The following is a 72,089-nucleotide window of genomic DNA, read 5'->3' as shown; positions in this document are numbered from 1 at the left end:
CATACAAAGGGAAATAATTCTAATAGAAGAGGGGGGAGAGGGAAACCAAATCAAGCATTAAGGATTTCTTAGAGCAGAGGCACTTTTCATTGAAGCAGAACAATATTATATTAACAGGAGAGCAATAGCTGAAACAAGCTGTAAAATCAAGGTAAAAAGAAAGATTGGAGGCATGAAAAGGAAAATCCACAACATAAAAAAAAAATCAAATATCTTTGAAGAAAAGAAACATCCATTATAACCCCCCCATTCTATAGGCCTTTCCAGAGGCACATACTTGCAAACATTATACACTACCTTCAAAATTTGATAATTATTATGAATTCATATGAAATGAAAATGAGAAAATTCATGCTGGTCCTGTACCTGTATTGCAAAGATGAATATTTCATCCAATTTCTAGTAATATTATTGGGGAAAAAATAGACTAAAAACTGATACTTGGCCCTAAGGCCAAGTGGCATGGACTGGATCACATCCAAAATGCTTAGGGTATACTCTCTAGAGAAGATGTATTGGACAAAATTACCTAAAGCAGTCCTCAAAAGAACTGGAAAATATGTTGGAAATTAATTACATAGGTACTCAGGATTGTAGTGCTTGACTCGTCTGACCTTTATTTGTCTGTGTAGACATGTCTAGAACTCTGCATTAAGCTAGAAGTATTTCCTCCCCATTTTAAATTGCTTTGTTTTGTGCATAATTTTGCACAAAACAAAGCAATTTAAAATGGGGAGGAAATATTTTCAAGCCACTTACTGCGTATTTGTACAGATAATTTAAGAGGAGACTGTCGGACTTCATACATTTAAGTTTTGTGATAAACACAAATAGTTGATAGCTTACTACTGCTGCGGCTGATCTCAGTTATTAAATTCTGTTTCAATCCCTCACAAAACTCTGACACAGCGTCATAAAGTCTAAGGAAGTCATACTTGTCATGCTCACAGGTACAGCTCTAAGAATAAACAAGTAGTATACACATTTTAATTATTAATCCCTTTCCTTCTCACCTCCCTCGAGATTGATTTGTATCTGTTCCCATCTCCTTATATCTATATTTATTTTGTTTCTTACACACATGTTTAAATTTAATCTGATTGTGTCCTTAGGCCTGTTGTTGATAATTAAACCCACGTATTTTATTCCCTACAGCATTCATTGCAAATTCTGTCTCTAAAAATGAGTCTGAGGCTTCCCCTTGATCTATAAAATTATAGTTTTGGTTTCCCTTCTGATTAATTTTGTATTGGGTGTAGTTTTAGATTTTTCAGCCATGGTAAATAGACCCTCCTATTTTTAAATCTGAAGTATTTTTCTGATTGATGTCAAATGAATGTTTGACCTGTAGTTCAAACCTGCTAGCAAAGATGGAAAGAGTAATGCCAGTTGTGTCTGGAGCTGTAATTTCATTTTTTCTTTTTCTTTTTTTTCTTTTTTGTTCTTTTTTTTTTTTCTTTGGCTAAACTTATTAGTCACATGCCTGCAATGTATCTTACTCAACCAACTATAGGTATAAGTCTTTCAGAAAAAAAGGAGACAGAAGGAGGGAATTGACCAACAAACTTGCGTATCTAGTCAAATACAGTATATCAGAGAAAAAGTTTCCCTTCCATTATGATTTCATACACTATCCTAAGTTTCACAAATTCCAGGCTCAGGGGTCTTCTTGACAACAACATAAAACCAGAGTGTAAACTCCATTTGCCCACTTAAATAGGCATGTTGAATACACAAGAACTGTTCAAAGGAGTAATGCTTCCAAAACACCTAGGAATTGATGGTATTTAAGCTTTCATGTTTAAAACCAATTATTATTTCAGTTTTCCCTGGGTAATGCTATATTAACCCATCATGACAGAAAAGAATGGAAGTTGAAACCATAATCATTGGACCTGAACATATATCTACATGGCAGATGAATGTCCAGGGAAAGATCTTTCTGTATGAGCACAGAATTTATTTGAAATGAGTACACCATTAAACATGTGGGTGGGGCAGGGACTTCAGAAAATGCATATGCAGCTAGAAACATATATTTTTATTTTACCAGCTGTATAAAACCCTCTTTCTATATATCTTTCTTTTCTTGGACCATTAGATCGTCACAGGAAAACTACAAAAGTAGTGTGTATAAAAGCAAATGGGTCAGTGAACAACATTCCAGGTTTACAACATGTAAAGTTAAACAGCTTCACTCAATATCATCACTAAAGGAAAACATTTTCATTCATTCATTTTTCTTTTCCTTCCCACTGTTGTGTTTTCTGATGTGCTGTGAAAACACATATATCATATCCATGGAATCTGGACCCTTACCTTGCCATTTTCTGATCCTGTGAATAGAACCTGAGAGATTCTTAAAGTTGCCCTTGTAAGCCTTTTCCTTCATCTCCTTATTCAAGAGAATCTGAAAAAAATGTCCATGAGAATCTTTAAGAAATATGTTCATAATAGTCCACTGCAGAAGACACTGTAAATGAGGGTACAATGGCTTCATGGAAATCCTTGCAGAGTTTAGCCATGCATCTTGGCTGTAAACATCTGTATGTTTTGGCATGCATGACTGCTGTGCAACCTGAGGACACACTGTGACATTCCTATGTGCTGCCTTTGACAACACCACCTGTACATATTGCTTGTCAGAGCTTGCTGCTGCTATGGAGATGTGTCAGAATGTTAACACTCTCAGTGAGCTTTCATGAACCATCTAGAAAGCCCAGTATTGTGCAGGTAGAAAATTAAGTTTACTTTCTTGAGAAAATCCTAGAAAAGTGAGAACAAAAGTGATGCTGTTGAGCATCACCAGGGAGGTGATTTCCACTCTCTGCAGAGATCTGGGCTCATCTGGAGGCGCATCGCTGGTATCCCAGGGTCAGAAAGGATGTAAGGTTGTTGCCACCACATCTGTTACTGCTATTAAATAGTTACCTAACTCTGAGTACCTGCACCTTTCTTATGGAACAGACCCCAAAAAATCCCAAAGGAATCAGCATTCCCTTGTTATAAACCAGTATTGAAGAACTAAAAGCAAAACAGTCTAATGCCGCAAAAAGCACTATTAAGAAACATGTAGGTCTTTTGTCCCAGTAATATCCCTTGAATATGGGTGCCCCTGAAATCTCCATGTTATTGCCATTACTTGTTCCCTTTTGTGATTTTTTTTTCATGCAAGTGTTCCAAATACTATTGTACACTGGACACCTGTGGCTCATTTTGAAGGCAAATCATGAATGCAGACATAGAGCTTCCCTGTTTGTCTCATCTGGAGAGAAACAGCTGAGCTTTCCAATAAAGATTAATTGCTAGAAAGGTTTCAGAAGGCAAGCCAGGGGCTAACTTCCTTCCCAGCACTGAGCTGCAGCACACAAACTCTAATTTACAGATTAAGAGCAATGCTAGATAATGCATCATTACAGATGATGCATTGAGGCTACTATTGCATATCCTGATCTTAAAGGAATTGCAGAGGGAGAAAGCAATTCTGAAATAAGTTTCTGACTGCTGCCTTCCCCCTGCTCCCTGAGATTGCTGAATTGTAGGTAACATGGTGCGTGTCAGAGGAGCAATGGTGAATGTGGCCAGCGGTGGCCTGGGAAGGCTGCAGCCCTACTCAGGGGAGCAGTGGCAGCACAATGATTAGTGCTCAGGGCAGAGCTTCTCCTGCAAAGAAACCCTAGGGACAGCCAGGTTTGAGGAGAAGCTTTAATACCGTTGTGGCTGGTATTGTTTCCAAGTTCCCGATGAAGACAAACCTCAGGAAAGTCAAAATTAGAGAACTGCTCAGGTCTTGACATGGAGAGGTTATGGACTAAAGCATTGTGTTACCACCTGCGCAGGGACGTATTATTGATATGTGGTTGTCTCAAGAGACACACTTCTGAATTTTAGTAGCCACGTGTATATCAGACCTGAGGAGGGAGAAAAAGACAGGTTTTGGTAACTCAGCAACAGATCATGTCGTGTCTCTGCTGCTTTAACTAATTTCAGCAAACAAAACCTTGAGTTATACTTATGCCTTATTTACCCAAATACTGCTGAATTGAATTTGGCAAGTTTGAGTTGTATAGGAGCATAACTTCATAGAGGTTCTCAGATGGTTGATCTGTTTGTCAAGAATATTCTGAATGTTGTCTGCAGTTCTCTGTTTCCCTTCTTGTGAAGTGTTTGGTATGAGATACATTATGAGTTTAGGCATTACACTAAAAAGCATTCATTGCAAACCAATATTTAAAGCTAAGTTTTGCTCTGATTTCTGCCACATAAAGCAACAATGTCATCATGGAAACAGTATGAACTAAAAAAATATCTGCTTCTATTCCTTTCAAAAAGGAAAAAAACACCACATAATCTGCATGTGAACAATTTATGAACATGGTGCATCCAAGGGTATCCCTTTGGTCTAGTATTTCCACATTTGCAAATTGTACGCAAGTAATATTGTCCTTGTGTTCTATTTGAAGGAGTAACACGATAGGTAATAAGTATCTCTAATAATTTATTGCTTTTACTCTCAAAATTTGCAGAAAGACACAGTGTCTTGATATTTTGTTTTTTTGTACAGAAATGAAAAACACTGAGAATATGGTGCTAGCTGCAAGTGTGTGACCTGTTGTAAGATTTATTAAATAAACCCAAAGCTATTTTTTGTTTCTGATCACAGCTTTATATACCAGACATTGACAAAATATGCAGAAAGTACAGAGAACAGTACAAGCTAATTACCAACTTTGGCTGTCAGAATATTTTGCTCTGGAACGTAGGTGATTATGATTCAGCATAAAAGGCAGCTGCAAGCCATTCAATACTGTCTTTCATTGGAAGGGATAAGAAATTATCATCCAGCCTTCTAAATTACACACCTTCTTTCTAACTTTGCCAAGATTCATTTCTGCCTTCTCTTTCAACCTTTGTTAAAAAAGAAAAAAAGAAATTTAATGATACTATTCTCATTATACAGCTATCAGTTACATAAAATATCTTTGTTTAGAGGCCTAATAAAATTGGTCATATAAAGAGGAAATGAGATTTTGAATGTAAAACGAAGCTGACAGTGCTCTTCTATTACTATGGTCTTATTAGGAAAAATTCTCTGACATCTGTTTATCCCCTGCAGCCAACCTTGTATTCAGAACACAGTAATTGATTCACAGCATCCACTGGGGATCTAACTGGCTCACTTTTCCACACCGCACTACACAGGTATCTCTGCAGCTAATTCTGAATGTACATCTACATCGTTATCTCCTGGTGAACTGTGACCCGAAACACTTTGGAGGCCCAGATGAAAGTGCTTCCTCACCCCTCCAGTGCTGAGGGTGCAGGCGTTTCTGCAGCGCAGCAATTCACCCAGGACACCCAATCACAACCAGCCCCTTTGAAGCCCCGCTCAGCTGGGAGACCATGAATGATTCATGGCTTCTCTACACACACTAAAGGGGGAAGAGCAAAGCTAGTGTGTATTATTCAGGACTGCATCCTCAATAAGCCTCCGTGTTCAGCAAATTGCTACAACGTTTTTCTGCTTAGTCCTCACCTGTACACAACATCTCTTTCTGTGCATAACCTTCTCATTTTAACAAAGATAGGCTGATTATCTAGGAGGCCGTGGTAATTAACACCAGTAAAAATAAAGAAGTCCAGTGTCAGTGCACAAAGCCAATGTTCAAAGGATTATAATGAAATTACAGTAGACCAGACAATACTAGTTTTACAATGGTTGAACTTCCATTTTTTTTTACCCACTTCCATTTCCACGACATCATAGGTTCATTTGGAACCCAGTTTAGTTATGGGTTTCAGACTCTGTACATACCTTATTTGTTGACTATTAACTAAGACTATTAACTCCCGTTCAAGATATCACAGAAGCTGATATTTGCAATTAATAGCTGCAAAAGAACCACTGAATTTCCAGGTATTCGGGTAGTAAAGCCAGACATCAGTTATCAAACTGCATCCCTTAAAAGGTTCTTTTCTTATATTCCCACTCTCTGAAAGATTTCCAGAATAAAATATAATTATGGCTTAAATAATAAATTCTATCTTTGCATTCAAATACCTCATTATGCACCTGTGCTGATAGGATCACAAGACAGCCAACACCCACTAGTCCTTCCATAGCATTCACCCTGCTGAGGGTGAATAGATCCTGCTGAGGTCACAAGTTCATAACCCTGTTCCTTAAAGGTAAAATTCAGAAAGTGGCAAAGACAAAAGGTAAGTTGGTTCCCATTGTCATCTTCATGGCTGGCATACAGATGAGGTAGCACAGCTAAACCTCACTCATGAGAGAATAATGTAAATGCTGAGAAAGTAGAGAATTTAATAAACTAGTTTTATAACTGCAATTGTTACATTCCAACTTCTCAAGATTCATGCCTTCAGAGATCACATAGTTCTCATCATCAATTTCTCTTGTTTTCAAGGGCAATAATGATTAGATTAATGAATTAGGTGAACACCAATTTACAGGACAAAAACCCAGGGGATCTGGGTGTGCTGGTTGAGAGCAGCTGAACATGAGCCAGCACATGCTCAGATGGTCAACAAGGCCAATGGCATCCTGGCCTGTGTCAGCAATGGTGTGGCCAGCAGGACCAGGGCAGGGATTGTGCCCCTGTACTCTGCACTGGGGAGGCCACATCTGAGTGCTGTGTCCAGTTCAGGGCCCCTCAGCTCAGGAAGGACTTGAGGTACTGGAGTAAGTCCCGAAAAGTTCAATGAAGCTGATGAATTTTCTGGAGCACAAGCCTTAAAAGGAGCAGCTGAGGGACCTGGGGTTGCTTAGCCTGGAGAAAAGAAGGCCCAAGGGGTGACCTTATTGCTCTCTACAGCTACCTGAAAGGAGGGTGCAGTCAGTCTCTTCTCCCAGGTAACCATTGACAGGACAAACTGTGCCTGGGGAGGTTTAGGTTGAGTATTATGAAGAATTTCTTCACAGAAAGGGTGATCGGGCATTGGAACAGACTGCCCAGGGAGGTGGTGGGGTCATTGTCCTTGTCATTAAACACTGGAGGTGTTTAAGGAAAGATGGAACATGGTGCTTAGTGGCGTGGTGTAGTTCACAGGGGGATGTTCGGTCATAGTTTGGAAGTCAATGGTCTCAGAGGTCTTTGGCAGCCTAATTGGTTATGTGATTCTGTGACTTAGGAAGGCTTTATTGTAAGGCTTGTGATGCACTTGATTTGAGGTCCGAAAAACAAGATCCACCTCAAAATAAACACCCTGATAGGGCTGAACCTCCTAGCAGAGAGGTAGCCACAGTTGCTTATCTTTAATCATGAGAGAAAGAGAAGAGGAGCTGTTTATAGCCACTCAGGAGCAGCAAATTTCAGGGAAAGACTGCCTTACCTGTGAAATCTAGTCTCACTAGGTTAGGGAGATGGGTTCCTGGCTGTTATTCCTTCTGGCTTTGTGAAGCCTCTACCTTATACTGTTGGCCAACTTCAGTAGAAGCTAAGAGCTCTTGGAAGCAGGAATTTTGGATGGAAAGTTCTCATTTACCTGAAGAATTAGCCACAGAAATGAAGCACATCACCTCTACCCCATGAAAGGAATGTCCTTAATCCACCCAGATGAGCAGAAACCACAATTAAAAGAAGAATTGGCAGTGAATTAAGAAGTACTTCCTTTGCTGTCCTGTTACAATTAACAAACTCAGAAAATGGGCTGGTTGCTAGAAAGACCCTGTTCCTTAGCACTTTTTTACCAAATAATGGTCTCTAGTGCAACATGTAGAGCCTTGGCATGACTTTTCTGAGGTCTTTAACTCTACTTGTCCAGGATACAGAGAGGATAGTTAGTTATGGTTTCTGTGTATTCCACATGCAGACAATGTACTTGCTCTCAACTTGCAATCCTGCGTGTTAATGAATTTTTTCCCAATAATTTTTTACAGAAAAGGTAGACTCTTTGCTCACATTTAAGTATCTCCAACTAACACCATTAAGTTCATCTATTAAAAAACAGTTAAAATGGTTAGAATCACATTGAAGGATAAGCTCATTGAGCTTTTTTATAGTAATCATTAGAGATTCTTTTGTTTAAAAAATAGTTTTTTATAGTAATCATGTGGAGTTTTTAAACAATTAGTGGAACAAGAGGAATTACTAAAGGAAAATGACTAAAGAGAGGAATACGCTATATCTAAACAAGGAGTAGCCAAGGCGCACTGCAATTCAGTAGGAACTGTACATATATAATTTTATATGTAATTATATATTATTGTACACATACATGCAAACATATATATGAAATGGTTATATGTGCAAGAGGCTCTTTGTAGCCAAAGCTGAAAGTACCAAAGAAAAGGCCGTGACAGTCATCTAGGATTCATTGGCTGAATGTCCTTAGTGAAGGGAGATATAGCTTTGGTCCTTGCCAACGCCTCCCGGGCTGCAAAATACTTTTCATCCAAAAAAGGGGAAATCTCTGTCTCCTGCTGGGCTAACCAATGATTGTTGATTAGGCATCCTAATCCCAAAATTTGCATGGAAAAATATTCCTTCAACTTCCTTTATGTTAATGGCTGTCTAGAAGAGATGTGTGATTAGGTCAGTTTTTCAGTCCCAATATTGCTATATAAGTCACCTCCGTGTTCAAACTTGGCTCTTCTGTTAGACACAGGGTTAGATTCAAGACAAGTTCTCACAGTCTGTCAATAGCCATTGCAAGGTGATGTTCCCATGCATTATTTAGAGAAAATGTGCCTAATTTAGACATTTGAAGAGTATCTAAGGGCTAGACAACCAAAGACTAGGCAATGCAGCACTCAACTCTAAAGGGTCACATCCCAAATTTTGTACATGATTTTAAGACTCAAAGGCTTGTGTCTCTGTCAAATAAGATAGACATTCAAGCAGAAGTTAGGAGCTGAGCTGGGATTTAAATTGATTGATCAAATGTTAGCTCCTGAGACAGATATCCTAATGTAAATTTCAACTCATTTCTTGAACACTGGATTGTTAAAACTGTTTCTAAATTTTTCAGCTAAATACACAGGGAATTACAATGTATTCTGTTATCTAAACATTAATATTAGGAATATCTTCAATTTAGATTTCTGTAATCTCTAGGCCCTACATTTATAATTAATTTTACTCTATAATTTTACTTTATGGTGGGTCTATAACTTTAATGGCACAAATTGCTAAAACTGAAGTTTAAAGAAATAAATTAGGTACAGCTTTATTGATCAGTTTAATAATAACGATAAGACAACATTTTGTTTAAAAACACAATTAAACTGATTTTCTGAATTATATAATTGCTTCATTAATCAAGCATTTCAGAATTTCCAACAGAAAATTCTTTTGACTGAGAAAAAAACGCCTTTATAGATTTGTAAAATTATGCCTTCCCTAAGAAATGTTTTGTTTTAATTGCTCTTTGTGACTAGCTGTATATCCTTTCCAGTTGTCATTTGCAGTATATAAAATTGTTAAATTTTTCTACAAAGTCAAACTTTTTTTCCTCATTCCTCAGTAACATACAGAACACACAAAACATCTCCAGTCATTAAACCAGTGGAAATAGTAATAAGAATAATACCGAAGACAATTATATTATTGAGAATGTGACATTATTTTGCAGATTATACCACTCAGAAAAATAGTTTCAGGATCAAATTAAGGATGTAGACACAATCCATCTCTTATTTACACCAGAATTCCTCAGGTCTTCATTTCTATACTCCTGGCTTTCAACTCAGAGAGTAAAAGAGATATAAGATCTCTCTGACATAGCACAGATAGATGAGAGAGAAAAGCTAAACTTTCCCTTTTTTATATTTTAATTTATGTTGGTTTGTATTTACATGTTTAGCAAAAAAAAAAAAGTGTCAATATTCCCTTAGATCTGCAATTTAGCAAATAGCCTTATGCATATGTTCACAGGTATATAAACAATTAAGTGCAGGACATAGTTAATATGTGGATACATGTGCTGAGATTGTTCTTCTGTAAATTTTCTGACTACAGTGTATGGATCTGTAGTGACCCTGGGTTCCCTTTGACACCATTTCAAAGAGGTGGGCATTTCTAGCCTGCAATTCATCTGAATTGTTTCAGATGTCTTCTTCTGTTGAGATGTTCCTATCCCTAGTCACAGTGCCAGGAAAGCGATGATCTGGCTCAGATAGATATCCTTGTACAGTTCCAAATCTGTGGTATTTTCCATACATTTTCAGCTGTCATGCTGAGAAGAAAAATGTTTTGAGAAGTGCTCTAAAAGGAGGAAGGTTACTAAGAAAGACAGCAAGGGTTGCAAGTAAAAGGAGCCAATAAGAAAGAAAGTATGTACACAAGAAAAGCATTCCAAACACATGGAAAGCTGGAAGGAAGGTGCATCAAAGTGAGCAGTGGGTACTATGTTAGAAAGCAGTGTCATGAGACAGGCAGTCAGATCTAAGGGATTCAGAGCCACCAAGGTGAAACCAAAAAGCTTCAGTTCCCATCAATTTGATGGAAATGCTAAAGATGATCTAGTGAAAGAACCAGAAGAGCAAAAGCCCTCTGGGGCACAAGCAAGCAAGGATTGCTGCATTTGCGTGTCACAAATGTAGGAACTCCGTGGAGGAGGAATTTACAAGCATAAGAGGAAACAATATGTACCAGGGAGTATTATGGTATATCATACATGTGCATCCTTTCTGAAGACATCGTGGCTTGAGATTCAAGTATTCCCTCAACTACAATCAGTTTTGGGACATGAAGCATCTTCACTAGAAGCATTAAAAAAGTAGTTCAAATATTATTTGCTTCCTTCATCTTTCAACCTTACCATTCATTTTTCTTTTAAAAAGTTTCCAGGCCATTTGGCACACATGATAATCTCCTGCCTCTGAGTAACTGAACAGGTTAACCAAGCCACTGAACATTGAAATATTCCTGCCTAAGCAGGCACAGTAGGGGACTCTTGGTAACAGTAACTTGTCCTTTCAGGATGACATATGGGGAAAGGATGAATGAGAAGAAACTTAGATATATACAAGAAAGAATAGCCCTTAACTGACACAGAAAGAGAAATTCCTTGCCTGTAAAGAGGGCAAAGAAAAGTGAAAAATACTTTTTAAAATGCAGCTTGTTACACATTCTTCCTGTTCTGCAAAATTTCTGAAAACAGCATGCATGATTTTAAGAGTACTTAGCACACCAATCATCACACTCTTGTAGAAAGACATATGAGTGCAGACAATTGCACAAGCCATCAAAGTTTTTGCGTAGGTCTTTTACTTCTCCTGCTGTCCAATGTGTGCAAATAATGAATATAAGCTCCAGCTTTACACAGTTCTAGTGTGGCTTCTTAAAACTTCAATACTACCCCAATATTGCAAAATGAGCCATTTTAAATTCACTATTCCTGTTGCATCTTTGAAGACATCTGCTTATAGCCAAAAAAATCTTTAGGTGTGGAGCACCAAAAAATAATTAGGTGTGCAGTTTTCTGAGGAACTACACTTTTCTTTTAACTGCATTAGTATATAGATTGTGGAGTGTTTTGCAAGCTCTGTAGCTACAGTTACGAAGTCAATTACATGCATGAAAAATAATTTACAAATCTACAAGCAAATGGAATATTTGCAAGATGCTAAATGCTGGCAGCATAAAGAATGAAAAGAAAGAAATTTTCTGGTTTTATTTTATTTCATAAAATTTTATTAATGTTTATAATTTCCAAACAAGAAAACCTATCATCTAAACAATTAAATTGATAAACATGTTAAAATACATATTTGTCTCATTTTAACAAAAGAAAATTCTGTTAAAATGAGCACAATAAAATTTAAATGATTAAACATTGGGATAGCAAAGAAGTAAAATTCTTCAATAAATATGTAATGGGCAAAATGGCAACGGAAAATAGATACCATTGTTCACAAAAAAATAGCAAAATCAGCAGTCAGAAGTTGTAAGAAAGTCAAGTCAGGTGCGTGCAAAACTCAACCCTCTCTTCTTTAAACAAGTCTCGGTTTTTACTTTTCTCTATGCCTCTTCTGGGTGCACTTTCACATTTCAGTGGAATAAGGAATGATTTCACACAGCACTAGGTAAAAGTTCATCTTTGGGAAAGTATGTGAAGGAAACTTCAGAACATTTTGAAGTATGGGAATTAGTGCTTCTAACTCTGAACCTAGGTACTAAAGCCAAAGAAGGAAAAAACTCCATAATATTGATTTTTCCTCAGAGAAAAAAAGAGTAGCTGTGTTTCTACTGATCCTTATCTGCTGAGCTCTCCCTTTCTGGGGCTACACCTGAGTAAAATATCTAGGCTGTGAGTTTTATCAGGTCAAGCTATTAGGAACAGTGAATTCATATAATGTTCAGGGACCTGGTCTATGTACCCCTGCTAATAGTCCATCCTCTTATAGAGGACTTTCCTTGTTATTAATTAATCTCAATACCTAGCCTTTCCAAAACATCAGAGTTAGGATGATCTCTCTTGGTCCATTCACACTCACTTTTGATTAGCTGCGCCTGTGAACTGCAGTGAAATGATCTCTGTCCAGCTGCAAGTGAGTTAACTCCAGAGCTAAGCCCAGGGAAACCGTGTTAGTGCATTGCTGCCTCGTGGAGACACGGGTTTGGCCAAGGGGTTACACTGATTTGTATGTGTCCTGCCTTTGTGGCTTGCTGCTGCTTTGCTCCAAATGCACCATCCCACTGAGAATCAGCCAGAGTTTCCATGGACAAGAACCCCTAGAAAACACTCAGGAGCACAAGGTGATTATCCAGGCTCCCCTTACAGGGACCCCTGTGATGGTAGTTACAGTGAGAGCAGTCAGATCACACATGGCTGCAGTAGAAGTTCAGTGAGGCCACAGCCTCTAGGAGAGACATCCTTTGGAAGCAGAAATGGAAAAATTGCAATATTTATAAATATTAAATCAAAGTTTAACATGTCTATCCCCTATCAATTAAAACCAAAGAGAGTGTGAGGCATAATATTGTACTTGCAATATTGATCACTTAAGGAATATTTTGATAACCCAAATTTGAAATCAAGGGTTCAATTAATGGCCAGTGAAACATGACTAAATTGTTCAAAAGAAAGAATGTCCTGAAGGCTAAACTCTTCAGGAATTTCATCATTAAAAGTCTCTTAGACATATGAAAATCATTTAGATAAGGACCTTACAGATTTTTCCTACTCCTGAAAGTATCTCTTTAAGAGATCTACACTTAATTTTATTAATTTGAAGACGAAAGAAAACAGGCAGATGCATAACACTGACATCTTTATAAAATATTTAACAAAGATATCTGTCGAGGTTTTCTCTATTTTTTTTTTCACACGGTGAACTTCCATCTACTACTTGACATAAAACAACAAGCAGGATCTGATCTAAGCCAAACGGGAAGAGTATATCAGACTTCCAGAAATTACTCTAGCAGAGAGAAAAACCCTTTTTTGACTTTCACACTTGTGAGATAAGAGTATTGGTAACTTCTCACCAGATAAACAGTCGTTTTTTAAGCATTCTTGACCCCTTTTTTTCACTAGGTTTAACTCTTAGCTGTGCAATCAAACGGGACTCAGCTGAAAATTCATTAGTGTTAAGAACTGGCCTGATTTCTCTGAAAGAAAGCAATTTCAAAGACAAAGAACAAATTGGGATAGTTATAGGTAGTCTTGATAAAGAAAAGGTGAATGGCTCAAGCTGAGTTTTCTAACATGCATGAATATTCTTAAAACTGAATACCTGGAGACAATAAAGCCCTTTGAGTCCGTATTATTAAAAGGCAAAGGAGCAGAGCAAAGGAGGTGAACCAGGTTAATCTATCAGTCTTCCCTAGCAAACTGTTCACTTGATAGGAAAGAATGGATCTTTTTCAAAAGAAAACCTTAGATATTTGCACTTATTCGAATTCTCTTATGGGAAGATTTATCGTATTCAAAAATTACCCCAATACATCCAGATTATATAAAAAGAAATATAAATATATCCTTCCAAGCACATAACCATACACATATGCAAATATATATTTTTTTAACCAGATATATGTTGGTGTAAGATCAGTTAGCCATTTTCTTCACTAGTTCTTGCCACTGCACATTAATATTTGTGACTTAGAGCCACATAAGAAAGTGCAATCTATACCAAAAACACCCCTGCAAAAACCAGTAGCTCAGATATACATTCAAGTCACTATGTCTCTACTCTTACCTGCATTAGCCTTAAAGGTTGCCAAGCAAAATTTCACATGTTATAGGGTAAGTTTTTTAAATCTCTTGACTTCATGCATCATTGATGTGGTACTTAAATCTAGTATGTCCCACTCTCAGAAGTCGTGGTCTGATTAAACAAACATCCCCATGATCTGAAAACCAAAGACAATCCTGCAGTAATGGTTCTTCTTCAATAAAAAAGCTACAACGCCTCTTAATCAATGGACCAAAGCCTAGAAAAAGGCAAAAAGGAGTATTCATTCAAACTGAATGGAAGCAATGAACAGATACAGTGCTAGAGCCACTTCCCTAGGAGTCATGCTTTTGCCATATATAGATTCAATTCCATGCCTTGATAGAGGACATTTCAATAGAACCAATAAGTGCAGGCATCTTAGAGCAGAAGTTGCTCTTTTCTCCTCTTCACACACCATGCAACATTATCATGTGTTACATTATCATAAACATCTGCTTTTGGAGTCTGCTGCATGTGTTACTTAATTATTTTGTCATTTACTAGACTTATACCATGCACAGAGGGTTTTCATCCCAACTACCTAATATTAATTTGAAGTCATTCATCCTAAGTATCATTGCAGAGAGGATTTTGGATAATACACCATGTTGAAGAAAGCTGTTTGAAAAGGCTATCAAACTCTCCAAAGGAATTACAGGTTCATTATAAATTTGCTTGCTTTCTGTACATTCCTGTGAGAAACTTCTCCAAAGATTTACTAGTGCCAGTGCAAGAATATATCTGAATATGCATGCTGTAATAAGATTAAATATGCCTGTTACTTTAGCACTGTATAGCAAGCAAAACTGTTACAGAACTCTTTGATCAAGTGCTAACAAATGATATCTCTCACTGCTTCACATAAAATGTGCACTGTGTTTATTCTTTGTTTGATTTGTGCAAGAAAACCTGGATGCCTTTTGCACAACTTGCAAGAAGAAATTACAGTAAAATGCATGGTAGCTGCTGCAACCACCAAGGCATAATGTTCTATGCCACTCCCCTTGCAGAATTCATGCAGCCCTGCATAAACTTAGTTTCTATCAAACCTCTCTCTAATCTGAGAGGAACAAAATCTCATCCCAAATTAGTTTGTGCTGTTGATAATACAAAGAAGTCCACATACCAGAAAATAATGTGACTGGGTCAGTGTGTGTCTGAGCCTCATTAAAACTAAGGAGCCATTTTTATGTATAATGAACAATTAACTTTATGCAAAATTCCTACTATATGTACTTGCCTTGAGGCATTGTTTGTTATAAAAGACAAAACAAAAATTGGGGTCTTGATCTGTCAAAGTGCTGAGAAACTCAACTACTCTTGAATTCAATGCATGTTCAGTACCTTCCACTCTTGTTTAATTCAATGTCAGTTTAAGGTACTCAGCTTATCCACGAGGTTCTTGGAGACCTGGGGTTTGGGCGCTGTTGTTCTCCAACTCTGCAGTGTCACTTCTTATACATCTCACACAGACAATGCCCTCCTTAAAAAAGGCAAAGTCTGCCAGTGCCAGCCATGCTGGATCAGGCACTTTTGGAGTTGTTTGCCCCCATGATGTCATGAATTTTGAAACACTAAGAACATTAGACTGGTTTAATTTGTTCATGGTCTTTATGCCAAGCCATAGGAAGTTACTGCCTTACAGTGATTCCTATCACATTTTGCAGTGCCTTGTAACAAGAATACTGAAACAAATGAATCTTTTTCTTAAACATTGTTAATAAAATATTAAATTGTATATTAAAATTTTCAGAACGACATTCTCCTGTCTTGAACTAATTTATAGAGGAAATAAAAGAAATTTTTCTGAACTTACAGTGATTTAACCCTGATTTATATTAATATAGGATATGTTCAATGGAAGGCAAACACATTTATGTTTATACAGTTCATAATTCCATTATCTATATATCTTTACATAATTTAGAACAATGAATCACAGTAATTTTCCATGCAATAAAAATAACATTCCCAAACCTCTTTTATGTTTATTGCATCTGCTTGCAGTGTTACCTTGATTTTTCATGCTGAAGTACCTTCTGATTATTTTCTTTTATGATTTTGTTTTTCATCTTTCACTCTATTTATCTTCTCTGTTTTTGCTCAGATGTACCGCCTGAAAACACAACTCTAAAATCTAACTCTTTCAGCTTTGGTCAAATTAACACACTGCCATTACATCTGACCCATTACAAAGAGTTCCCTAATTTTCCCTTTACTAAAATTTCAAATAGCTAGCTGTCAAAGCTATGCATTTCCATTTGTCCACTACATAATAGCCAATTAAAAAAATGTGTTTAACCCTGCTGCTAGGGAAATAGATCAGCAAACATGGAAAAGAAAATATAGAGCATGGGAGAACAGTTTTTAAAGCAATAAAATGTGTTTACAAGCGTCTGAATTCAAATCCTAGCCTGTAGCTTTACAATCAAATTGATAGATTTGCCATACTGGTCACTCGCTTTCAAACTAGTGCAAACTAGAGAATCCCAGCTAATGTTATTGGTTTCGTTTTTCCCTCTTATGAAGTGTCTCTTCCTTTAAAAAAAATTAATATGAAAAAGATTGGCTTGGTGTTATAGTAAATTTTTATGAATATCTGTCTTTGCATGCATCTTGCCCTTACTTGCCAGACAAACACAAATAAATACTAATATTCTGTCTAATTTTTCTTTGTGCTCTGGTTACTCTATAGTTTATTTTAAACATCATTCTAAAGGACTAATTCAAAGATTCTTTTTTAATACATTTCTATTGCAGTTAGTTGAAAGGAAATACATTTGCCAGCAAACTAAAAAGCAAAGATGTAATACAAATGGCATTTTGATCTGGATGAGGAAAGAAGAACCAAGCCAGATTATTTCCTTTTGGGTTACATTTGTAGGTGGTTTCAAAGAACTTCCAAAATAACTGTGGCTATTCTCATCTGCTTTTTTGTTTTCATTTTATATTGTACCTTGGTTTTTTTCTCTTTCTTAGGAGAGGTTATGTTTTGATATTGCCATGTCTCAGATTTTTTTCTTTCTTTTTCTGTTTAAATGTGAGAGAGCGTGTTGTATGTCCATTTCTTGTGGTTTATTTTTCCTTAGAGAATTCCCAAGACTATGCACTGACAGATCCTGGTATCCAAGGGGGAGTCTACTCACAGGATTAAAGGCGAGAACCTCAATTAGACTATCTCTGATTTCTTCAGATGTTTTTTCTAATCTTTTAATATGGGATTAAAGTCTGCTAGAACCTAGCTTGCTTTTTTCTTAGCTAAGGTCTTTGTTGCAATGCAAGCTAGAGATATTTCTTTCGCCTTATGGAAAAAAAGAAAAAAAAAAGGGAAGTAGAAAGGCAATGGGAAAAAAAAAAAAAAAGCTTGTCTCTTTTTCCTAATTTGGAGTCATTCTAGTCCAGATGAGGATAATGAACTTTTGTCAGCTCTTATGTGATACTGCGTACAAAATAGCTTGATAAGCAATGTGAAGCATACACACGCTTCCCAATGATCCGCAGGAAAACTCCCTCAGAGACTGATTAGCCCATGCTTGTCACAAGTAGGGGAGATAATTATGGGGGCTTAACAGTCTATATGGTGGATCTTTTGAGAGGAGAAGGGTAGATCTAAGACTGTCTCGTGGATCAACTGTAATTTTTAATATTACAGATAACGTGTGTGTTTTTTTTAGTATATCCCAGGAGCCCGGGTAGTGACTCTTCCCATAGAGTGACATCATATTACTTTCTGAGAAGATAAAAATTGTTCAAATTAGATTATCCCTAATTAGTATAATCTTATGAACCATTCTGAAAAGTTTATTGCACCCATGCTGGCAGTCTCTGATTCCATATTGAGAGCTTCTTATTGCTAATCCTTAACCATGGAAATGAATTCACGGTACATAAAAGTAATGTTGTTGTATTTCTTCATTTAATAAACTCCACATTGTACTCTCATTCCAAAGTTAATAGCTATTTTTGTCAATCTCTGTGTATAAGATAACAAAATATTTCAACATTTTTTTAAGTACAGACTATGTCATTCTAGCAATAATTTGCATTCATTAAATTAATATGTTTGTTAAGCAAAGATGGCAAGCGATTGGGGGAGGGGAGTTTTAGCAAATGTTCTTTACTCTCGTTTATGAACACGGACATCCTGTGAACACTCAGTCCTGTGTATGTGTATTGAGCCACTATGCAGAGCAGTGTGAAACATAATCACACTCCTGCTGTCTCGTCTGCTTTCATTGATTACAGTGGTGTTTGTGGATGCTCCATCATCCAAAAATAAAGATACAATTTTCCCATCAGACAGGTGTGAGTATTTTGCTGAAGTACCTTTTCTTGTTAGAAGGGTGTAGAGGTTTGACACCTCTAACACCTCACAAAACCTTTTTGGCTTTTGACTCTTAACTGCACAACCCAGCAATTTTACATCCCTTCCAGTACAGCTTTCATCAAGGTGATATCCCACACCCAGTATTTCCTTTTGATGTCCTGCCTAAATTTTTCTCACCTTTCCCACCACGTTTTTGTGTATGAGTTGGTGGGGTTGCCAGCCCTCTCACCTGGGCTGCATTGCTGCAGTTGCTGCACTGTTATTATGTGGTCAGAGCAAAGCAGCTGCTCACATATTCCCAGAGTGCCAAATCAGAAGAACTTGTAGGATATGCAACTTTCACTGGAGGCTCGATCCTCGTGGCACAGGTTAGCCCTCACTGCACAGCAGGCATGAGCTTTACTCTGCTCAACTATGTGCAGCCCTTCAATAAAAAATATACAGCAAATTAGATTAAGAGCAATTTTTTTCCTCTGCTTCAATTTCTGAAGGGTATTCAGAGCATGTGGTTGTTGAGAACAAAGCTAAAGTCTCAAAAGGTATGCAGGCTTCTACAAACAGCCCCTTAGCAACATTCTGGGGAGATCCCAATCATCAGTAAATTGAAGTAACTCTGTTAAATTTAGCGAAGGTTTCACTGACTCTGTCGGGAGGTTTGACCCTCTACACTGCATGTGCGTTTCTGTTTTGAGCTAAGAAAACACCACGTCTACAATTTCAAATTTTGTTTGACCTCTTCTTTGCAGACAGAACAACTGAAATGGTACTTTGTCTTCCTCTCAGGGTGATGACCTAGAGGGTGAAGTCTCTTTCATTTGCATGGTGGTATTGCTCACTGTGTCTGTCTCTGAAGTTTCTTTACCACAGAAGAGCAATAGGACTGTAAAAGAGTTTTAAAAGGCAGAGAGAATCGCACTTATGATTATTTCTGGGTCTAATCTTGTAACAGAATAAGGCTGGGATAATGCACTCTGTAGTGACCCGAGGATCAGTCAGACTTACTGAGACACATTTCATTGATTTCTGACTCTGAGTTGCAATTGATCTGGCTACTCTTGGCTGTCCTCACAAAGCTAACCAGTGCCACTAATTCTCTTAAGCAGCAGTCAAGAGATGCAGATAAAAGCTGGTAATTCACCGTGGCTCAAATATCATGGCTCTTAAAAAGAAAATAGAGGGTATATGCCTTATTTATAAAAATTCATAATCTGCATGCTGACTGCATGTTGTGCCATAGTGGAGTGTATTTCAAGGCTATTAATTAAGGCAATAAAAGATTGAGAGCTCAGAAAAAAACTGCTTCTAACAAAAACAATAATTCTATCTTTAGCTATGAAAATAGCTGTAAAATCAAATATAAATGATATTTTTATAGAATTATTGTACTAAGATGAGCCTGGGAACATGGGAAGCAGCTGGTTTTGCAAATCTAACATTTTTATTTCAAGACAAAGGCAGGCAGTTTGGAGAGAGCCACAGAATATCTAAGTGTGATATTTTTGGCATAGGTCACAGCATATGAAGGAAGATGCTGTGCTAGAAGGAAGTACTAAAATCAGACAAATATTATCAGAATGAAAACACTACACAATAGCATGAAGACAAGCTAGATAAATGTGGACAAGGCCAGATTCAGACTACAAATAGTCTCTAATAATATTCACCACTTTTTCAATGTGATTTCTATGAGAAATTCTAAGAAATATTGTGCTTTATTGAGAAATTGGAAGAAGGTGAAAGCCAGAAAATATTCTTCTGTGAGCATGGTCCCAGAAAGACTTTATTGGAAGTGTTCACCAGAACATCAGCAATTCTCTTTCACCTCCTGAAAAGTTTCTGGCAACTCATAAAAGGGTAAAAACCATATTGTGAAAATTTGATGCTCAAACACACATCATGAAAGGCAAATAATCGTGAGTTGTGAGCACAGTTAAAGCAGGGCTATTTGTCCAATCCGTGCAATGAAATACATTTGTGTGGTCAAACATCACCAAGTAAAAACCAAGCTGAGGGGGATTATTGATTACGAAATGGGACTTGACTCACCAAATAAGTTATTTGCTTGGAAGAGTTCCCCCCACTCTAGTCAAGCCATACTATTTTGTATCACTTCAAAGCTCCAATCAAAAGTGCATTCCATTTTTGTTGCAGTCCCAGGATGGAATGCATCTTTCTTTTCTTCCTTTGCTCCCTTCTGTTTCTTCTGAAATGGCGGAGGACAGCTCCCCACTTTCCCACCACACAAGGCCCTTTGCCCACGCTTGCTCCAAAGCCTTGTGTGTTTCAGGGAGGAGATCCACGTTTTGTGCATCATGCGCAGCACGTTCCATGCTCCTGTATCGTGCACCAGGATTGGTGCATGGGCCCTCATTTCTTCAAATGAACTTTGGGGAGCTTAGAGAGGCAGCGAATTTTACCAGCCTAGGCTCTCTGATGGTCACTGTGGGCAAAACTAGCAGCTCCAAATGGGATCTGCAAATGGCAGTTCCCAATTCCAACTCCTCATTAACCTTCTCAATTCAGATGGTGTGATTTTTCCCAGAGGTTCTTTGTCTTAGGAAGCAAAATATCTATTTAACTAAGGGACAAAAAAGCGCTTTTTTCTGCCTGTGCAGGTTTAGTCTTGTTAAAAAAAAAAAATCCAACTTAAGCAGTTGAGCAAAAAGATACAAATAGAAAGTGTCAAAGTCTTTTACTCAGAAATTCTGAAAAGTGGCATCCTATTCTTTAGAACTGCCCACATATTCTTTACTTCTTGATTTTACAATTCCATACATAAACTTTCATTATCCTTGAGCATTCAGGGATAGAAATGGACCTCTAAGGTACTGATGTCTACAAAACCTGTAAAATTACATTTTAATTATTGTCTCACAAACCAGATGTTTCAATTTCAACTGCTTTTCTTCAGAGTTTTTGTTGTATACAGCACAACTGGTATTGATACACACAGAAACATGAATGAGATGTCAATATTTCATTATTATAACCTTTTTCAACCTGTCTTAATTTTTTTTACTTTCAGCTGTGATTTGAACTTTTAATGCTGAATTTTTATATCTGTAATGTACTATTTGAGTAATCATACTAGCTTAAAAGTACATATTTGAACTTAAATTTGGGCAGTTAAAAATAATTGCTGGAGCTATTTTCTCCTCTTGAGAAGCAGAGATCGTAGCAAATTTTAACAACATAGTACAAAATCACATAAAGATGTAACTGTAGTGAAAAATTATGTGGAGATTATGGAAGAAGAAAGCCGGTTGAGATACTGCTGTCAAGTCTTTTCAGCTACTTCAGAAATCTTAAGGGAAAAAAATGTACAGCTGCTCCCAAAAGCCAAATGACAGGAGCTAACTTGCATCTCTCCTGGTTAGGGACAGTCCTTTTTCAAGTAGGTTTGTTTTACAGGTAGGCCTAAAGGGAGGAAGCCAACTAGCAATAGTTGAGAATGATCAGGGATCTGGGCCTCAAAATCATTTCTTGGACCTACCCTAGTACTACATCCCAAGTATCCTGGGTTTCAGTACCTCTGCTCCCTCAGGACATGGCTTGAAGACACTCTGGCCCCTACCCAGAGGATCTACTGGCTTTTCTGACCATGGAAATGGTCACGGTGTGCCTGAGGTTTCACACAGAAACTGGAAGGTTTCTGACATGCCTATGTGATATTCAGAGGCATTCCTGTGTAGACACAGTGCAACCAGTCTGATTTCATCTGTGGAGATAGTTACACCTGATTATTTGTGGTTTTTAAAAAGTAAGGATTAAGCGCCTTAGTAGGATGTGATTTGCATATTGCCTCCTATTTAGTCACCAATAAAATACCTCATAAAGTTCAAACACAAAAAGATAGCAGTGGGATACAACTGAAACCTACCCTTTGACAGACAGCTCCTGCAGTGTAAAAGATCAAACTAAATGTGACTAAAAGTCATGCCAGCTCTAGATTTTGGAAACACCATGATCTTTCAACACATAGTGTCATATTGACTCATGCAAGTTAAACAAAACTGAAGCTACACAGCCTTTATAAACATCAGGCCAAAGAAACACCTTGTGCAGTAAGGTTTTTTTCCCCACAAGTGGGAAAGCATAGCATGAGCTTAGAAAGGATAATTAAGAGCTTTACCTAGAGAAAGCCATCATGTTAATTCTCAGATGCCTCTATGGATGGCACTGGAAGTGATCAGCAAATGGGCTCAAAAGGTTGTTACATAGGACTGGCTGTCAAACAAGAATTTGCCATGCTTCACCATTTGTTTTTGCTTTTCATGAAATAAAAAATAGATCTTTATGCTGTTCTGGGATAAAACAAAACTGGGTGAGAAATATGCTGTCTATAAAATAGACAACTCTGAATGAGTAGACAACTCATTCAGAGCCAAGAGCAGAGTAGACTTTCTTCAAGCTTCACATTTCCCTTTGGGCTTCAATATGAACTCAGCTGCATCTTTTAGCAAGAAAGGGCAGAGAAATTTCTAGAGCAGAGCTTTCCAACTGTAAGCAAATCTTTTGGCCACGGGCAAACTGCCTCACTCCTTAGGTAGAGAAGGATGAGTAAGTCCAACAGCAAACCTTGAGATATTTTCTCTGTTGGCAAAGTATAATATGAAAGTAACTCCAACAAAATAGTTCTGCTATTAAATTAAAATCAGCTTGAAACCATTAAGAATGCTTATTTCTTCCATCCTCCCAGATCACTGCTGGCTTTTTAGATTTGATGATGTCACTGGAAAAACCCTGTGAGCAGTTTATTTCATCATTCAGTGTCCCTTGAACCAATAGAACATTACAGGTGAAATTCAGTTAGAATTGATCTTTAACATTTAAGTATTGAACTCTTAAATAGTCCGATTTTAGGTTTCTGCTGTTTGTAACTATCCACAAAGGATGCATCTGAAATTAATTTTTAAAAGTATATTTTTAGCATGGCTTTTAAATCTTAGTAACAGCCGCTACTAGAAAATATCCCTCCTTAGAACTGATGGTTCTCTGCAGTAAAATAAAGTGATCTCCAGGAAAATGCATAGGCAGCATCCCATTGTATGATTGGTTTCTAATTATCTTTTACAGTATGTTAATTTTAGATCCTGATAAGAAAAAGCATTTTTAAACATCACTTTTTAGAGGAAGTTTCTGCAGCAACTACGATGGATTAGAAGAGATTGAGTAGAATCTGATAAAAAAGCTTCCTTAAAAATCTGCAATAATGTCTTCCATAGCATTCTACTGAATTCCATAGCAGGCCTTTTAAACTACATTTACAAAACCTCTAGCATCAGAACAAAGAGACAAACAAAACATTTCAAAAAGCTGCTATTTTGTTCAGTTTTATAACGTCGCTTCATAATGGACAAAGCAGCAATTCTTTCTATATTGTCACAGAAAAGGATAAACTTTTATTACTTCTGTTGATCTTAAAAATGTCCATTTTAGCCTGTGTTCTGGCACTTAGAGTTCAGCTATTTACAACAGCTGGTTACAGAGCTAGGACACATGGATCCCTGGACATAATATCTGCACATTTTATTTGGAAGAGCATCTTTTGTGTAGTTCCCCTTTTGACCAACCAAAATTAAGTGATGATGTCCCTGTACCAGAAGGTAAGATCAACAGATGAGGGAATCAGGTTTTTTTCAGCATATTTCTCTAAGCACATAAAAATTCCTGTTTCGCAGAACACAAAAGAAATCAAGCAGAGGCTGTTCATTGCTTGCCACTCTTATTCTCTTTCAGCCAGCCCTTTATAGCCTCCCACTTCACAATTGTCTCCCAGATTCAGAGCCAAGAGCAGAGTAGGCTTTCTTCTAGCTTCACATTTGCCTTTGGGCTTCAATACAAACTCAGCTGCTTCTTTTAGAAAGCCGCTTGAAATAATACAGTTTATTTAAACAGGTTTCATTTTGGAATGTTATTATTATCATTATTATTATTATTACTACTACCATTGTCATAATTCATAAAGGGGGTTTGTATTATGAGACTGCCTGTAAGCTATCACAGAATGCCTTGTATAAATATAACTTGTGCAAAAGAGCTCACATTTGAAGTGTAAAATGAGAGACAACAGGTGGAAGGAGCCATCAGCTGGAAGGGAGCACAAGGGAACAATGAAGCAATTACGAACAGTTGATGAAGCAGCAGTCAGAGAACACCAGCTGCTTAACTATTGTGGGAGCTCTAATTACAATTCTTCTTGGGAGAGTGAATTACTCGTGGAGCGCTCTGCCCAGAACCCTCCCTCAGGAAGGAGTACGTGATTTTGTGCTGAAGGAAAATGCAGCAGGGAGAAGTGCGAGTCCCCTGTCCTCCTTCCTGGGCCAGGCAAAGCAAACCAAGTTTGCATGGGCAGTGCACTCCTCTTTACGCACCCAGAGCAATATAGTACTGCCCTTGAGCTGTTAAAATATGGATCTCTAACAGAATAAAATGTGGTATTTCAGTATAGATATCCAGCCATTAAGATAAATCATGTCAAAAATCTTAGTGTTAACGGCTGCATACTATACATTGACATGATCCATCTTAATGGCTTTTCCTCCACAGCTGCTGCTATGTACTATGTCAAAGCACAATATTGAGCCTTTCATTTGAAGTGCTGCATCTTATCAAACCTTCTTTTGCAGTTATTCAAATGTATAATGTCAGCAGATAGTATGGAGTTCATAAGTGGATCTTTGACAAGATGAATCACAACAATATATGGTAACGATTGTTAGGACACCAAGCAGGGCTTAGTAAGAGTGAAAAAGTTCCTGCATGTAAGCACATTAAATGAAATTCAAAGGGTTTGGATTTTGCTTCATATTTAATATAGAGGGAATTAATTCAAACCAAATATGGACTAACCTGGAAGGATCCTTCCTGCATGTTAATGGAACGTCTTTCTCTTCTTCAGGAATGTGTAGCCCTCCTGATTAGAAGTGAATCTTTTCCAGCAAGTTTAAAAGGAATGTGAAAAGCTTATTCCTATGTGCACTGTATGGGAAAGATAATGAGACCTTTCAATGGGTCATTGTTAAACTAGGTTTTTTTCCTGTCAAATCTTGCCAGGTTTATTTGAAGTTAAAACCACAGTGTGCCAGGTTTGACACTACTTCCATCAAGGGAGTCTTCCAAACAGCATGAAGAGAAACTGCATGGGAAATTTGGTTCAAATCACTTTTGTCCTTTGTGCAACTGAGGAGACTTTAGAGCTACTGTCCTAATCCCATATCCACTATGAATACTGAAACCATGAGACTCCCTTTGTCTTGTGCTTTCTCAGTATATATTTGCACTGATGCATATGGCTGAATGTATAAAAAAGTGTTCTAATACCAGAGGTCGAGTTCATTCTCTGGTAGGGGAATGAGGACACTCTAGAATTTGCACTTCTAGAATTTCAGCTAATTCAACTGCAATAAGCATTCAACTAATACTGAATTGTTCATATGAAGGAGTACAGTTTTGCCTGGAAAAAATCAAAAAGGACCACTAGGACAAAGGCTCTCCTCAAAAACAGAAGAAGCAATTTTTTGAACCCTTCCACGCAGGGTTCAGAAGGACCACGATTTACACCATCCTACAGCAAAGTGAGAAAAATCCACTCCCTGGACCTTCGTTTTCCTTAACAGCCTAAACAAAAATGTGAGAGTAAAACTAAGAAAGGAAATGCCATTACACATGCACATTTAGGCAACTGAATCAAGTTCCTAAATTTGTATTTTTGCAAAGTGAATGTGCTACCTAAGCTCACATTTTGATTCATATTGACAGACTAGTCTCACATATCCAGTGACTAAGAAATCTGATAATATTTGTACTTTCTTTTTTTTTAATCAGTAAGCCAGACAGCTTGTTAATTGGACTGGAGAATTAAAGGCACTGGTCTCTGAAGCAAAATTAATCCATACAACTCTAGGCATTTTAGTCTTTTTACTTGATTCATTTACCTTTTAACCTGATGCTGTATTCTACAGTATATGGAATGGCACCAGGCACCTATTTGTGTGGCATGGGCAACTGAACCAAGGTCAAGGGGTCCAAATTTTTACCATAAGGAGCTTTAAATGCCTTTTTTTACTTCCTATTGATATTAAACACAATTACTTCAACACTCATCACCTCTTATCTCTGTATCAGGTCTCAGAAACCAGAAACAGGTAGGTCTACCAGCTGTCTTCCTACAAACATAGTGAACTCCTATGCAAGTTTTGGCCACACATAATGAATTAAGGAGAAGCTATTATACAGGAAAATTATATCTTATGTCACACATGGTAATAATACATGGTGGTAAATTTAACTTCATAAACCATGACATAGAGCTGAAAATCCCAAAAGTCAGAATTTCCTATATGAAGAAAACTTTATAAGCTTATGAGCAAAAATACTTACTCATGACCAAGAATGAAAAATTATCAATGGAAATACATGTATATGTACATGAGTGATTATGCCTCTAAACCCAAAGTAATATCAGCCAATAAGATAACACGCTCAATTAATCTATATGTCTAAGCTGGGAACCATTTGGGTAAAAGATCATAATTTTGATTGACTAAATATGGTGTTACACTGACTTAAATTTATGGGAAAATAACTGGAACATTTAAATTTTCCTTCAAAATGCCCAAATGTAGGTGAATCGTTTTCAGAGAGTTTTGTCTTAAGGATACATTTCTTTGGTTTTTAAAAATATATCAGCTGTATATTTACAAAACTCTTCTACACAGACACATGAAATGTTCAGCACCTTTTATGTGTTTTGTAAAGAAAGGCAGGACCACCCAAAAGATGCTCAAAAATTCAAGCTGTTTTTTTCTGACAAGGTAATGTCACACCCATGTAGCTGAAATTGAAATGGTGTGTCTGGAAGGAAAGTTCCCGTACAAAGTAGAGATGAAAGCAGAGGGAACACATCCAAGAGTCCCACACCTGCTGCGGGCCATGGTGCCACCCTCTGTGAGATGAGTGGCACAGGGCCAACACTGTCACGCTTCAGCTGCCAGAGAATAGGAGTTAACAACTGAAAAGAGTGTGGGGGAGGGTGGGGAATGGAAACATCCCATTTGAGAACAATTTCATGCATTGCCAATAAATGAATATTTGTGAAAGAGATCAGTTCCTGTCACCAATACTATTTTTAGCCTATACTGCACATTATTCATTTCAAATGTACCTAATAGATTGTATCAGGTTTTCTACCCAGGCTGTACCAAAGGTGTGAGTTAAAAGGATGCTAAGTCTATGCAGAAAACTCTGTTTGTTGCTAACAAATTCTTGCTGGACTTAGCACACTAACATACATCCTAGAACCATAGAATTGTAGAGTGGTTTGGGTTGGAAAGTACTTTAAAGATCATCTAGTTCAGCCCCCAGCATGGACAGGGACACATTCTGCTAGGCCAGGTTGCTCAAAACCCATGCAGCCTGGCTTTGAACACTTTCAGGGAGGAGGCACCTGCAGCTTCTCTGGGCAACCTGTTCCAGTGCCTCACCAACCTCACAGAAAAGAATTTCTTTCTTACATCTAATGTAAACCTATCATCTTTCAGTTCAAAGTGACCTATCACTACATGCCCTTCTAAAAAATCCTTCTTTGACTTTCTTGTAGACCCCTCTTCATGTATAGGATGGCTGCTCTAAGGTCGCCTCAGCGCCTTCTCTTCTCCAGGCTAAACAACCCCAACTTCTCAGCCCATCCTTATACAAGAGGTGCACCAGCCCTCTGATCATCTTTTTGGCCCTCCTCTGGACTTGCTCCAGCAGATCCATGTGCTGGACTGCCTTTGCTTTGCCAAGAGACCACTGCCCTTGGCACAGAAATGAGGAATTCCCTTTTTCGGGTTCACATATTGCTTGGTATGTGAAACAGTCACTGCACACTGCTGAGATAGATGCCTAGTGTAGTGATTTCTTATGTGTACATGTCTAAATACACTTTCTTGTGAATGTCCCAAATTCCTGGGCCTTTGGGAAAGGTGTCTGATATTTCTTATTGGCTTTTGGCTTTCAGATGTTACACCAAGAAGAAATTTACTTGCGGCAAGTGGAAGAAAATCCCCAGTGTCTAAGACACTTCAAAACGCCCCTTGCATTCTGAATAACAGTGTAGTGTTCCAGGGTTTTAATAATAAAAAAAACTTATAAGAATGAATTTTTCAGTGTCACTTTTGAAATGTCTAAATGCCAATACAAAAAGTATGAGTACATAGACAGCGAAAGTTTATTTTAAGGAGGTAGAAATATGCCAACATTACAAACATTTTGTACCACAGCAGAACCTCTTTAGGGAATCAATTCAGTGAAAGGTGGAGTAAGTTTAGGGCAGCCTGCAACTGAAAGCAGAATAGGCGAGTAAAACACAATAGCTGAGCATTCTTTAAATTCCACAGATAATAGACATTTTTGTAGAAAGAGCTCCATCAGCAAATTCTGCTCATATTGTGTCTTCTGCTGCAACCCCTGTACTCCATAATGCACAATACATATTTTGTTACCCATTGCCCTGAGATAAAAAAATACCCAGATGTTCTGGAAGACACTTGGTGAAGAGCTGGTGTATGTACTTCAGTGCATAGGAAGGATGGATGCTAGAGTAAATGAAGTGAATTATTTTATGTCTTAAGATTAGTGTTTATGGAGTGCTAAAGCAAGCAGGATGCAATACAATTATGAGGCAGCTAATAGAGGATTACATTTTGCAAGATACTGAAAACAATAAAAGAATGAAATCAAAGTAATAAACAGTATATTCTTTTGTTCTGAGGAAGAAATTATTTTTTTAAAAAACCCCTTTCCTACATTCTATGAAAACAATAAGTAAATGTAGGCTGTATTTTACATACGACTTTAACTACACCATTACTTGTTGAAATTTCGTATTTGAATATTGTTTTTAAAGGTAGATTAAAAAGCAATCACAGAAATTCCTGTGTATTTTCCTTGTTTCATTTTGCATTTTTAAAATTTACAATCCTCTTCTTACCTATGTGGAAAACCAGCAGGGATACTGTACTGATTCCTAATCACAGAAGTTAAAAATTTTGTAAGCCTGCAGAAGCATTTCTTGAGAGTAAAACAGAGCAAGTAAATACACACAAATACCTCAGTGAGAGATTGTGACAGATCACCCATTTCTGGTTTGGATATTTATTTTCAAAATAGAAAACATTAAAACACATATGAATTATTTTTTTAATCCTTCACAGATATGTAGTCAACATTGGTCATTAAGAGTACATAGATTATTTTATATTTTGAGCTTCTACTTATGCCGTTTTCAGCCAAGGCAAAGTTTGATAAGTGTGACCAGAGACCAAAGTCAAGTTACTTAATTCCCAATTGCTGCACCTTGCCCAGGAAAACAAAGTATCAAAATCCCATATTACCAAACTTTAAATATTCAGTGACCAGTTCAATTCCATACAGCTATTTAAGCAAGAAATTGGGTACAAAACCTGGCATCTATATATTAGTATTGCATTTTTCCTTCAGAAAAAAGTCAGAGGAAGTTTTTCAAAGAATGTGATGAAATATGGAAGTGTGGAATATGTGTTCATGGTATTTGACATTCCATGTTTAAATGATTGTCTAAATAACATTGAGTCAAAATTACTGGGAGTTGATAATGTAAAATAAAAGTGAAGCCTTGTGTGACAGTTTCTTTGAAAAGTACCAGCAGTTGGGCAAACCTATCATCAGTTTACTTCAAGGATTTATTTTAAAATTCAAAAAGTTGTGTGTCAAAGTCTAGATGAGTCTTATTTAATTATCATTTCTCAGAGCATATCACCTTTCATGGGAGATCAGATGAGGTGGATATTAATTTCTAGTTTTCTTTGGATTCCCTTTTTGACATGTCTATTTGATTTGCAGATCCATTAACTAAAAGTCTCTGGACTAATCCTTGCCTTATTTGGCATATTAAATGCACAGCCAATTGTCAGATAATATGCCTGAAGGCATTGCTGTTTGGAAAAGGAAAATAATAATAATATTGTCACAAAAAGTAGACTGTTGAAAAATATAGAATCATGTTTCTCAAAAAAAAACCCAAACTAGGAAATTTTCACATTTTTCAGGGAAATTTCTTATATAGGAAATCACAAGGGCAATCTGAGTTATATGGACTTTTTTGCACGCATTTATATACTTCCTAAGAGACATACATGTATTCAAAGTTTTGAACAGTTGTCATATTTTCCCAAACAGCTCCTCTACTATAGCATAGAATCATTGAGTGGTTTGGGTGGAAGAACCTTAGAGATCATCTTGTTCTACTCACCACCACCACCACGAGCAGGGACACATTTTACTGGACAAGATTGCTCAGGACCCCATCCAACCTTGCCTTGAGCACTTCCACGGATGAGATATCCACAACATCTCTGGACAACCTTTGTCATTGCCCCTCCACCATCACAGCAAAGAATTTCCTCAAAACATTTAATCTAAATATGCTCTCTTTCAGTTTAAAGCCATCCTCCCTATCACTACATGCCCTTGTAAATAGTTTCTCTCTATCTTTCCTGCAGGCTCCCTTCAGGTACTGGAAGGCTGCAATTAGGTCACCCTGAAGCCTTCTCTTCTGCAGGGTGAGCAACCCCAATCCTCTCAGCCTTTCCTCATAGGAAAGATGCTCCATCCCTCTCATCATCTTGGTGGCCTCCTCTGGACTCTCTCCAACAGGTCCATGTCCTTCCTGTGCTGGAACCCCAGAGCTGATGCAGCCCTGCAGGTGGGGTCAGAGCAGAGCAGAGGGGCAGAATCCCCTCCCTGTCCCTGCTGCCCACGCTGCTCTGGATGCAGCCCAGGGCACGTTTGGCTCTCTGGGCTGGGAGTGCCCATGGCTGGGTCATGCCCAGCCCCTCACCCACCAGCACCCCCAAGCCCTTCTCAGCAGGGCTGCTCTCCATCTGTTCATCCCCAGCCTGGGTCGATGCTGGGGATTGGCCTGACCCAGGTACAGCACCTTGCACTCAGCCCTCTTAAATAATCAGGTAGAAAAACACTGAGAATGAAAATACTTTGCAAAAGCTGGATCTGTTCTACTTAGTGCTGAGGCAGGTTTCTCCGTGAGCAATGCTGTGTGCACCAAGATCCTTTGGGGCACAGCACTGAGTTAATAGGTCATAGTTTGGAAAATGAATGGGAGAGATGAAAAACCTCGAATGTATTCTCACCCTAGAAATTCTTTAAGAGATGCATGTTGGTCAAATTAAAAACTAAAATATTTTATATTTAGAAAAAATTTATTATCCCAGGAATAAACCCCATTTGTATTTGGGAGGACTTAGCAGCATCCAAAGAGGTGCAAGTGACACCTTTAAAAGGAAGGAAACCACTCCCATCCTCAGTCCAGTAAGGTGGCAGACAACAGGAGGTTCCAGAAGCTGCTCAAACATATCACCGACTTTTTCCAAAGAGAGGCAAGAATCCAAGGGAGATCATTTGGTAAATAACATACACATCATTCATATTCCATCTTTTTGTACATAGCTGATTCAAATTAAATCTTAAACACAATTATAAGAATATATATTACTCTAAACTGTATTTTTTTTTTAATGCAAACTTTTCAAACTTGCTTCACTTGACATCATGTCAGGTACTTAAAAGCTTGAAGTTCAGTGTATGCTGTGTAACAGGAGTCCTTGCCCTGCCTGTACAGAAAAGCAAGCACCTGACATGCATAATTCAACTCCCTAAAAATTGATATTGATCTAATACCACATGTTGATCTCACTATTCAAATTCTGGGAGACTCCACAGAAGTCCTTCCATGTAATCTCTTATTATTAGATCCTATGCATGGTAGATAGACAACAAAATCTGCCACTGTTGAGTTGACTGGACCTACTATTCTTATTAGACTCATGTACAAGCTTAAATATTTTTTGTGCTGTGGTTTCTAGAAAGTGCCATAGATAAGAAAATACTGGGTTTAAAAGCAGAAGTCAAAATTCAGTTCAAGTAATTAATATCTTTTTCTATATCTAGTTCACTGGGTTAATGTGTCCTCACCTCAATATATGGACATGGAATTGAATAAATCTTTTGCAGACATCCTATAACACTGAATGGAAATGCTCTTGAGGTCAATGAGTAAATATGAAACCAAATTAATTTGATTCAGCAATTCTAAGGTGCATCATATTTTTCATTGTCCTGCAAATACTAGTTTGTGAAAAATCAGGGCATTTTCTCCTTCATAAATCTAAAACATAGCCATGCTAACCAGAAGATTTAGAAGTAGATTTCTAATTGTGTAATATGGTGGCTTGCTCTTATTACCTCACTTTATTATAACACCTAACTTCACCAAAGTATATTTCAATCCCCTCAGTGCCTTAGGGTATAGGACATATATTCTATAAAGAGGTATTTGCATGATTCCACAAGCGTGTATCAAAGTTCTGACAGTGCACTGAAAATAATTAAAATGCATTTGAAAGGTCTGGCCTTGGGCTTTAGCTCCCTTTTTATAACATGCGTCTTGCTGCAAAATGCAAGATCTCTGGTTTTCCAGGCCACCCTATTGGAAGGATGGGGAGCCCAAGAGTTACCAACCTCTACCAAACAATAGTCTTACCTGGATTTTTTGAGGTGTGGTAACTAGATATTTTTAGCAAGCTATCAGATTTTTTTACAAAATTAATTACTTGTATGATAAATATTCAATCACAATAATTACTTAAGCTCTGCTTGAGACGAGTATTTTGCCCTTCAGCTGAACTAGTATAGTCCATGAAATGTTAAAGCCTCACTTATATAAAAATATAAAATTATGCTTCTATTTGGTGTGAATGGGAGAAGATTCTATAGCAATATTTTGGTACAGTAAGTATGCACAATTTGGAGGGTGTTTTTTCCCCTTCCCAATTTGATTAATAGCAATAATTTTTATTTACTAAATTATCTTATTATAGTATTTGTAATTTTCTGACTGTTCTTCTGTAAGAACATTAAACTGTATTTTCAGCTCTAATTACCAGCACTTCTCCTTCTGATTGCTCCTTGCACATCTGTCATTGAATTTATGTGCTATTGTTGTCTTTTTCCTCTCTCAGCATCCACATTTTTGTACACCCAAAAGAAACAATTGATATTGTATTATGGTTGTTTTTCCTGGAGAGAAATGTGCCTGCAAATGAGTCTATTGACTGCTTCATTTTCAGGCAAGTTATCTTGTAAAAAATTATGTGTGAGAACTGGTGCATTCATTATGGCTGACCTGCTGGGATATCAGCAATGTGATAATTCAGGTTTTTTGCTTATTTTAAGCTCTGCATATAGCTGGCAACATATTTTGTTTATATTATTGATAATAAGCAGTATTTTTCTGGCATCCTTCCAAGGGAAGCACACTGACATAAGTTTATTTTATATCTCAGAACATATGCTATGGGTTTTTTACACTCTTTCTTCAATATAATTTCAGGAGATCATTGCATCACACATACAGAACTTGCAAGTTTGAAAGGATGATGATAAGATAAAATTTCCAATGCCTTCTCATTCAATTACTGCTAATTGTTGTTACATTCTGCTTGTCTGTGTGAAGCCTTGGTACCACAGAGAGATGGAGAAGGCCATTTCATACATGCAACACATTTGTGAAATGCAGAAACATTTAAAAATAAATAAGAAGAGATTTGGTACTGCATAAGGGGGAAGTATTATGTGTGTAAGATAATTTTGTTTGGGCATTATCCAGGCAAGTCAGGACCTTGTGGGTTTATGCCTTACAGAGCATATCAGAGGCTGAAGCACCTGCCTCCCAGAAGCACTTATCTTGAAGGTGATGTATTCTCATCTTCCCCCTTCATAGCTCTGAAAATGAACCCCTCAGTTCAGTGGGATCAGATGGTAATAAATACACATAATTACATACTTGTTAAGGAGGTTAAGGTTATTTTGTTTGGATAACGTGACTATAATTTATTTTGTCTGTAAGGTTTGAGTTTAAACAATATTAATGGTTAGTTAATGGCCTAATGAGTCAGCTACAAGCCATTTAGGCATGCAATGAACCTTTGATTTTCAGTGACTCTTCTAATGAAAGATCTATATGAGTGCCTGTCTACTGTCACAATAGAGATAGCAAGAGAGTCATCTAATCGATTGTGATGGTAAATCAATTGATCTGTAACCCTGTTTTCATACAGTGAAAAAGATATGGAGGAAACGTTTTACTGTTCCCTTATTTCCAGCTGAATATCTATAAATAAAAGAGACAGTTCCCTATTTGAAAATATTCCCTTTATAACTGTGATTCAAAAGCAGGGAGAATCTGATTGATGTCCTATTTTATAGATGTGTCTCTTACTTTTGTCATTTCAGGAGATTTAAAGTTCTTAGAAATTAAATATATGATGCAGAACATCAGAGAGGCTTGCACTTCACTGTCATGTGTAAGGTTAAGGATTAAGATAAAGCTGATGTGTGCTCTACTTGTTCCTACCTCTGAACAACATCCAAAAACTGCAGCAGGATGATTTAGAAAGAAATTTGGAAATGCCATTTATAAAGAAAAAGTCTTTGAACCTTCTTTTAAATAGAAAATGTGTTAAAGAATTCTTTAAGACAGCAGTCTATGATATTGATGCTTCTTTTATAGCCTGTTTCATGCAGTCCTGTGAGTTTCATTACATATTATTCCTTTTGAATTTTGTCCTTAGAACACACAGATTTATTTTTATATTGCTGTTATAATCACAAACTATGAAAACACCAGCTATCATGAAGGTATGTGTTGATTCTTTCTAAGCACCTAAAAGGATCTTATCCTTTGTTTTTAAATAACTTCTTATTTTGGTTATGTGATTCTTCTCCTATCTTCAGATACCTCAAAAAAAGGACAGTTTTCAGAAATATTGGTCAACCTGTTCCTTTCCCCTTCAAAAAAAAACCAGAGATTTTTATGTAAGGCACCCCAGAAGAGGTTCAAAACAGCAGGGGTTCAAAACAGCAGGGGTTCAAAAGCAATATGCTTAAGCAATATTTTTAAATTTGAGGCTTTCATCTTCTAAACAATTCAGTTCAAGGATTTTCGATACTGTGGATGACACAAAACAGTGTATTCTATTGCTGCTGCATGCAACCTTGCTGCATGGGAGCTGCTGCCACTCTTTTTGTTGCAGTGTCACAGTGCCTCTTACTTGAATGGTTGAATATGATGCCCACATTGAAAACACCTAATAGGGAGGGAGCCAAATTCAGGTTCCCTTTCCTTGCAGCTAGGAGCCCTTGCTTTGCTTTGTTAAATAGCTGACATTTGGCTGGAGCTGTCACATGCAGCATAGATGGGCAGGGGATAAACGTTTGCTGAGCGTACAGAGCGGCGCAAAATGACGGTGTGAGTTTGTAACCCGAGGCGATGTCTGTGCTACAGAAGGTGCCTGCAACTGCCCAGCTGACACCGAGCTGCCTCTGTGCATACACATGAACTGCTTTTGCCATGCAAAACAGTGCTCAACTTGCCTGCTAGGAATGGTCTCCTATCCACGCCACCTCAAGGTGGGAACTCTGGTTAAAAAAAAAATGGTGTGTGGCCTAGGCCAAAGCTCTTCTGGGCCCACTTCAGTGAGTCAACAATAGGGACAGTTCTCCTTGACTCTCTTCAATTGAGGGTAGGCAGAGCCTGAATACCTAAAATCAGATACCAGAAGACATATTTGTTTGCCTCACACCACTTTTATAAATGCATTTAATAGTCAGGTTTTCAAAGTGTTGCACCACATGATCAAAAAACAATCCTCCTTTCAGATGTCTGGGCATGCCAAACCATATTCTCCTCACCTGCAAATGAATATCCAGTCTGACCATATGACCATTCACTGACAAACCACAGTAACAGCCTGATCCAGCAGAACACAGCAAATATCAGCAGTTTATAGCTCTGATACCTCATGCAGAAACCTCTGACAACTCTGTCCCCTCTATTTCAAATCACAATATGGAGATATTCATCAGTTCCTCTGATAATGACAGTACTGTATCACCATTAAAATCAATAGAAGAGAGATTTAATATCCAAAACCAAATTCAAGTTGGTAGCTGTTGCAGAGAAAAGTCATTATGGATTATTTTGATTATTTGTTTGCCTGACAGTTGAAGTGACTGCAGCCTGGAAATGATGACAACGTGAGCATCAGCTGGGTAACAGAAAGCCAAGTACTTCAACCCACAGACCTATCACCCAAGGTTATTGCTTTAGCGTTTCTGCTGATAGCAGTCATTGCTATAGATCACACCAACAGATGTACAGTCCACTTGCCATATTTGTTCCCCAGTACTGTGTGATACAGAAACTGATAGGAAAGAATGAGCCCAAAATTACTCTTAGATGAAAGCACTGGAAAGCAACCAAAATTATTCCCCTATTTTTTTCCCCCTAAAACCTCTCTACTGTTCTGCTGAGGCTAAAAAATTTATGTCAGACTATTTGGTATAAAATCCAGCGCAGCATACTTCAAGATTTATAGTTCCCTTTCCTTGGCTTGTAAGATGTGCCTTAGCTGTTTTCCATATGGTCTTATCTCCCACATAGGATAAATCTGAATAGTATGATAAATTATATCCACTGATGTATTGTGGAAAATGTTTCTTCACCCATTAAAAGGTCACTTTTTAATCAGGGAAACACAGGCGCAAGTAATCCTTTTTTTCAAATGCACAATCTACTTCCTACTGATAATGTAGAACTTGGAGAGGACTAGTGCCTGTATTTTAGGTTTAAGTTCAGGCAATAAGGCTAGAGATTTCATCTCCATTATTAGCCCTAGGTCAGACCCTGATCTCAAGGCTCAGCTGCCTAAGCATAGATATTCTACTGCACTTCATTTCCAAGACATAGGATTTGTAGATTAAGCCACTGGCAGAGCAAAGTGAAAAGCACCAGTGAAAAGTGAATCACCTAAACACCTGAATAAAGCTATACAGACCTGGGATTTCTCCAGTTACATAGAATACACACCTAAAATTAGATAAGTGTGTTCATGTGTGCAACAGCCATGAGTCAATAAAGATCAGAAGTGCATGTCAGGAGCCTGACATTCCTTCTGCACCTCTAGAGGACATAGATGCCTTACCATAGATGTCATAACTTCCAGTCCCATCTGAAAATCTTGGACTACACATGGCAGGACAGCTGCATGAAGTGTAATGGTGAAAACAAGTAATAGGGGCAGAATTCAGATATGACACAAACATCTGCTGGCATGTTAGATGCCATATGATTACGAGATTTTAGACATCCTAGTTAGTGTCGAACTGCTGTCCCAGAAGGACACAGGTCTCCCATGCATCCTGCATCATATCCCTAAACTGATTCGTAGTTAATGACCTGTTCAGATGCCGGAATGTAAGGCTTTTACCTACACACATGTTTTCTGGGATAGTTGTTCTAGGGCAGATGCACAGGATTTAGTGATCTGACATAAAACCACGATGTCTGAAGAAATTTGGCATATAAACATTAATGTTTGCAGGGCATTCACTTGCTGCAGTAGGAAGCTGGGGTTAAAGAACCTTTAGTGGATCTTACAGTGGTACTCTCTGTAGCAGTCCATGTTTGAGCCAATACATTAAATGATGTGAGCCTCACAATGGCCTTTATCTTACATGGGGTCCTGCAGCTACAGGCACAGTCCACATTAAACAGTATAATACTTCCTTCCTTTTCCACAAATGTACATAATTCTGGGACAGTGACTATTTTGCTTCTCAACCCAATAGGCCATCATTTCTAAATAGAAATATTACTATCTTCTAAATGCCATATTAAAAAAAAATTACACTGGTCTTTATTGCTCTTCACATATTTCAGTTCATCAGACAGCATTAAAAAGCTGTGGACTTGGCTATCAGAAATAACAGTCAATATATTTATCTTTTCTGAAATAATCAGGTCAAGCACCTTATGAATATTCCGTCTACTGTCACATGAAATGTGTACTGAATGTGCAGAAAACCAGTCTTTGGACTGGCAAAGCAAAGTGAAAAGCGCCAGTGAAAAGTGAATAATCTAAACACCTGACTAGATATTCCTTTTTGTGTACTTTCAGCTCTTACAAGGATGGCTGGCTCAAAAAAAATTGTATCCTGTTTCTTGGTATCCTGGTTCTGAACTCCAAGTTCAGTTATATTCAGGTGTATCTATATGAATAGAGAAAGTCTTCTTTGATGTTAATACAGCATCAGTTTATCCCTCAGAAAGATAAAAATAGTTTTAATCCATAAATGTTAACAGGTTTTCCTTATATTTTATAGTTCCATGAATTTAGTCTTTTGCATTTAAAGTTTTCCAGCCAATTAACTTAGCCAATAAAGTTTCTAGCAGTATCAGGAAAGACTATGCTTAGCTAATTCATGAGCCTTTTTTGTAAAAGTGTAGCTCAAAGAAACTGATCCAATTATTCCCCCTCATGGATCTCTCTCTCACCTTTTTCTCCCCCCAGTGCTCCACTTCATCCTTTTGTTTTTGAGGAAAGGGCAATGACATGTAAGAAGAAATAGTAGCTCATCTGTTATTGATGAAGAAGCAGCACGTCAAGATAACCTGCAATCTCCCGGAAGACCACAGTGAAGTCAGATGGCACTCTCTGATTTGTATTCTCATTTCATACTTATCTCAAGGAGTCAGAACTTCATCTCACACAGAAAAGTTTTTCATATTTATTAAGTTTTGTTCAGGTTGTTCTACATCTTTTTGTTCAGAATTTCACTGTCGTCTGCCAGCACATCCCTCCTTTTATAGGACAAAACTGTTGTTACCTCTTTGAAAAGAGGTGTTAATTGGAAATACCACTAAGACATTAGAGAAGCAAAATCCAGCAGCTGAGTCTCACTAGTTAAGTCATTGCAGCTTTTATCAGGGCAGTGAGATGACCTTGGCTATGTTCCAGGTGCCCACTAAGCTGCTCTACCAGTCCCCTTCCTCAAAAGGACAGGGGAGGCAGAAGAAATTATAAGAAGCCTGTGGGTTGAAACAAGGAAGGAGATCACTCAGCAATTATCATAGCAAGGAGAACAGACTGAGCTTGGGGAAATTAATTTATTTTATTGCCAATCAAATCAGAGTAACATAATGAGAAATAAGGAAAAAAATGTAAAATATTTTCACCCCACCCTCCATCATTCCCAGGTTCAGCTTCACTCCTGACTCTTATGCTTCCTTCCCCTAAGCAGCTCAGAGTGATGGGGAGTGGAAGCTGCAATCAGTTCATTATGTGCTCTCTCTGTCACTCCTTCCTCACACTCTTCTTCTGCTCCAGCATGAGGTCCCATGCATAGGACAGTCTTCTATTAACCTGTCCAATGTGAATCCTTCCCACAAGCTGCAGTTCTTCCAGAGCTGCTCCATCATGAGTCCATTCCATGGGGATCAATCCCTCAGGAATTGTCCCCCCCTCCAGGGTCACAGGTTTTGCCATCCAACCTGCTCCAGTGTGGGCTCATCTCCACAGGCTGCAATTCCTGCAGGAACCTGCTCCTGTATGGGCCCTCCCACAGGCTGCAGCCTCTTTCAGGGCACATCCACATGCCCCCATTGAAGTTCTACATGGGCTGCAGGTGGACACCTGCTTCACCAGGGACTTACATGGGCTGCAGGGCAATAGCCAACCTCACCATGGTCCTCAGCATGGGATGCAGGGAATCTCTAATTCAGTCCTTGGAGTACTCCTCCTTCACATTGGTGTGTGAAAGGCTGTTTCTCTCATATATTCTCTCTCTTCCAGCTGCTGTTGTGCAGCAGTTTTTCTCCCTCTCAAATGTGGCATCACAGATGAGCTGGTTTACACACATTAACCACGATAACAGAGCCCATCCCTAAGATCCTGTGTTAACTAAAGTCCAAGTGAAAGTTTCCAATTCCTCTTTAATTCTCAGATTATAGCTTGAACAGGCTGCCTCTGTAAAGGGATCCTTTCCCCAATGGCATCCATACCACCCATCAAGTGAGTACTCTATCACTTAATTCTGGTTGGTGGTCTCTTGATTTCTACTGGTTTGCACTGTCACTGGGCTGAAGTTACCTCATTCTCTTGGATATGTTTCCTTGATCCTTTTGCCTTCTTTCCACTTGCATCTGCCAGGTGCAGCTGGTTGTGTGACTTCAGCTCCTCGTGTTAAGCTAGTAATGGTAAATGAGAATATTCAGACACAAAAATAGTTAATCACATTTCTCTGTGAGAGTACTCCCTTTTATGTTTCTTAGGGACTCCTGTTCATATATAGACAGGATTTTTTATGAGGACTCTTCAATATCTTCAATGCCTACTCAATTTCCTAAACATATTACAGTTTTGAGAATAGCTCTCAGAGAACATGTTTGTCAATGTGTGGTTGAGCCCATTTTCACAATGGTTTTGCCCACTGTTTTTAATGAAATGTGTAAGGGAAGGAGTAACAGAACACCTATACAAAGAAGGATTAATTCCAGAATCAGGGTAACCCATTCTATTTTAAGAATCTGTAGAAGATCATCTTAATCCACTAATAAAACATTGAAAAGGTCTCGTGGCTAACACTTCTGCACCGGGAAGTTGGTGCCACCCGCGTGCCCAGCACCAGTCTGTGCATCTGGCTGTGCCTTTTCTTGTTATACTTTCCCAGCCCCAGTACCAATGATGCTTTTCTCAGAGACCTTTTATTGCAGGATAACAAGTTTTAATCTCCAAGGTAGGATTGACAGAGTACTGCAGGGTAAACAGTAGTGGATCTAAATGATTTTTCTTGGGTAGACATTTAACATGGAAGAGGTAGAACCAGTCATACATTTCTGCAACTTTTATAGCAATACCAAAAGATAATAATACAGGATACAGACCCCCCCCATTTAATGTCCAGCTTTGTTTTGTGAGAGTGGACTTCTATCAGTATTGCATATCCAAACTGGATTGCATTCTGGCTGCTATTGGTTGAAGCAATCTGGCTTGTGCTGTATCTTCTTGTAGGTCTTTTTGCATCACAAATACAACTTTTTTAATTCATCCATCTCTATCTAAGATGCTGGTCCTAATGAGGACAATGATCATGGGAACAGCTAAAGTGCCTGCCTGCCAAACACTCTTTCTGCTGGTGACAAACCTGGAGTTTAGTGAGGGGTATTTCTAATATTTCATAGCACTGTTTCTAAAACTTCCAGTCATTTCAAGCCTACCTGACTACAAATTTAAGCATTTTTATTTTTGAGAGTCCTACTCATTCTTTCTATGAATCCAGAGGACTGTGGATGATATGAAATGTTTAGGTATCACTATATTCCTAAAATTTTATACATATTGTTTAACATTCCTGTTGAAAAATGAGAACCTCTATCTGATTCTGTGGTTTCAGGTATTCCTTATCTGGGAATGATTTCCCATACATGGGTTTTGGCAATCATACCCAGTATTGAAAAAAAATCCCTTCAGAGAGATTCTTAAAAAACAAGATTTGATTAACCTGTGTACCAAGGCACAATATTCAAAACCCTGTACATACATATGTTGTCAGTGTATCTTCTAGGTAGCTTAGGTATCAGAATTTCCACTGTTACAGCTTGCTGGCACCCAGCATTCCCCAAGGAACAATTACTACACTCTTGGCATTAATACACACAAGTGTTGGAAATATGAAGTGTAAGACAGGATGTTTGCTGTCTTTTATAATATCCTATTTCATCACCCTTTCTAATAATGCTTTGGATAATGCACTCATTGTGCAGAAGAATGGACTTTGGCCTCACTGTTTAGGGGGAAACTTCTCTGTGTTTCCTGAATGGAGAGCTAAATATCTGCAAGTGCCACAGAACTCTGTCAGACAAAAGAAGTTATATATAACAATCTTTACATTCTCTGACTGACTTGAACTTAGTTTCTTGCTTTGTAAATGTGAGATTTTGGGAACCTGTAATGGTGAGCCAAGTTTAAAAGTACAAACAAGGTCTGGATGCATTTAGAGGTGCAAAAGTCCTGAACAAACTCCAGTAAAAGCAGTGAAGTTTATTAAAATTTGTACCTTGAGCAGAGAAATGCTCTGCAGGCTTGAGGAAAAAAAATGATAATTACAAAGAAATAAAAACTCAGAAATCTTTCATGGAGTGTCACTAGGTTGGTGAGTGTCACTAGCAGACTTTCCATAAGACTCAAAGGTATTTTAAGCAGCCCAAAACAAGCTAAAGGGCTTTTTCTTCCAGTGTTCATCTAGATGCACTTCTTGTTGAAGGTTAATAGATTCTCTCACTGCCTCTATTTCTTCAGTGTTATAAATTGTTTTGATTAATTACATACTAACAATAAAAATATTCAAGAGTGTCTTAAAACATAGATTAATATGAAATACCTTTGAGTATTAAGATAAAAAAAAGGATAGATATACCATTCACAGGAAAGTGAATTTTTAAAAAGCTATTTATTTTTTACACAGCCTTACATTTAGCAAATTTGAAATTTAGTTTTAATATCAATAATTCCCCTTAAAAAGACACTTGTCAGGGAGTATTGCAGAGAGGATCTAAGATGTATTTTTAATTTGAAACTATGACTATTTTAAACTATGACACTATAGTGTACCAGCGCTAATTCTAAAAGTTAGTGTTCAGTTCATCAGCTCAAACAAAGATATATCCACGTGGGTCCAATCAACATGACTTACTACTTTAATTTCACATATCAGCTACCTGAAGCAATGAACTAAACTGAGTGGTCCTCTGCTTTCCTCAGGCTGCAAAATGTTAGGAACAGAAAGCATTACACTAATTACTTCAACAAAAAACAAATTACTGACACTAGCAACCTTCCATGGAGCTGAATAGAAGCAGAAGTTAATAAAAGTACTGAGAGTAGAAAAGTCTAAACTTACTATAACAAAAAAAATGTATTAGCCCTCCAGATCACCTGCTCTGGGACTCATAAAAGCACAGAGGTTGCTGTTTGCTCATTTTAAGTTTGTCTATATGAATATCCCATACCAATAAGGAAATTAATATGAGAGGTTGAGTTTTAGCTGTTGATACAAGCATCTACTGGGGGTGTTTTCTCACTCATTTTCTCCCTCACTGGACATCCACTGTTCCTTTTGAAGCAGCCAATTGTCACACATACAGAGTGCCAGTCAGAAATACTTCTCATGTTCCTTTGAGACTGTTTGTAAGACATTTATACATCACAGCTTGTCTGTTACAGACTAGTGGATATAAGATCAGTAAGGCATCTCATAGTGGTTCACATTGCTGGCAGCTGTTGCTTGACTAGAAAACTTACAAAAGCCATAATTAAGTGAAGAACTAGGATTCCACATACAGAGGAAGTCTTGGAAATTTAGAGTATGCCTTCAGAAATCCATCGTGTGCTGACTCATTGTGTATAGCAAGTAATAGCAGAAGGAATATTGGAAAAGTGAGTTTTAAAAATCAATTTGTATCTTCTTTATAGCAAATTGATTCTCTGCAGTTTTTAAAACCAGACACACACACATAAAGAAAAGAAAAAAGAAATCACAGAAAAATTCTAAATATATCATCTTTGGGTTGTTCAAAATTATTGGGAGTAAGAGGTGTGAAGAAAGTGTTTTAAGTGGTAACAGAATTTGCTAGTAATAGCTAATTACTGGCTATTTCAGTACCACACTGTTTAAATTTATACTGTTACTGTCATTCAGATGAAAGTATATATGAAGAGGAAGAGTGGTCCCTCAAATATGTTAAGCCTAGTTAAATAATTAGATTTCTGGTTGTTTATCTTATTGATTTTCAGCCTAAAAATTGGGCCCGGCAGAGGTGGTCAAACTGTTTATTCAGTGAGGAGAAAATGAGATCACTGTATAGTCAAATAAAGAATTCTACAAAACTCAAATACCCAAATGGTAAAACCATTCATATCGAGTTTATCTGTTACAACTTAGTTTTAATACTTCTTTTACATTTCATTACTGAAACTTTTTCAGGTAATTGTTGCGATTTTCCCATCATACTTTCTTAAGGTAAATATACATTAACACCCTGATCCTCTGCAAGTGTGATTTTGTCACCTTTGAAAGATGTGCTGTTGTTGGATTGCGCCCTCACCATTTACTTCACGGTAGCAAAACAGGTGCAGGTTGCATGCAGCTCTTATAAAGAGGCAGTGAAACATTGCAATCTTGTTTTCAGGACCTTAGACTCTGCATGGGATTCACCAGACCAAATGTTCAGACTGGGAATTTTTATCTCCTCTTGGTTCCCCCAGGCTCCTTTTACAGCCACTGGAGAGAAATCATAACTTCTTGAGCAGACACTTCCTAAAGCAGACTTCTAAAATAAATAGGATTAATTGCCTTAGAAATGGCTGTTGCTTTCCACTCACTGTAAAGGATCCCAGGTTGACAATTCAGAAGTAGGTGATTAATGTTAGGAGGTATCAATGCCAATGTAATTGCAGAGAATGGTCATGTGTGAAATGCGGACCAGTTTATTGTGAGATTTTGTATGCACTCGTAGGTGAAGGAAAAAAAGTAAAAGAAATAAACCCCAAACATCAGGTGTGAAATTTTTAATAAGTGGGGTTAGTATGCCACTTTGAATTTGGAATAAAGAGCTGAAATATTTTAAGTTTGTTTTGGTGCTTATGAATGGGTGTAATATATTTAAACACCTTTATGAACAATCAGTTAGACACACATCTGCCAATTTCATTTCTGCACATAAAATTGATCATTTTAGCTGTAAGTTTCTAAATTCTGTTTAAGTCCCTTTCTCTAGTTTTTCTTAGGGTCAACCAACCCATAGGGAATACTACCTTTAGGCACTAATGAAGAATATAAAACATCCTTATCTGGTGGTTGAGATGTGTGTATTTTGGGAACTGCAATTAGACTACAGGAAATCTTAATGGGAAGAGGAAGACCAGAAAAGATAATGCTGAAATAATTTATTGGAGTCAGCAAGTTGATTAAAAATAATACTTTTTTTATTTTCATGAAAGGGAAAGCAGTAATGAAATCATGTGGGTTCAAGGGCTGTCAGAACTGGTAGAGCCGTGCTTCTTTTTCTGAAGGTATTGCAGTTACAAGGGAGAAAACTAGGTAAAATTTGAGAGATCAGCTCCCACAGAATTTGACTGCTGGCAATAAGCTGAGCTTGGCAAGTAATTCAATGAAGTTGCCTGGTGCCCAAAGAAACTAACTAGAGTAAAAAGTGGCTGAACAGATTCACTTCAGAAAGAAACTTCTCAAAGCAATGATATTTAGGGAAACACAAGTGGATTAGATCTGTGCTATTGCCAAAAATGTATAGCCAGACAGCATCATGATGGTCAATATTTACACAGGTACAGGTCTTCAAAGACACATGCCTAGAAATGATCTTACAATCCTGATTGATTGATGCTCTGATCCCCAGTCCCTGAAGTGCTGCTTCTGGAAATGATATACAAATACCGTGGTCTGTGTTAGCTCAAAGTGCCGGCAGGTAAGCCAGGTACAGCATTTTGGGAATATATACAAGCATCAGCTGCTGCTTGCTATCTATTCTTTAAACCATCTGGTTTGGAGCATACACTACAGAGCAAAAAATTCAGGTTATTGCTTGATCAATTCTGCCATCTAATGACTGCATTCAGACAGTGCTTTCCATTACTGCTACGTGCTAGTTTTTACTGAATCAGACTTTCTGCTGTCTGGCATATATTCCTGCTCCATCTCGGGTTCTGTAGCAGGGATTGTTGTGCTCCCATAAGAGATATAACCATCCTGCAAAATGTAATTTTTCCTGTGGCTTCTTTACTCCAGAAAGTGAAGAAGGTAGGTTCCCTGCAGTGCTGTGTGACTGCAGCTCAGAGGAGATGCTGCTATGAGTCAAGACCACCTGGTAAGTAAAATCCAAAAAACTTCAAAGACCCTCCAATACCAAAATCCCAGGAGGAGACTCCCTCTGGACCTACTGTGGCTTTGAAGGCAGACCCCCCCTTTTAATCCTCGCCCCTTCCTTATTGGAAAGCTGAAGAAATACCTCCCACTGTGCCTCAGGCTGATTAAAAAAATACACAGGGAAAAAATGAAGTGATTATTCGTACTCACAAAGAAACTATATGAAATGCACATGGTTATTCCAAAGTATATTTTTTCATACATATATTTATAAACATACATTTGTCTCACATGAAAATATACATTTTACTCGCACCAAGATTTTTTTTTTTTTTAATGGGCTGCTAGCAGACAGAATGAGATGTGCTGATGGATTTGCAGTAATAAAATACATACAGTCACTCAGCTGCAAATACCATCCTTCACTTCCCATACTCCCTCTTTCCATAACTGCACACTTCTGGGGAAAGATATGCTTTAATATTTTGAAAATAGTAGAAATTAATTAATGTATGAGTTTTTCTAAGAATACGACAAGTAAATTTCTCTTTTCTTTTCTTTTCTTTTCTTTTCTTTTCTTTTTTGCTTTATTTTTTATTGAACACTATGCTCAATGAAATTTTATTTCTGCTTGAAGGATTCACTGCAAAAAAGAGAATTTTATACATTTGTGTAGTTGGTTATAGTTGGCTTCATAGGATCTTTCAGATGAAAGAAAAAAAACCAATGTGAGAGTTCTTCCATTAAAATAAACATTTAGAAATCATAAATATTTGCTGAAATATTTTTTAAAATTAAGTTTTCCAACAAGCATTACTCCTTCCATTAAAGCTAAGCATTGTGAAAACACTGTGAGAGGGCAAAATAGTAGGCAATGGAGTAATATTTTTTCACATTTTCTGACCTTTATTGTAAAAATACACCACCTATTAGAGAAGCAGCAGCCTCTGACCGAGGTAGTACAGGGTTTCATGTGTCCTAACCTACCAGGCCACATTGGCTTCTCAAATCAGAAACCCTCTAAAAGACTTGAAAGACCTAGAAATCTTCTACAAGTGCAATAGAAAGCATATAAAAGGAGACAATCTCTAGCACAGCTACTGGAATTTTTGTTTGGTGGGTGTCCAAATGCCTGAGCCATCAGACTTGCTGTGCACACCTGGAGGTGCAGTTGATCAAATAGAATAAGCAGAAAGTGAGACACTGTTTTTAAAACGGTACCAGAATTGGTGGAAGCAGAAATCCAAAGCTGGTAGCACCTCAATCTTTCTTGTGTAACTCCTGAAATGTGTATGCTACCAGCAAAGCAAGGCCTTTTACTAAAACACTACCTCCCTCTGTCTAAAAAATGGAGTCCTAAGATATACTGATTCCTGAGTTAGAAGGGAAAATCTACATGCCAAGAGGAAAGACAAAGAAATACTGAGAAAAAATGATAAGTTTTTAGTGAACAGAAAAACAGTAAAAGAAATCTTGATTTACTTCTCATCTCAGATAATTTGCCAGATATAACATTAGTTTGTTGAGAGTTAGTCTTTCAGGATTTTCATGAATTCTACCATGAAGCATATTCAACATGTTCAGTGACTATATATGACCAATGCACTTTTTATGTAGGTACTAAGCTGACATCAAGTGTGATTATCATAAATGGTCAGGCCAAATTTAAATAAGTAAACTAAATTTCAGTAGTTCAGGCAATGAACCCTCCTGATGTGGAAACATCTGTTATATTCCTTTATCCTAGGTAAAAAAATTAGAAAGGAGAAAAAAAAAAAAGAAGAAAATAAAAAACATAGAGCTCTCTGAGCTGCCCCTGATAGATTACCTAGCAAATGCACATCATGGATCTTTTCCAGAGCCAAGTCACAACCCAGAAGCTGACTCTGTGACCCAAAGTTCAGGTGCCCATAACCTAAAACTGTATTCACCATGTGTTTACCCATTGATTGCTGGAATAAAACACCTCCCTTGTTCCTGAGCCTTGTAGATAAAAAAGCAGAGGAGACTGGGTATCAATGGCTGCTCCTAATCACAGATGATTCATCAGTGCTTATGAAACAAACCAAACAATATCCAAGCAAAGGCCAGGAAAAAATTAGAGCAATAAAGAACTTGACCAGGCCAATAAGTTAGAGAAATAGACAAAACTGTTGTCAATGATTTTTTGTATCTTGTATATTTTTTCCATCCCTGTAACTGCAGTGACTGTTTTGGTTTACAATTACTGCAGAAATAACACAGCAGAAAGCCTTGCAGATTTATCCCTTTCTGGCTGCAGATCCACACTAGAGTTTAATAATGACAAAACCAAGGTTTCCAGTGTCAGTGGCTGATGCTTCTCTACCCCTTCAGCTTTGCTGATCCAGCTGATTTGTATTTTAGCAGCAACTCTAGCTGTAATTCAGCTTAAAGGGAACACCTCTCCATGAAGGGTTTTTAAACTGTAGAGTAGGTGGAATCACAATCTGCAGGCACTCCAGCAATTTACGATATGGTATTACACCTCATTTCAGTAGTGACATATTTAGTCTAGTAGACTAATAGTGATTTGCATCAGCCTTTCCACCTTCATCAGTTCATTGCCTGATTTTACAGTGCTACCCACAGATGATATTTTACTTTCTTATCTAGGCTGGTAATTGTTTCATGTTATACAAGGGACATTCATGGAAGGTTTAAATTCAATGTAGACTCAGGGAATAAATGAAAACAATAAAATTAGTTATATATATAGCTTAATCCATGAAAATGTAATTTTTTCAAATAGTCTCTAGGTAGAAATAAAGTTTGTCCCTTTTTTATGCTGAAATTCCAAGGTTGTTTTTGTTGGAGTTTTTTCCCAAATAAAAGTACAATCTTTTCCTTTAGAAACCTTGAGATTTTTTTATCAGTTCTGGTTTTGACAAGGTTGGAAAAGATATCAGCTGAAATACTAAATCGATCACATGAAAATAGAAAATATAATACTACACTGCATGACAGAATATAAAAACCAGATTAAAGTGAATTATGAAACTGAAAGAATTTTTCAATCTTTAAATGAAATATCTAACAAAGAACAAGGAAAATATTTGCACACTGGTGAGACAAAATGCGAGGGGAAATAATCCATTTATTCTTTACCCTTTGGGAAATGTCATCAAAAGACATTTTATTCTGCAGTACTTCCCATAAAAACCTATGGTATGGGGGTGGGTGGAGGGAGTGTTTAGAATTCCTCTCTGAAGAACAGATGCTTTGACCGACTTTGCTTATGGTCAGTATCCATTATTGAAAGAGGCATTCATATGTAAGGATTCTACAAGTAAGATAAGGATCCAGCAGCATGAAGAACAGACACTGAAACAGCCCCTGAGAATTCATAACTTTATATTTTCAGGAACAAGTCATAAGCAAGGCTGCAAAAGTCTGTACCAGCAACAATGAACATCAACGTGGAATCAGAAGAGTCACTATATGTGACTTTTCTTCCAGGTATCACTCTCAGCTTGAGGCAAACTGACCCTCTTACCCAGGAGACTTTTTTGAATCTCCAGAGAAAAGTGTTGGTGTTTTCATTCTTGCATGCTCCAGTAGGACAGATAAGCTTTTCTTTTTCATACTGGTCTCATTGATTTTGTAAGCGCTGTAGGAATAGATTTTGATGCTTGGACAGTCTAGGGCTCTCCACAGGATTTAAAATGTCTTAAATACTTTTCTTGTTAGGCTCCTGCATTTCTGTTTCTTCCTTTCACTTTATTGCCCTCTTTGATGTTCCCTAATCTTTGTTGACCTTTTGAATGCTCCCCTGAGGACTGGTGATTCATCTTAGGACCTAATCACTATTTTCTGATGGCTCTCCAGCCTTCTTAAAGGTCCTCTAACTGCTGCCAGCTCAAGCATGTACACTTTGAAGCTCTCCTGCTCATCCACCTTCCTTCTTCATAGAATGGTTTCCCTGCCTATTTCTCAGCTTCCCTCTGCCTGTATATATACACATGGGAGAAGATGTCTATAAATAGGTGGAGAGCCTGAGGGGATTCTTGGTAAGTTGGCTGATGTTCAGGAGCCAAGGTTTTGGTAGGCAGAAGCCCATGAGAAAGGGCAGAGGAAAGACATAGATGGAGAATGGAATTTATATGAAACTGACAAACAAACAAGAAAAAAGTGGAGACATATATTTCTACAAAAACTAGATCAAGATGGGTGAACAGCAACAAAACATAAAGAATGACACCTCCTCACTATTAAGCCTTGTTAAGCTGCAACATTTCAAACTAAAAAAAAAAAAAAAAAAACAAAAAAACCCACAAAACCTCACCAAAAACAAAACAAAAACAAACAAAAAAAAAGAACAACAACAACAACAAAGAAATACTTTTCAAAGATCAACAACCATCAGGCCACGCTGGGCCACTGACTTTTCTCTGCAGGATTGTAATTCATGTATAAAATAGAAACAGATATCAACCCCAGAACAAACAAAAATGCACTAAGTTGAATACAAGAACTACCACTTATTAAGAGGTTAAAAAGAGTTACACACAAAACATAACTGACAAGCAAGAAAGACAAAACACAGAAGGATAATTTGCGCCTAATAAAAACATGATCACAAGGAATCCCACTTCCGCAAGGAAAAGTGAATAACTTATGCTTAAGCACCATCCTATGACATGACAGATCTCCAGCAGTACATGCTGCATAGAAACAAAGCAATATTCCTCTTGAAACATATTTCCCTTTGTCTTGATACAGATGTGCCTTTAGGGTAGGGCTTGTGTTACTGAAAACTGTGGTTTGCATAATATTGCCATCTAGTGGCACAACGGTCAACTCCAAAACATTCCTCTTTGGAAGGAAGGTACTGTTACAAGATTTATACACTATTGCAAAAAAGAGTTAACAAAAATAGAGTACTAACAACAGCACACCAGGAAATGGAGTCTAGTCTGCAGGACAACAGATGTCCCAGATATTCAGTTAATTGTTAGTGCATGGACACACTTCCAATAGAACACCTTAAGTATTGGGAAAAGTCACAGACAGGACATGCCAGCAATATGCAAGACGCAAACTAACAGGTTCTAGCTGATAAATAATAATAATAGCTAGAGAATAATAAACATCCTACCAATTACAATATGGTAATTGACATATATAATAATAACGGATCACCGCCTCCAATAAGCTGAACACAAAGTGCACACTGCTCTTGGTGGTTAGGAAGATCCATCAGAAACATCTGTCCCCTAGCCTGAAAACCTGATGGATGGCTTAAGCAGGGAAAGCTTAAAAGCAACATAAATGTTCCTCAGATCCAACCTAGGTGTCTCCCAGTTAGTCTGACTTTATCATCCTCCATTCCCTTGTCAGTCATCAAAGAGAAATAATTACTGCCACAGGCAATTTATCCTACCCTAAATCTGCAGCCAAGGTATGCCTGAAGTTGTCTATTCATCTTCAGTGACTATGAAAGGAGCCTAAGGAGATCAGCTTATATTAACACCAACCTCAGTTGGTCTCACTGCAGGCAGCCATGAGACAACTCAGGAAAAGCTCAAGGGCAAAATTTACTAACATAGAATTCTACAGTTGCCCAAATGCATAGCGTGAATTCACAATCATTGAACTTAATACTCAGTTCTCAATAGTTAAAGCTTCTCTCTGTGTTTTCTCATTTTCAAAAAATGAAATACACTTTGTAACATGAGTGTGATGCCATAACTAGCAGAAAGTCATAAAATAATAAATTATTTCCCTGATTGGTAGTCACAGGGCATATAGGACATGTTATTTGGCTTCTTATGCAAAGAGCATTTGGTAGGTATAAAAATAAACTCTTATTTTTGTGTGCCTGATGTACCCCCAAATTTAGTGATCAGCAAGGAGGGCAAAACTTTGCTCACCTTGAATGTGTGCACTTCAGCTAAAATGAACTGAACTTGATAGCAGGTCCTGAGTTCTCTTCACTGGCCAGAGAGAGAATGCTTGGTGAGAGCACCAGGTGCAGACATCTGGGCATGTTTGACACAGTGCCACCTGGACATGGCTAAGTGTCCTCATCTCACTCCAACTTCCACTTCAGTTATACAGGAGCATTGAAACATGCAACCTTCAGTCACTAGAAAATCTCAGTGAGAAGACAAAACACAGAGGGGAATTTTACCAAAAAGAAAGCATGATCAGTGATCATACAGGAAGATATGAAGATTGAAGAATCTCAGGTTAGGTCACTAAGGAAGGGGAAAATAATTTAGTTTTGTTTAAATAATGGGAATATGGAGAAGATGTAATTTTTAGACACTTATGCTATATTTTATGTTATGAGTCCATACATATTATTCAACTTGACGTGTCAGCTAATAAGGCATGTACAAATTGATTATTAGCCAGTATTTTGTATTTCAAGTCTATTTTCAGCTAAAATATGTCAGACTAATTTTCAGACCATAATATGGTCCTTGAAGACTTTTATCAGCACTGAAAGGAAGTGTGTGGGTAGAAAAGGTGTTTGACACAGCACAGAGTGCTTGAATCTGACAGAACAAGAACTGTAAAGCCCCTTATACACCCCACTTTAAAAGGTCACCAGGGAAGACAAATGTTTGCAATAGTTCATGCCAAAAGTCCTTCTAGACCAGTATCTTCTTTCCAACAATGGGAAAAATAATGGATTTACGGCAAAGTTAAGGAGGGAGCAGCAATATATCTCCCAGAGTACTCAGCCACCTTCCAGAGCTCCACAGCTTAGGGCCTTCTTGAATCATGGTTATTTGACAGATCCTTCTGTATTTCTCTTCCACAAAGCACAGGATGAAGAGGCATCAGCCTTCTGTAACAATAGAACTTGTGATACAGAACTCCAATCACAAACACAAATCCACCAACTTGTAAAATGACAGCCTAGTGAAAAGAATGTAATCATAGCACTTGATATAACTGGAAAAGCACAACTTTTCACCACGTGGGTGTGTTATACCTCTATATATTTTCCTAACTTATAACAGTATGATGGATTCACACAGAATGAGTGCTTCGATTTTCCTGACCTCTATGATATTCTGGGAAATTTTTTCCTTAAAAAAAAAAAAAAACCACCAAAACAAAAATACCTTGTAAAAACTTTGACTAATTTTATTATATGGCTTTCAACAGCTTTCTGCACCTTGAGAAAGACTTTGTGTGAAATAGCTTTTCTTGACTTAGAATCATATGAAAGCCACAGGTGGCATCACTCGAATCATGTCACTTCTGTCTCTGCACTCAAGAGAAATATTTTTTTCCTGAGAAAACCTTTCAAAAATATCTAGAAAAAAACATTTCGTGTTAATGGTTGCACATGATAGCAAAAGCACAACGGAGAGTGAGTAGAGAAAGGTATTGAGTCTCAGGATTTGGGTATATGCTTTGAGGTTAAGAATTAGGAAAAAGTCACAGGGGGGTTATTAGAGGTAGGGGAATTAGAGGTAGGGCTGAGGGCTTTACTAGCGCTGTGGGACTGTGCTTGGACCTATGCTGAGGGCTGAGCAAAAGGCATGGCTCCATGTTCCATACACATACCATCTCTCCTCACTGCTCTGCTGGCTCACCCTATGGACAGCCAGCTGCTTTCACAGGGGGCCCTGGACACATGAAGTTGATTAATACCTGTTAATTCTATTAACATCCTTAATGGAGTTATAACATGGATGAAGCAACCAAGGGCTTTCCCTCTGATGTGCACCTCCCTCTCCTGTCCCATGGCCTCTCTGCTCCCCTGACTCCAGAAGGGGCTTTGGTAGGCCAGAGGGTCAGTGGCTGGATTTTGTGCTCATGATGCCTGTAGGGATGGCCTGTGTGGGAGCAGTCATGGACTGTGCTGTGCCAGACTCAGCCCATGCACAGGGAATGCACTTTATGACAGAACCAGAGGGTCAGTGGTTGGATTTTGTGCTCATGATGGCCTGTAGGGTTGGCTGTGTGGGAGCAGTCATGGACTGTGCTGTGCCAGACTCAGCCCATGCACAGGGAATGCACTTTATGACAGAACCACAGGAGTTTCTGGAGCCCCTGCAAAGAGAGGTTAGGTAGGAAGTGCTGAGGCAAAGGGACAAGAAAGGAGAAAATTATGCTAGAGCAGAAGATACTAGAGAAAATGGGAGTGAAGAAGGGTGAAAAAGAAGTAAAAATGCCAAAAATTGGCAACCTGAGTGCTGGAGAAGAAAGAGCAACCTGAGCAAGGGCTGTAGACAAATATCAGATTGGAGAGGGAGACAGGATAGAATCAGGAGGAGGTGTGACTCTGAAGGACTGTGGTTGGTGGAGGAAACTGTGTTGAATCAGTTAAGAAACAAGGAGCATAAAGATAAAAGGACCTGCTACACACCAGCCCCAGTCTCCTGCATCACCCATTGCCTCACCAAAGGATCTGAGCCTAACACACAGCAAGTGGATTAGAGGCAAGAAAGGCATGCAAACAGAAATGCTGTTGGAGGGATTTTTTTTCTTTGTTTGTTTGCTTTTGGACTTTTTGGATTTGAGTTGTTGTTGTTGTTTTTTGGAGTTTTTTTTTTGTTGTTGTTGTTGTTATTGTTGTTTGGGGTTTTTGTGGTTTTTGTTTTTGTTTGGGTGGGGTTTGGGTGGGGGAGGCATGGGAACATTTTATCAGTAATAAAATGTTTTGACAATTTACACTAATTCAAATTTCCTGACAGGACACTGGGGTTTTTGCCCATTACAATCATCTCCCCAGTCATCTGCTCCATAACCTCACAAACCTTGCTGTCTTGGTAGGCCTAACACATGTGGTAGGCCTTCCTAAGATTAGGAAAAGTCTCCTGGACTGCAGGCTTTGAGTGAGGGTCTGAAGACCGTGGGTTAGGGTGACTAGGGCTTCAGGCATCTCATTAGGATTTCTGCACAGGGACTTGCATTCAGGCCAGGGCTGGGGATTGAACTCTCCTTTGAGGTTTAGAGACTTAGCCTCTGGGATTCAGGAAAGGCTTCAGGTGAATATTCTGTGTCCAGTTAAGGTTCCTAGTAAGGGGGTAATGTGTGGGCTAGTTTTTTTGTTGTTTAGTATATGTTAGAGAAACTACTTTTCTCAGTCAGTCTTATTTTTGCTGTGTTATACAGAGTAATTGCCTGATTTTCTATTGTGATTGTGGTTGAAGCTTAATTTCATTTAGTATGTTTATACTCATTTAATTTGTTTTCTTGATTCTTTTGATCATCTATTTATAGTTTTCCATGAAGTTTGTGAATAGTTGAAAAGTTCTCTGTCTCGTAACTCGTAACTCTCATAAGGCAGTAGTTCTCTGTCTCATAACTCTCATAAGGCAGGAGTCAGGACATATTGCCTGTGATGCTAATTAAAGCCTGTTAAAGCAAACGGAACCAGGACAGTGCACACAAAAACTGCATTTCTTGCTTGCTGCCAGCAAAGGGAGCTTTTAAGCCCTTGAAACTGCTACATCCCAATGACTAGTGGGAAACAGGAACCTGAACTTGTGTGTTATCACTGCAATGAATGTGTCCAATTAGCTTGTTTATTGCCTGGGCTTTTCCTGTTGTTTATACATAAAATATTTTTTCCCCATAATAGTTTATTCCACAATTCTTCACATGCATCACTGATAAAGGCTGAGACTCTTTTCACAAGAAGACAAAACAGCCTTGTGGAAATTTCCTAACTTTCAATCACAGAGTAGCAATAACTGAATAAAAGGAAGATTAAACACCTTTAGGTGATATCACATTCTGATTAGCTGTCTTTATCCTTTTGTGTCACATTTGCATTGTGACTAATAAACTTTTGCTCTTCAGTAATAACTGCATTTTATCTCCTTGAGGCAGTGGTGCAATCCTTCTGCTTTCAAAAGATAACTACAACGCCCACACTGCAACACAATAGTTGCATGAAGGTTAGGGTTAATAAATCATTCATTTTCTTTTTTTGATCTTTCATCAACTCACTGTACACTTAATAAAGAACAAAAAGTTCCTTTTTAACCCCTCAAAGAAAATCCAAAAGACAGGTATATAGAAGTGGATGTCTATAAAAAGTAAAGGTGTTACTTCCCCATGTTCACTCATCTCATAAACTTGAGCTGTCTGTCCTAACATTGCCAAGACTAAGGAAAAATAAATTTGCTATGCAATGGTGTCTTTTGTCACATATTAACAGCATTATAGATGATCTGTTATTTATTCAGCATATACTCTAAGTGTAATGGAGCACTACAAAAATACACTGAAAATCCTTGTTCATTCTGTAGCTACGACCAAGAGACTACATTTGTGTGACTGAAACAAAAAATGTGCAAAGCAATTTGGAATGAGAAACCAAAAAAATATATATAATCCAATGGCAATGGAACAGCAAGAGAAGAACCACTCAGACTGAAACACAGGCAAATTGCTGCTTGATTGAGTACTTGTGGTACAAGCTGGATGCAAGGGTCTGAATGGCAAAACTATGATTACTGCCCCAGAGTTTGTGAAAACCTGTCAAAAAGACATGGGGACACAAAAAACTAGAATAATTCAGGCATGTTGGGTTTTTATGAGGGATACGCTTTTTCCAGCTGTAGCTATTAATTACAATTTGAGCTGATTTAACATTCCATTATAAATGAGATGAAAGAATAACTTACTCTTTCCATTAACAGCTCAGCTCCTGACTTTGCCCTCAGTCCTAGTTTTGGGCTCAGTCCAGCCCTCACTGGGCTCACAGAGAGAATTCCTTCTGTTAAACTTTCATAAAAATTCATTTCCCCTTCTCATCCCTCCCTCTCATACCAAGAGAAGAGAAGAGAAGAGAAGAGAAGAGAAGAAAAGAAAAGAAAAGAAAAGAAAAGAAAAGAAAAGAAAAGAAAAGAAAAGAAAAGAAAAGAAAAGAAAAGAAGAAATCACGACAAGAAAGCCACAAAAAAAAAAAACAACAAAAACAAACCAAACAACACAAAAAGCAAAACAAAACAAAACAAAACAAAAACAACCCACAAAAAAACCTGAACTGTTTTGTGGCAGGAAGTTATTTTTGAATCTACTTAAGCCAGTGCCAGAAAGGCCTCAAGAGACAAGACCATTCACCTCAAATGAGAGTGAAGAAAGATTGATGGTACTGCACCATGTGGCTTCACTCTCAACTCCTGGCATAACTGTGAAAGAGATATTTGATAAGGAAGTTGCTTCCACAGAAGTCAAAACAGGACTTTTCTCCTTACAGGTAGAATCTTCTCTTAAAAAAAAAATTAGAGGCCATACTGGGTACATTTGCAGTTATCATGACTGAAAGAGTATATGCAGCTACTAGACTGAATCTTGTTAGCTAATTCAGAATTGTCACATTCTCCTTCAGTTCATTATTATGCTGTCTTCTCTTCTTTTGGCTGCATCAACCCAGGCTCCTGAGTTTTATATTTGGCTGAGTTTATATCTTTTAGGGTCGGACTCAATGTTATCTCCAGAGTCTTTTTCAACATGTGATATTATGGTTCTATGAGCATTGCTTTTAAAAATGTCTCGATTATTTCCTTTTTATTACAAGTGTATAGAAATGCACATGTGTGCTCCTGTATAATCTACCTGTGTATCTCAATATGCCTGTAACAATGTAAATGTGGAAACAGCATACAAGAATTTAGAAAGCCCTTGACTAAACAGTTGGGTCTTGTTTCAGTCAACTGCAGTGAAAAGACACTGCATGACAATACCTCTGTGAATCCAGGCCAGCTTCTTGAAAAAACATCTCCTTTCTCATGCCACAAATGCCTCAAGAACACTTTTTTTTTTCACCTTTCCCAGGTTGCTAGATATATATATGCACCATTTCTATTTCTCACAATATTTCATCAAGAGAAAAAGCACAGAGTGACTCTGGGGCACCATAATCTGGAAAAAAACAGGAACCTGGACATCATGAAACCAGAAAATCACTGGTTGGCGGAAAAGTTTTCCAAAAACAAACATCCTCTCAATCATAAAAAGATCTAGGGGTTATTGGCCTTTGCTGATATGAAAATCTTTAAGAGGAAGAAAAAGCCCTTTTGAAGAGATAGAAGTGTTTGAGAAAAGTCCTCCACCCTAAGTGAGCAGATATGGATTTTATCATGTTTCCAGAAAACCTCTGCTTTTATAAATTAGCCAAGTAAAAATTATATTTGCAAATATGTGGCTTCTGAGCTCCAGTGCAGAAGTAATAATAAGGCACAAAGCAGTAAACAAAACACCTTAGATTATAAATTCTGAACTACATATGTATCATTGAAAAAAAGTGAATATATTTCATCTTCAGTGGAGGTGCACTTCAAAAACATCTGCTAAAACTAAAACTGCCTCATTTAAATCAATTGAAGAAAAAATTGATTTTATTAGAAATATGCATAGAGTTGCAGAGAAATTTTTGGATTATGTCTTTCCTTTCCTCACATGAAGGAAAAATTAAAGGCAAAGGTAATATACAACAAGGAAAAACTATAGGTTGTCACTTAACTGTGACCAAGAATGTGGTACCTGTATTCTTACTATCCAAATTAAGTAAACAGACATATTCTAGAGAATTGAGATCATCAACAATCATGCAAAAATCACTTCTGTGCCTTGCTAGGTTATGGAAATTCCATCCAGTCAGTTCATGGGAAAATTTGAAACATTAAAATGGATGATAAAAAATAGAGATTGGAACATCAAAGTGAAAGACATTCCTAGATAATCAAGCCTTTTCCTATCCTACCATGGGAAGCAAGATTTTTATTTATTTTCTCTAAATGCAGCACCTTCCTTCTTTAATCCATTCAGTGTCTCTAATTTTTTTTAATGATTTCTTTCTTTCAGGTTAGTAAAAATCTTCTAATTTCTAATCCTAAATTACTCATAGCCAGTCTATATTTATTTATTGAACTTACATGCCAGGCATGTAAATATTTCTTCTCCTCACATTTTACTATCAGAAGTATTATCTCCCCTCAGGCCTCATTCATTAAGCAGAAAGAACCACGTCTTGTTAGTCCTACTCTGCCAAAGAACCTACACACTCTATTTGCACTTCTTTTGGCTTGATTTAATTTTTCTTGAATATGGATGATCCAAATGAGGGGCAATATTTCAACCACTGATAAAATTTTAAAGCTGTGTTATCTCCTCCACGTCCTCCACTTAGGCACTGGAGTGCTTAACAGAGCTGTCAGGGTAATCCAGATTCCCGAGACTGGCAGAGTGGTTCAGAAGATTTACATAGGCATGTGGGCTCTGTAAACAACTCAGAAAGAAGAATTCTTTTGAAAGCTGAATGCCTGTGTCTCTCACTGTCAACAGCATGGCAGCTTGGTCCACCAGGGATGAGAGCAGGGACCTCCCATGCACTAAAACCCCACAGACTCTCTGAATCCTCGTTTGCTTTTTAGAAACTTGCATAAAACTTGCACCTTTGCTAATTTTTGTTTCTGTGAGAGGAGCAAGCATGGATTTTCCTGGAGCACTGTGGTGCTGTGTCCAGGTCTGGACTCCCCAGGAAGAGAGACACAAGCATGCTAAGGACCATCAAGGTGCTGAAGGGCCTGGACCAGCTCTTCTGTGAGGACAGGCTGAGAGCTGGGACTGTTCAGCCTCAGGAAGAGTCATCTCAGGGGTGATTTCATCCATGAATATATAAATACCTGAGGGGAAGGCTTTGTTTAGAAATGCCTTATCTTTTGCATGAACTCTAGGAGTATCACAGTCTTCATGTTTTGAAATGAACACTTTTTCAGTGCTACAAGACCTCACATACTAGAACTGGACCAATACTGATCCTCACAGCAATACAGTTGAGTCTGCCAGACTCAGGCATCTTAAGGCTTTGCTTTCATCCTAAATATAGCAAGTACAGGTATTGTAATTAAATCAAACCAACAATTTGAGACACCAACAAGCCATAGAACTGAATTTTGTCTTCTCCTTTTGTCCTAGATGTCTGACAAAAAAATCACACACCAAAAAATGCAAACAAGACAAGAATTATTCTACAGAAGAATCAGCTTCCTCATATTTTTTCATCTCAGCCAGCCTAGACTTGGTAGCAGGAATATGGGAAAAATTTATGCTTCTTATGACTTAAAGTAACACCATTTGTTATTACATTTTTCCTTCACCTGGGTCCATTTATTCACCACTGGTATGTAGAGAAGGAGGTGAGCAATGAAGCTAAGTTTTTAAACCTATTGTCATGAAATTTGGTGGAGGAAATGATCATTCAACAAACAGCAAAATGAACATGAAACATCCAGGTTGTTCTGAAACTTAGCTAGAACTGCTCTATCTTTTCACCTCCCACATCTACAGAAACTAGAAAGGTTATTCCTGAATTTAACATTGAGTTAAATATGGCTGTCACCACACATTGAATATTTGCAGGTTGTTTATAATGGCTTTTACAACTGGAAATGATTTTCAGTGCACTACGGAAGAAAGACAGAGAAAATGCTTATCTTTTAGAAAAATTGTTATAGTTAAGTTTCCAGGACTGAAGTAAGCCGGATTTTAAGCTTTTAAAGAGTTTAGACTCTAAACCTTCCTCTAATTAAATATTAGCACAGACAGAGAGCATTCTCATTTCAGTCAATCCAGTAGATTTGTCATGTATGGGAAGTAATGTATACAGGTATTTTGCTGTGAAAATGCTGCATTTATAGCAAGTGTAAGTTTATTTCACTATTTTAGTGATAACAGAAAATCTGGTTACAGTAACTCCCTGCTTGCTACCATGCTGGACCATATTGGTTTCCCGACAGGGCACATTCCCAATCCGGCAGAAATGAAGGAATAAGAGCAACATGGTCAAATGAATCACTCTCTAATCTCTAATTTGATCATTAGATCTCCTCCATTAGATCTACTGTAAACCTAAACTATTGTTTTACCTCTACACCCTTCTCTCTTCCCACTTTAAGTGGACAAGATTATTACCACCTGCAGATCTCCAATGGATTACTTTAGCTCTGGCTTTATGCTACAAAGAGCTGCCTTAAAAGAAAGCCTAAACAGCAAGAGAATTAGATGTCAGAATTTTAACGTCATGACTACCCCAACTACTATTTCAAAAGGGAGAATCATGACAAGGATACTTTACACAGCAGTTGAAATGCTACACAGCTCATTTATATCCTAAATTAAGCTACTGACTGAACTTGTGTCTCAAAGTACTTGAAAAGGGGATTTTTTTATTAGTTTTTGCATATTGTTCTAAGGAGGAAAAGTCAACTACCAACAATAAAGAACTACAGTAATTCCAGTTAGGAAAAGAAAGTGTTTTATAAATAACTTCCTGAAAGTCTTTTACAAATGCTCTAAGTTTTTGCAGTTAATGCTTAGAGTATTTTTCTTTAATCAGAAAACAGTGAGAATGTACCTCGCTCAGAAAATCTATATACAAAGTATCCAGCCACATTAAAAATCTGCAGATCAGGTTTAGAGTGGTATTGGGAATAAGATTTTTTTTAAAACACACTAGGGTAGAACCACTCAAAAATTGCACATCTTTGGTGATTTACTTTTCCCCATTTCTGATTAAGAAATCCAATTAAGTATAATTGCTTCTTCCTTATACTATGTCAGTTTATATTTGATTTCCCAGCCTGAGAAAGTTTTGGCTGTGATTTTCAGCTCAGGAAACTCCAACAAAAGATTATAGAAAATGGGCCAATGCCATCACGTAGAATATAAAATATGGAACACTCAATAAAATCCACTTGAGATACAATAGATGACTCAGGTTTAGGATAAGTGGTAGCAGAGATAAGAATAGTAATGGATGGTAGCACATTGTTCAGAATAATCACTCAAGCAGTTACGGGAAGAGTCTTCCCAAAATACATAGCACATGGGCCAGGCTGCTTCATGCTCTTATCAGCTCAAACTCAGACCTAACTCCCAGGTTGTACGTTTGTGTCAACTCTCCAGATCACCATCACTATTGATATAACCCCTAAATTACAACAAGTTCAGTACAAAGTATCCTGGCTCTGACGCAGACTTCGTGCAGGACCCTGGGCATGCTGCCCAAAAGCCTGCTCTCAGGTTCCTGAGTAACAAAATGGGGACTGTCATCTCTGGGACAAGAAACTGTGCCAAGGATAAACATGTGGTTCTCTGAAGAACAGATATGCTTTCTGGTGTTCAAGGTATGACCAAGAAAATTCAGTCAGTCATTTCCAATTTTAGCTTCATCCAGTAAAAAAGCAAGGGAGCTGGGCTCTGGAGTACTAGTCAGAGAAGAGAGCCAGGAGCATCCTGCACAGGTGATGGGGAGAACAAACAATATCTACACACCCAGTCATGAGTTTGACTTGTTGGTAAGAAAACCTGAGTAAGTGTCTAGTCTCTTGGGTTGAGCTGCATGAAACACTGTGGGGTCCCCCAGCTCCTTCTGTCAGCCAAAAATGCTTTTCAGAGCATAGGCCCCTGAGAGAACAAGATCTGTGTTTTGAAAGTACACCTGCTGGTTGCAGTAGCACCCATATTTGTACAACAGCACTCATCCAGAAAACAGCTTTAGGAAGACTGTGGTCTGAAATAGCTTAGACTAAAAATCCATCTATCCCAACTGACAATGGCACATATAAATTCTTCCCTGGATACTTTGACAGAGTAATAACTTTTGACTCATGATGTTTAAGCCAGAGGTGTTGTCCCTAAAGTGTTTTTCCTTCAGCCACTCAGACAACCCCTTTTACAACTCTTCCAAACCTTCAGCATCTACAGCAGCCTTGTGAAAGGATCATAAAGAACACTATCTGAGGAAACTGCTCCTATTTTCATGGTTTGAATCAGTGCCTTGCTGGTTTCAATAAATGCTATCTATATTGTAGGCATAGTATAGATAAACAGCTCTAGAATCAGGGAAGAAAGTGCTCATGTTGGAGAAATAGGAGAGAGACAGAGCCAGTTTTGATCTGTGTTAATATCAAAAGTTTTGAGGGCATTAACAAAATACTTGAGATCACAGAAGCCTTGCTGTGGTGGAGTAATTATGACTGCCATAAAAAATGAGCATAGAATATTAAATTAATACTCTACCATTAAAAGAAAATATATTTTTTTCTCATTTTAAGATTTTTTTTTTCTCCTTTTAAGTTGTAAAATTATAAAAACTGATGCCAGGAGTTAATCACTGTTTCATATTCCCAATATTTAAAAACATTGAAGCAGCAGCATCTGGGAGTTTGCACAGTACAAGATGCAGCTCCTAGCAAAGTAACCTCTTTGTAGTACCTCAAAATGAAATATAAACAATCTCCAAGCAACTTACACCTGACAGTACACACAACATTGAACACATCTTTTCTACATGTATTAATTTTAACATTTGATTAATTTTCCTTAAACACCCTCTTATACAGAGAGCTGATAGCAGAGCCAGTTACTGCTGAGCTGAAATATTTCTTTGATTATTTGAGATACATGGAATCATAGAAGCATGGAAGAAGCTGCACAGTTTTACTATCTTGTTGCTTATCACACAGAATTGTCCAGAATTCTAATATAACTATTTCACTATTACAGCTAAAAAAACAATGAATTAATAAATTTGTTCTAAAAGTAAAATAAAATAAAAAGGTATCTCTATTACTTAGAAAGTTTTAATTCTCACCATTACAAGAAAGGTGATAGGAAAAAAGGATCCAGTACTCCAGTACTGAGTAATTTCAAATTAACACAATCTCTGTGCTCCTTTCCCCAAAACTTTTTAGGAATTCACAAAAATATATGGTATATGGAATGTATGCCTTTTCCACACAAAGCAAACAATAACAAGTTTCTAGTTTGGGCAACTCAGTAATTAGATGATGGCTACAGGCAACTGCAGCTAAATTTAACCTGGGAAAAGATACATAGATAAAATATCTCTTTGGGGTTCTTTCAGTGTGACTGCATATAAAAATGAAAACAGCTTTGATTTTAAAGAAATAAAAGATTGCCCAGAAAGTAGATAATATTATGCTATGGCCATTTTTGCTCTGTTGGTACAGATTGCAATAGCTACAGAAGTGTACCTCAGTATGACAAGTAAAGCAGAATGCAGGAAATCAATGAAGTTTCTTGCTAGCTTTTTCTTTTTTTTTTTTTAAACTTCATAAGAGAATGCAAGATTAATCCAAATTGTGGAACATGTTATGTCCTTTAAGCTTCAAAAAATATTTTCTAAGGATATAGAACAATATGTATATACATGTTATGCATTTCCTTTTGTGCTGCTTGTAAATACTGTTTTGAGGCTGTATGAATATATTATATGGGAAGGGAAAGCTGCATGCACAAGTTTCCTATTAACAGAGTATTTCTGCATATGTTATTTCTGATTAAGAACATGCTTCCACCAGACTGGGTATAGGACTGATTTGCACACATTTTAATTCTGATTTATCTGAGATCCCACATGGTCCTCAGCTGTCACCTCAGAAAATCATGAGCTCCCATAAGCTTCACATCAGATCTGCCCACCCTGAGGTGAAACTCCTAGCACCTTTGGAGATTTCAAATGACACCTGATGACTGTTTTGGCAAGCAAACCAAGCTCTAAGTGTTAACAGTCTGTGTCTTAGGCAAAGCTTCCCTCAGCTCTAGCCCTTGAAAACAATCCAGTGGGCAGCAACACTGACTTTGTACAGCTCAAGAAAAAGCTTGAGAATTTATTTTACTGCTCATAAGGCTCCAAGACCAGCTCAAATTTAGGATTTAACTTCCTTGAATCAAAGTTAGGACAGGCACTCAAATCTCCATTACCTTAATACCACAGTCTCGCTCTTCTCATGTAGTATATAAATAAAAACAATGATCTGCTTAATGCTCTGATAAACAAGTGTTTCCTTTGCAACTTGCAACCTCACACAGAAAGCAAGAGAAAAATTTAAAAAGATACAAAACGTCCTGTTTCTTGTTCTTCCCTTCTAATTGATCGTGGCACACACGGGAACTCAAAGGGTCATTGAAATTAGAACCATTTTTGGAGCTCCAGAAGAGCAATTAACAAAATAAAACAGTCACCAAAGGATAGTTGCAACAATTTGACTGCCAGAAGGTGTAGCCAGAGTACCTTTGGTTGAGATGGACAGCAAAGAACAATTCTCTATAACCAATTTCATTGATAAATGGGAACATGATAGGGATTGTTAACCCTTTCAGAGTAAAATATCAGTACACATTCATCTTCTTGTGATATTCTGATAACTGTAAAAATGGATTAGGTTTTGTTAAGCCACAGACTAAACAGCACCCAAACAGCACCATAGCACCAAATTTATTTGTTCACTTGGTAAAACAGCATAAAACTAAGCAGTGCAAGGATATCTCACAACAATAATTCTCCCATTTAACAAAGAATAAAACAGACAAATTCTATTAGAAAAGAAAGTAAAAAGGAATTGAAATAAGTACTTTGAAGAGAAAAAGAACTCTTGCTGTGGGCTGTGCAATTAATTTTGGTCAGTAAACTGTGCAAAACCCTGCTCTGCTATCCAATTTACCATTGTTCAGTTGTCAGACTAGATCAATTCTAATTAGAATTTGCTACCTTTCCTGAAGTTGTTTGTGATCTGTCATGCTAAAAATATTCTAGGAAGTAAAAGTTTTGTACAGGCAGAAATCTGCAGAGAAAAGTTGCTCTGCTGTATTTCTAGACTTGAAGATGCTTTCTAACAAAACAAAGCAATGTCAACTATTTGTTATTCTTCTTCCACTGAACACCCCTTGGCCTGAAAGGTTAGGGTGACTTGATTAGTGTTTTGTCTTTGAGAATGATCAAAAAAACTTATAGAAAGACTAAACTTGTCTTTTTATAATCAAAACAATTTAACTTGCATATTCTTTTCAAACTGACATGGTCATAAGTAGTCATAAGTACCACAATTAATTTAGTCTATTTTTCATGCTGCTTAAATACTATTTTGTTTATATTTACATTCTGTATGATTGACAATATCATTAGTGTCCTTGCCAGTATCCTATCAAAATGATTAGCCTCAGAGCAACCCAGCATCCCAAAGATCCCATTAGAACATCTGCTTCAGCCAGAAGAAAAAAGATTTTGTATAAAGAAAAGTCTTATGAGTTAAACAACTTTCACTCTGCCATAGTTAATTTGTTTCTGATTTCCCATTTGTATTACAGCAATTAGGAAACCTTGAAATCATTCAAACCTCTAAAATAGAATTGTTTTCTGATTAGGCCACTAGAATTACTTTTGAGCAGTCAGGGCACAACAGTCCACAAAGCACATTTGCCCAATACCTACACTAAAACTCATTCCCTACCCATGCACAAATAATACTTACAAGTTGCACATTCCCTAGAAATGCTCTAATGTAATTGTCACCACCTCTGAAGTTGTGGTTCTGCACAGCTTGAAAGTTTTCTACGTCTGTTCATCCTCAATGCTTAGAGTAAATGAGCAGTGGGATCTGTTGTGGCTGCTCACATTCAATCACTTGGCACGTTGGAATATCAGAAATCTGATAGAGCAAATTCCAACAAATTTCTTCTGTTTGTTTTTCAGCCCTGAATATAAACACTGATAAAAGAATGTTAGATTTCCAAAGCCAGCTCAGTATCTCTTATCCTCTGCTAATTCCTCAGAAGGGCCTTATAAATCAAGCTAAAGCAGTAATAAACTTGTTTCAAGGAAGATGTCCTGATCATATCTTCATGATTTTACTGAATTTCAAACAAGTCACACCCCACTTCACAAAGCAAATTAAAATAAAAACTAAAAAGACCCAAACTCCCACAAAATAAGCATACAAGGCAGAATGGAACCTCTCTATTGGAATACTTTGTAGGTTTTTTCATAAGGAAAGACTTTTTCTTTGGATGACAGATTTTATCTCACTTCTTATCTTGTCCAGTGATTGCAAAATAGGAAATGCTGCTAACGCACAAGCATTACTTATGACCTTAATTGATTCACTTTCTTAAAATTTGCAGGTACCAGCAACTAGAATTATGTATGTGAGGTGACTCCATTGATAGATCTGAGGTGTGCAGATGAATAAAATCCTGAGTAATGCTGATGAGGATGACAGGAATCTCATGAGAATTGTTTGATTATTTTTCTCATATCTGTCCAGATATGTTTTTATCTCCATATGAAAGTCTTTCTGAATATTTGTCATATTTTGCATTCCTTTGCAATACTGATAAATTCAGATGCAAAGAAATTCAGTTGAAGGATTACTTCATGATCCTCTCCTACAAAATGCAGGTCTTTCACCTTCACAAACAAATAACTGCATCCCAGATATACATGTAGCCATCTGGTTGACTTATTTAGAAATTTGCAATTATCCTCATAATTCATAACATCAGTATGCAACAGAAGTACTATTTCAAAGAAAAGCCCATTAAGTGCTTTCTCACTTTGTTTTTAACGTGGCTAGGTCAAGTTTAGCTTTACTGTCAAATGTGGATAGGTTTGAATCAGGTAATTGTAGAAGGAGCTCAGAACAAAAATTTAAATTGTACTGACAAGCTTTCCTAAATTCTAGGGATTACAGCTTCCTTCTTAGGCTTACAGATACAGTTTCCTAAGATCTAGGAAACAAAGAGACTTAGCAGAGGTTAGCAGAGGAGCACAAACAGCAAATGCTGTATACCACCACAGAGGCAGTAAACAAGCATACTACAGTTTAAATTAGTGTTTGATAAACTCTGATATATCAAACATATTCCCTCATCAAGCATATGACGAACACTTACTTAGATCTGAGGTCCTAAAATAACCACAAATTTAAAAACAAATTAAACCCAACCAAATTACCCTAGAGAAACAGAAGGATGACCAAAACAAAAAGGTATCAACTCTGTTAAGCAAGAGCTAAATTTCAACGCTGGAGGGTCCTTTAAGATACAAACACATCTTTTACCACATCTGAGAATCTATGATTTAGTTAGAGAAATAGATAATACACACAGCCAAATTCCCTAAATAACTTACAGTTTATAGTAAATACACCCTCTTAGGTGTCCACTACATAGGTTTCTAAAAGGTGTTTTACACATGCTAGCCTGCTAGGTGTGCCTTAAGTGCTGTATGATTAGGAATCATTACTGAACTCTGCAGTGACCTCAGCTTCAAGAAAGCAGAAGATGTTTCACCATGTCATCCTCTTATGGGCAAAATTAGCTACACAAATAATATCAGCCACTAAAAAGGGAAAATTACATGAAAGGCTGCCCATTCCTCTTCAGTCAAAGAAAATGACAGATAAAAAGGGAAATGAAAGGAAAACTGCAGGGAAACACACCCCCCCCCCCCCCCCCCCCCCCGAAAATGGGGGCAGTTAGTTGATATTCATTTGGCTTTTCTTCGGGAAGAAACCCATGAAAGTTGCAGATTTAAGAGTTCTTACAGGAAAAAATACAAAATCTAGCTTTGTATATGCACTCAAAATTACTGCCATTAATCAAATTTTAAAAAATCCTCATACACATTCTGGTTGTGTATCTCCTTTTTTAGATAATGGTTATGTACAACTTGCGTCACTTTCAATCTTATTTTGGAAGGCTTGACTATAAAAGATGATTTTGCAAAGCAGAGACCAAGATCTTTCTTTCAGTATCCAAATTAAGTCATTCTCAGTGCTCCAAACTCTACACCAGTGGTTAAGTGTGCTGTTCTGAAAGCAGTAGAGCAGCACAGGCTGCTTCTTCACTGCTCCCAAGTGTCCTGCACAGTCTCTCTGTGGATGGGCTTTGAGAAATGAAGTGTGCTGCCCCAGGCCTGCATTAGGAAAGACATGATGCACAAATCATTATTTAAGCAACCTGCAGTTTTTTTAACCCTCTTGGAAACACGGGGCAGCACATCAGGCAAAATTTATCACTACTCTTACTCACCCTTGCTCCACCAATAAATCCCTCTCCCACGCTGATCCCAGGCTGTTCCTGGCACCCAGTCATCCTTTTCCCCATGATGGTCAGGTGAAGTCCTGGGAGAGATTTCTGTCATCACAGCTCTGGAATAATAGGTCTGTAATAGGGATTCATAGCTGATGTCTTCTGCCTGCTTTTCTTTAACCCCTTCCCAATTCCAAATTGATGTACAATGAAACTCTATGAATTTGAGTACACTATTTTTGACTTCTAAATTGTCAGAACATTAATCTAGACTCCCTCTCTGCAAAATGGGCATTCTTCTGGGAAGAGAAAATATCCTTTCTACCTCAGCTAATCTGTCACAAATGCAAATTTTCATCTTGGTCTCAGAGAAAAGAAAGTGACAGACAAAACCTGAGCAAATTCAGGCTCTTTCTGCAAGATACCAGGCAGGGTGAAAATTGCTGATCAGGGCCCACAGATATGGACCCTAAATACAACCTCTCTTCAATGATCTTTCCTGCCTTTACCTTCTCCTATCAATTCAGTTTATCTCCTGCCTACATTATCCTCTTTCCCCCATTCATCCTCACCACTTAGAAGACAGACTTAAAGAAACTATCCTTGTTTTCTTTGTCAGACCAGGAATAGATGTAGACTAACACAACTGAAATAATCTCATTTTCTGCTGCGCTGCTCCTTATGACTCTTGCATCTCTGTCGGATTTCGGGGCTGTTTAGAAGGTCTGGGAAAAGCCCAAGATGGCCTTGGGTCGCCCGCGTTCCAAAGGACGAGAAGAAACTTCAGATTTTTTCCCGGTCTCGGTGTTTATTAATTGCTTATCTAAAAGATTTTGTCTTGGCCTGACAGAGTTCTGCTCAGCAGTCAGCCATGGGCACACACTGAGAGCCCCTGGGGCGGCCACCTATCTTTATACCCGGAGTTACGTATACAATATTTATCATTTTTCTCCAATACCCTCTACCCTTATTAACCAGTGTTCCCCTAGTAAGGTCCAATCCCAGAGTGCCAACATCACCACAGAAGATGGAGGCCTAGAGGAAGAAGAAGAAGGAGAAGGGCACGCCCCAATTCCTCCATCTTACTTCTCTAGACCCCCCTGTACAGAAATCTTAAACTCTTTATCTCACACTCCAATTAACTTATCCCTTCACCATTCACCCCGGTGAAATCCTCCTGTCCTCATACTGATGTCATCTCCCCTGTGGGATCAAAGTCCAGCCACCAGACATTTCTGGCAACATTCCAGGACTCCCGAGCCCCCCAGGGGTGGTCTCGTTCACCCTGCACCCCAGTTCTGAGAGACTGAGATCCCACACATCTCATCGTGATTCTCCATTCTCGTGCTCAGAATTCTGCCCAAGATTTCCTACAGTTCTTGATTATTAAATATTGTGTATATAAGGTCCCATGAAAGCATCTGCAAATAAAGCAAGATACAACGTGTTCAGTTTTTTCAAGGAAGAAAATGTCCTAGAAAAAAAGAAATGCAACCTTCATTACATTTTATGTTAAAGCCCTTTAAAAAACAATTGGCATTTTAATTGAGCTGCTTATGTTCTGCATTGTGTTCTGCATTGTGTCATGTAATGCAGGAATTGAATTTCATTTTTCCTGAAGATAGTATATCTTCCAGAATTTCAACATTAGTTTCGGCTGAAAGATAACATAGCAATAAGAATCCACTACTGAAATTAAGCATGTCCCTGTGGTTGTTGAACTGCATTTTCCAGCATTTACAAAAGCATATTGCTTTTCAAACCAGGGGTCTGACATATCTAACATTCCAATGTTGTTTATGAACTGATGATTTCTATTAACACATATTGCCAAACATTTATTTTCCAGAAGCACCGACTGCTGAAAATAGAATCAAATTTCAATTTTAATCAGACTTGCCTGTCTGATAAAAATTAACCCCTTAAAATGAAATACTTGAACAGGGGGATGAGTGTCCACAAGCCAGATGGTGAGGGAGCAGGATAAAATCTCAACTTGATTTCAGAAATAGGAGGTTGCTCTGTTCAACATGTACATGCTCAAAAACTTATGTTTTAGCTGACCACCACACATTTTATGTTTGCTATATGATAATGTTAGAATGACAAATCTGTTAGATTTCTTAACTAGTTTTGTGTTGAAATTTTGGTTTAAAAGGAGTGATATGTGCTTTATTTTTCCCTTGTTAGATTCTGATTTTCATATCTCAAATTCTCCATTTAGGCAATGGGTAAAAATGCAAATCAAAATTTAACCAAGATTAATAGAAGTTAGAACCAAGTTCTTATGGCCTTCACCTAAGACATAAGGAACATCTGAAGTCTGGCTTGCTTTATTCCAATAAATGAGAGGCCAGCCAGTAAAGCTGATCCATGAGTCATTATAACAGATGCCCTTCAGACTCAATAGTTAATAAAAAGTCTGTCACAACACCAATCCTTGATAAAGTATCATTCTTCCTGTGCAGATGTTTGCAAGGAGGACATTCATTCAGTAGTATGTTATTAATTCTGGTGGAATACACCTGCTGTTGTGCATTTTGTAGAGGAAGGGGACATGGATGCTTTAAAATGCACACATAATTAAGAAGTGTGAAATGTTCTGTTTTGAAATAAAGCTAGATGAGATGCTTCCTTTTGAATATAAATAGGAACTCAATGGACTAATGGTTATTTAAATCACTTTGACTCTCTTTGAGGAGTCTTATACTAATAAAATTTCTTCTCTTTGCACAATCAGCATAACAACATAACAAAGAGAGATCCTCATAAATTTGCACATCTCTTCCATAGTCACAAATTCAAATTCATTTCCACTTCCTCCAGCCTTGTTTCCCTAAACCCCACAGGTGACACCACCTAATCTTCCTGTCATTGCCTTGTCTGTCTCTTTTGTAGGTAATTGAATAATCTATTCCTCTAAGG

This window comes from Melozone crissalis, unplaced genomic scaffold (genome assembly GCF_028551555.1).
Source record: "Melozone crissalis strain CALT ecotype California unplaced genomic scaffold, PUWL_Pcris_2 ptg000013l_1, whole genome shotgun sequence".
Taxonomy (NCBI): Eukaryota; Metazoa; Chordata; class Aves; order Passeriformes; family Passerellidae; genus Melozone; species Melozone crissalis.
The sequence above is the reverse complement of the archived record's forward strand: the minus strand, read 5'-3'. Positions refer to the sequence as shown.